The 72,089-nt window shown below is 31.8% G+C and overlaps 2 protein-coding genes across 3 annotated transcripts; one reads left to right on the plus strand and one right to left on the minus strand.

Moving 5' to 3' along the window:
- Positions 1-28,969: 28,969 nt before the first annotated feature.
- On the minus strand, positions 28,970-32,295 carry LOC114184064 (Sodium Bile acid symporter family). The gene is made up of 5 exons (XM_028071301.2): positions 31,780-32,295; positions 30,630-30,725; positions 30,226-30,532; positions 29,896-30,143; positions 28,970-29,516 (listed from the first exon to the last, which is right to left on the minus strand). The coding sequence occupies exons 1-5, from the start codon at positions 32,115-32,117 to the stop codon at positions 29,279-29,281; spliced, it is 1,227 nt and encodes a 408-aa protein (XP_027927102.1). The 5' UTR covers positions 32,118-32,295; the 3' UTR covers positions 28,970-29,278.
- Positions 32,296-56,549: 24,254 nt separating this feature from the next.
- Positions 56,550-63,509, plus strand: LOC114183805 (fimbrin-2-like). 2 transcript variants are annotated; one of them, XM_028070950.2, is made up of 14 exons: positions 56,550-56,934; positions 57,093-57,263; positions 57,876-58,117; positions 58,204-58,375; positions 58,936-58,974; positions 59,177-59,245; positions 59,324-59,440; positions 59,851-60,062; positions 60,741-60,896; positions 61,184-61,383; positions 61,552-61,709; positions 62,214-62,310; positions 62,859-62,950; positions 63,253-63,509. In XM_028070950.2, the coding sequence occupies exons 1-14, from the start codon at positions 56,848-56,850 to the stop codon at positions 63,436-63,438; spliced, it is 1,998 nt and encodes a 665-aa protein (XP_027926751.1). In that variant the 5' UTR covers positions 56,550-56,847; the 3' UTR covers positions 63,439-63,509. The 2 variants fall into 2 exon arrangements, with proteins under 2 accessions (XP_027926751.1, XP_085529110.1); XM_085672984.1 differs by having other exon boundaries at positions 56,551-56,934; positions 57,048-57,263.
- The last annotated feature ends 8,580 nt before the right edge of the window (positions 63,510-72,089 follow it).

Below are 72,089 nucleotides of genomic sequence, written 5' to 3' on the forward strand. Positions count from 1 at the left end.
TTTGGGTGTGCAAAATTGTAGAAGACAATTTCGAAGAATGCTAATATAAGGTGATTGTTATTATTATAATTTAGATCTTTTCATTTTTTACAAGTAACAATATTATTAAATTATGAAATTAGTGCTATCTGTTTTGAAGTAATATTTAGTAATGACTTTAGATGAAAAAAATATATAATGACTACTACACTTTTTCGTTTATGGCTTATAATAAACATTTGCTTTATTAAACTAATATTAATGAATACTACCATTAATTGACATTACTATGCAGCATAATAACGATACTATCATAATATTGACAATGAATAAGTGCCCCAAAATAGAGTTTTTTATTACAACTATAATAATACATTGATATTTATAATTCAATATATTGTGTCAATAAAGAAGACATCCATGAAATATAATAATACAACACACGGGCGAAAATTCAAATACTTAGAACTTAAGACACTTTTTGGTTTCGATGGGATGTTTTAGGATTTCTTGAAAGGACATCCATATTGATTGAGAGGACATGCATTTAAAACTAATACTACTGTTGAACATTTAAAGTTTATAATGAAGTATGGAATGTACTATTACGGAGAAGTTGTTGATGGGTTTCTCTCATAAGAAAAGTATTGAACCTAATATTTGATTGTGTTATTAACAATGTCATATATAATATAATAAATTGAAAATGTAGGGTAAGTGACAGATAAGACATGTTAAGGTGAAAAGACATCCATTTAATAACCATAATTATATCTTGCGTACTAATATTAGTTTACACAAGTTTTATTTTTGGCGGTAAAAATTGTTGGATTGTTCCATCCAGTAACATATACACAACAAATATGAGTAATGGTAATCTGGTGAAGAATTTTGTAAAGGAAATATCAAAATATGGTACAAGACCAGATTTGTGAGGCAACTAATGAATTAGAGCAGACAAATTTTATACTTAAGCAATGAAGAGTATTATTTGGCTGGTGGATGATTTTTTAATTTCATGTGCAAGTGTTTTCTAGGATGTTCATCTAAAAGATTTAATACCTATTGCAATACCTCTGCATAACGTTTACAGATTATTGCAAATGTTATATTGTTGTGTTAATGTTTTTTATGTATTGTTTTATCTCTTAGAATGGATAATGAAAATACCAAGTCCAGTACAAGTGCAAGACTAAAAAGGAAACAAATAATCCAACAAAAGAGGATGAATGCTACATGCATACAACATAAGCACCCTGAAAAGAAAAGAAGAAATTGTACACCATTAGCTGATGTAACAAGTTATTTTCTGAATGAAGAAAGGTCTCATAAGGAATTACCAATCAAAGGTCCATAGCCTACTTTCGTGAATGAGCAAAGAGATATTGTTGGAAGCAAAAGAAAGTAACAAAATCTTCTTCGGATGTTTGAAGGCACTATTAATATAGTCACAACAACCAATGATTCCAATATGCCAACTCAATCAGTGCAGTTGGAAGATAATGATGAACTAGAGTTAGACCGAGATAAGTCAGATTCATGTAATTCCCATGTACAAGGTAAAAATAAGTTATAATAAGGAAATGAATATTGATATACTTTGTCAAATACTATAATTATTTCAGTATGAGTACAATTGTATTAGATTAATACTTATTTTGCGGACAATCATGAAGAGTATGATATGAACTACGAATTCATCAATCACAAAGAAAGATAAGGCTTCTAAAAACAATTACTGTAATATATTTTTGCAATCATCTATGATAATATAAACTCAATAAGGTGCAATCCTCCACCGTTGGCACCCTAACTGGTGCAATCGCTATTCTAGGCTGCACTGCTACGGGTGGCTGCATCGCATCCACCATCCGATGAATAGCCTCCGCGATGTCATCAACACCATTCTCACTCCTTCTCCTCCTATTAGCAGTCATAACCTGAATACTCCACATGTCAGCTGTTAAAATCAATTCACTTGGTTAAACAAAGCCACTCATATCTTACCAACATGCAACTAAATCACACACACAATCAAACGGTAAGCTAACTCCCCAAAAGCCCCAAAATATTTTTAAAATATTTTAAAAACTTTTGCTCTGATACCAATTTCAACATCTCGGTAGGATATTACTTAACATAAATTCAAATATAATAAAATAAACAGGCAGGATAAAATTCCTCATTTATTAAATAGTCAATTTCCCAAAAACATGGGAAATTTAAAACTTTATACATTTATGGTCTATAAATTATAAAAAAAAACCATTTGTACAACTTTAATGTTATTATTCAAAACCGTAAAAACTGTAATCAAATTACATATAAAATAAACCAAAAACAGTTATAAAATCCCCCCTCGTGCACTGAGCCCCCTCGTGCACTAAGCCCACTCTCTGCCACTAAGCGCCTCCCGGTTCACCTGAAATATCATCTGCTCCCAGATAATAAATTACCTGATCATCGCCACACACAAACAGATAGGGTGAGTTATGCACATAAACATAAATAAATATGAAATTAAATTCCCATCCCAAACATAAGTATCCAATTGTTTATTTTCTAAAATACCCTCTTTCCCCCACTCATAACCAATATGAGTTCATGCATGTACTCTAAATCTGGGACTTCATGTGCTTCCATGACCCTCCTCGCTCGTGGTCCAACCTACAAGCCTATCCCGCTTGTAGTCTTGCTTCATGGACTCCCTAGCCCGTCATCTGAACTTCTCGCTCAGACCTGGACCGCATAACCGCCTTTCCTACTATGAACTCCCACGCTCATAGCATTCCCAAGTTGAGCATGAAATGAACTCCCTCGCTCATTCATCCCAACAAGAGTACCTCCGGTGAACTAACTATTCACGTTCCGCATGCGGTCCACCCATCACGAACTCCTCGTTCGCGACCCATTCCAAGCACATCCCAGAATCCTATGGACTTAGTCCATTAAGTCTAAACACCACAAACACATGCATATACCTTCCCATAATTAGGAAAAAAAGTAAACAATTCAGCTCATAAAGCATACACAAACATAACAATTCGCAGCAACTCGCTTAAGCCAGGGACTCTTGCCCAAGCTAATCCATCAGCCTCGTTTAGGCTAGTCCACCTCACCTGAGCGAGCATGAAATAGTGGCTGCATCACCTTGTCTCGCTTAGGCGAGCCCATCTCGCCTGAGCGAGACCCCATTCGCTCAACCACCCAAATCTTTCTCGCCTGAGCTACTACTCAAGCAACACACTAACATCTATCACGATTTCTCGCTTAGGCGAGACCTTAGTTCGCCCAAACCCTCAGCTCCTCGCCTGGATGAGGATTCGCGATCAATCACACACAGAACTCATCGCGACCTCGCTTAGGCGAGCCACTCTCGCCTGAGCGAGACTTCGGTTTGCTCAACCCCAAGCTTGGTCGCCTGAGCGAAATGCTTGAGCCTAAATCCTGAATGAATTCCTACAACTCTTGCCTAGGTGACAGGGAGTCGCTTGGGCGAAACTTGCAGAGTTTTGCCACTGCTCATGCACCAAAGACACCAAAACAATGCCAAATTTACAATGCAATCATTTTCATTAGATCTGTTTCATTAATCAAACTCTAAAAACATTGTAAACACGTTCGGAACCTCAAAATGCATGATTTGGCCATAAATCAAAATAGCATTACCAAAACCCTCATCCAATTATGATTTCACACCAAAAAGGCTTTGCACTCCACATTCCATTCACAAATGAGTATAAAACGTAGACACACATACAAAATTCGTACAAATAAACTCAACACCCCTAACCTGGAGTTCTTGACTAAAATTAAGAAGAAAAGGATGCTTCTCCTCAAGCCTTCTCCCAAAGGTTAATTTCTGTCTATCAAGGTTTGAACCCGTGACCTTCCACCCATAAGGCCAAAGCACCACCATTATGTCAATTCACATTTAGTTATAACTATTCTAATTCTATAATCTTATTATCACACAACATGATCATGCATAATATTAAAATTTAAATAATCAAACAACATATAAATGGCATACCTAGGACTTGAACCCAAGCCCTCTCACACAACCAAGTACTCTCAACCAATTGAGCTAGTACTTTTCCACATCACATCAATCAACATTTAATGCCATAAAGGCTCTTCCTACCCGCATTTATTCATTAATTACTTATTTAATTAATTAATTTTTGTGTGTCTTACATACAACATGATGTTTGCATTCACATCTCTTGGAGCAAAAATTGACAATAAATATAACAATGGACGTGAACTACCAAATTTAAGAGTTCATGGCCAATCATGTCATCGAATTGGTAGTCTTCTGCTGCCACTTGGAAAACAGCCAAAGTTTGCTCAGCTATACATATATGATACTGATAACGAGATATACAATAGAATTTAATCTTTGAGGTAAACTACTATTATGGTTCCAGATTATATTATATGATGAGGCTATTGTTTTAATTTGAAATTCAATGTCGATGTAGGAACCATAATGATATTGATGTTGAAATTGTTAGAACACTAACTGAGATGCTGGATAAGTACAATGTGCTTGTCAAATCTTTCAGAATGGCAAGGGATCGATATGCAGAACAACCATTTCATGATCTCAAATTAAGACTTATAGCAGATAGGCAAAAATATTGACGAATATACAACATGCCAATGGTTTTAGAAGTAGCTGCATTTATCGTAGGCGATGTTGATAGCGCTTCTCCTAGAGATATTATTATGGAAAGCGGAACAGGAAAGCTCCAAAGAATAAACGAATTACACACAGGTTATTTGGGTTATCAATATCCTCTATTGTTTCCATATGGTGAAGATGGTTATATGCATGATATTAGTCATCGCGATTCTTTGGCATCAAAACGTAATCGATTAACAATCAGAAAATGGTTTTGTTTTAGAATTCAAACTCGAGATTGTGAGGCAATGACTATTCTTAGATCTAGAAGATTGTTCAAACAATTTGTTATTGATGGATACACAATGATTGAGTCTGAGAGATTATCATTCATCAGAAACAATCAATCCAAGCTGAGGGTTGATAAGTATAATAACCATTGTCAACCAAGTAATGAAATCCAAACTGATGCCTCTGAAAAAGGAAAATGATTTGTGCTTCCATCAAGCTTTGTTGGTGGTAGAAGATTTATGGATCAATTATATTTTGACGGAATGGCAATATGTGGTCATGTAGGATTCTGAGATCTATTTGTAACTTTTACCTGCAAACCGAAATGGCCACAGATTTCTCGAATATTAAAGACTTCAAAGTTAAGTCCTTCAGACCGGCCATATATTATTGCAAGAGTATTTAGAATCAAATTTGATGAGTTGCTATCAGATCTAACAAAAAAGCATATATTGGGCAGAGTAATAGCATGTAAGTATTAATATTTTTATGACTGAATGTAAAAATTTCAATTATTCTTTTTTTCTAATAACGTAATTCTTAATTTATTTTTGACAAACATGTATGGTATTGAATTCCAGAAACGTGGTTTACCACATGCTCATTTGCTAATATTCTTGCATCCTTCTAGCAAATATCCAACAACATTGGATATAGATAAGGTCATTTCAGCTAATGTACCATGTGCCAAAAAGGAGCCACAATTGTATGCATGTGTCAAAGAACATACGATATACAGACCATGTGGATTAGCTAATATATCATCTCCATGCATGAAGAATGGCTCATGTTCCAGATTTTATCCAAAGAAATTCCAAAATACTACCGCAATTACAAAAGATGGTTTTCCTCATTATCGACGAAGAAGCAACAGAATCACTATTGTCAAGAATGACATAGAACTAGATAATCGTTTTGTTGTCCCTTTCAATCCTACAATATTGCTCAAATATCAAGCTCATGTGAATGTTGAATGGTGTAATCATTCCCATTCTATCAAGTACTTATTTAAGTACATCAATAAAAGATATGATAGAATTACAGTTGTTATAGTTTCCAATGGCAATGATGAGAATGTACCTTAACTTGCAATAGATGAAATCAAACAGCATATTGATTGTAGATATATTTCACCATGTGAAGCATGTTGGAGAATATTTTCATTTCATATTCATGGAAGAAATCCAGCTGTAGAACGACTATTTTTTCATTTGCCTAGTGAACAATCAGTGTACTTCAAGGATGATGATGATATTGATGAAAGGGCAACACCATTGGAAGACTTATCTGGGTTCCCCCAGCAACTGGTGAACTTTTCTACTTAAGGAGAATGTTAACAGTAATAAAAGGTCCATAATCATATGTAGATCTTCGAACTGTTGACAACATAACATACATTACATTTAGAAAAGCGTGTGAAGCTTGTGGATTTTTAGCAAAGGATACCGAATATGTCAATGCTAGTAAGGAAGCCAAAGATTGGGGATCGAGACACTTCTTAAGGAAATTATTTGTAGCTATCCTCATGTCAAATAGTGTTTTAAAACCTGAAGAGTTGTGGAGTAAAACATGGGAATGGCTATCTGATGGAATATTATACAACGAAAGGATTATTGCTACAAATTAAGGTATAATCAATTAAACCATATAAAATCTATGTTTCATGTTTCAAGTATATTAACTGAATTTTTCTGTTGTAGAACTCAATCTCAATATTGAAACTCTTCAAAATTTGACCTTGATAGAGATTGAGAAGCTCTTGTAGAATAACAGGAGAACATTAAAGGAATGGTCGTCTATGCCTTATCCCAATGATTTTGTGGTAAATTATTATGGAAATAGATTGGTATATGCAGAACTTAATTACAACAAGGATGATGAGCTACATATATTTGAATCTAACTTTAACCGTATGACAGGTTTGTGTTCTTTTATACATGCATTATTCATCATGACATTAAAATATAACTTAATAATTTATAATGAATTGCAGATGAGCAAATACATATTTTGAAAAGATTATAGATGATGTCCATCATGAACAAGGGGGGATGTTCTTTTTATATGGTTATGGAGGAACCGGAAAAAATTTTATGTGGATAACCTTATCTTCTGCTCTTCAATCTGAAGGAAAAATAGTCTTGACAGTTTCATCAAGTGGCATAGCTTCTTTATTATTGCATGGAGGTAGGAAAACTCATTCTAAATTCAAGATTTTAGTTCCTACACTAGAGCACTTTGTCTGCAACATTACAAAGGGTAGTGAACTATCAGACCTGATGAAATTGGCAAACCTAATAATTTGGGATGAAGCACCAATGGCACACAAGTATTGTTTTGAAGCATGTGATCGAACTTTAAAAGACATCATGAGAGAAAAGAACAAATCTAATTCAGTTTTTGATGGCAAAGTAGTAGTTTTTGAAGAAGATTTTAGACAAATACTTCATGTTACTCCACGGGGAAGCAGATCTGATATTGTTCATGCTATTATCAACTCATCTTATCTGTGGGATCATTGCCAGATTATGAATTTGACAAAGAACATGCGACTGTTACGAAATGGATTACAGTAGTCTACTATTGCTGAAATTGAAGAGTTTTCTTCCTGGATAATAAAAATTGGCGATGGTTCATTGAATGAACCAAACGATGGATTAATTGATATAGAAATCCCATCAAAATTACTAATATCAGAATATAATAATCCTATCCAAGCCATTGTCAATAGCACATATCCAAGATTAATGCAAAAATACAAAGATGAAGAATTCCTCATATCAAGAGCTATTCTAGCCAGTCGAATTGAAATAGTTGATAAAATCAATCAATCTGTTTTGGAATAAATTTCAGGTCAGGCATTATTCATAATTAACAATTTACTGAATAATCACTAAGATCTATGAACTTAATCTGATTCATGTATTTCAGATGAACATAAAGAATACCGAAGCTTTGATTGCATAGATACATCTGAGCCAACAAAAGTTGAAGCATACGATGGTATTACGAATTTCTAAATTCTTTAAGAACATCTGGATTACCAAACCATAGTATCAAACTAAAGGTTGGTGCTCCAATTATGCTTTCAAGAAATTTGGATCAATCTCAAGGTTTGTGTAATGGTAGCAGATTAATAGTGACTAAACATGCAAACCATGTAATTAGTGCAAAGATTATTACTGGAAAATCAAAAGGAACACAGATTTACATTCCATGTATGTCCATGTCACCATCCCAGTCCCCTTGGCCATTCAAGCTTATTAGAAGACAATTCCCCATCATGTTGTCTTATGCTATGACCATTAACAAATCTCAATGACAATCTTTAGATTATGTTGGGCTGTGTTTGTCAACACCAGTTTTTAGTCATGGTCAATTATATGTTGCAGCTTCTAGAGTTAAAAGCAAGTCAGGATTAAAGATTTTAATCCATGACAATGAAAATAAGCCTTTGACTACTACCACAAATGTTGTTTTCAAAGAAGTTTTTAACAATGTATAACTGCATTGTATGTTAACATACTTGTGTGCCTGTATTTTCTGAAAAATACCTGTCAGAGACTACTTATAAAAATATGAATGGTTCATTGTGGTGCATTCATATGTTGTCTTGGTGTCCTTTTTTGAGCTTGTGTTAGAATGCATTACAGGAAAAGATGGAGATCCAAGTAAATGGTTTCCTGGTGTCATCATATACGTTGTTTTATCATATTTTAATTTACCATTATATTGCTTTAAGAAATGCTTATTTGGCAAGATGCATTAAAATTCGAATCTACCATACACCAAAAACAGAACAACATTTAATAATATGCAGAGATTCAACAAACTGATGTTATTAGTTATTATTGACACCAACATAATTATTTGGTACACCTACCACAATAAGGTCAAAAAGGTCCTGATGTACGTTCGTATAATAGTTAGTTATCAAAATAATGACTTTTGAAACCTATATTTAGCTCAATTGATACTGAATATTTTTACTAAACACACCACCATAATTATGCAATGGACCTATCACAACTGTGACGTTATTAATTTTTTCAGGTCAACCAAAACTTTCAAACCTATAACTAGCCCAATTAATACTTAGTATTTACTAACGAAACCACCATCATTCTCTAGCGCACCTCCCACATATTTGGCATTATTACTGTTATAAGCTCTACAAATGGTGATCCATTTTCATATATTAAGAAGGTATTATAATTCTGACTATCCTAACCTATATTAACTACATCAAATAATGACCTTTCCAATTAGTTTTTCAATTGAGTTTTGTATAATAATTTTAACTAATATTATTATCTTGAAATTATTATGGTTTTTATAATAGTATAACATTATACTCAATCTTAAACGTACACATTCAATTATTAATTTTTATAACTAACATTATTAAATTAATTTAATTTTTTTTAGTAAATAATATTTGCGAACTGAAATACTTATATTTTATGTAACTTGGATAGATTCTTACGTAATCATAATTATATAAATTACCAATTTTATTTATCAATTGCTATTAAGAATGAGGTTATTAACTTTTGATTTTTGTTGCACTACGTTTCATATAATGCAAAATTTGGTAATATATCATTTTAACTTATTCAAAGTTATTGGATATTCAAATAATCTACCCATTCAGAATTTAAATTTGGTAATATATATTTTTTATTTATTAAATCTTTTGTTTACTCTAATAATCTAATTAAAAAAATTTAAAGTACTAAAATGAAATTATTTAACATACACCAATCAGAAATAGTACACATAATTACAAGACATACTCCATTTAATAGTAAATATTCAGGTCTTCATAAACATACATGCCAACATACCAAAACACATTAATGTTGACATACAAAATATTAGACAAACATACATGCCAACATACAAAAAAACATTAATGTTGACATACAAAATATTAGACAAGTGGAAATAAAGAAAACCAAATACAAAGATATTGTTCATAGGTCTCATACATTCGTTTTACACACCAAAATAACAACAAACACTTATACATGCTAAATCTTCAGAATTTGTATAACGTTGGTTTCGTCAGTCTACACCATAAATCGAATACGATCACCAACAACCAACCCATTCTCCTTACAGAATTTCTTCCAACCACATGTCAGATAACACTCAAATGAACTCCTACCTGTCCATCGAATCTTGTAGTTCTAGTATTGTGATTGGCCATTTGTTAGAACATAATTTTTTCTCCCCTTCACCAAGCCTTCTTTCACAAACTTCACATCCAGATACTACATTGAAAGAAAATGTGTTAACAACATAAATATAAACCAAAATTATAAACACATAACTATAACTATAAACCATACCAAAGAAGATGATTGAACATCATAAGGACTTAATATTTTCTCACAATCAACAGAACCAACTTCAACTTTGCTACGGCAAGCATTGCCAAAATCTCTCTTATAATCTATTTCAACTCCTTCTGCTGAGAAGATCATGTAAATAAAGATATTGTTTGCTACATAATTTAAATGTAGGAAACAAGGAGAAACGAACCCATAGTATGCAACATACTAACAAAAACAAAATAATACCATCCTTCCACCCTCATCTGTGTCCACGTATATTTCAAACTTGTTTTTTGTCAAAGGATCATACAACTTCACCAGATCGTTAAACGAAATTTTGTGCTCACAGAACATTTGGAAGTAATCGGGCAAGATTATCAACAACTATCACAACAATCAACATAAACCCTATATTAGTAAAAATAACTACAAATTAAAAAAATGGACTAAAGTTCCATACCGTGTTTGGAATGAACTGCACCCTAAATGCTTGGAAAAATCTGACTGAGGACAAAGGGTCACGTGCAAGACCATTGTTTCTTCTACCAGGATACACAACTTCATTCCAGTCCCGATCGAACACCCTTATGCGAAAGTATCGATCTCCACAATAAAGACTACATACGTAATATACATCGTTTAGCTCATAAAACCACATTACCTGCTCAACTGCACAGAACTGTCTCTGAGTACGAAGAGTTTCTTCAAACTCTATGTTGATCACGTTTCCTTTCGGATCACTGAAAAAGTTTGTCCCCATCAGTAGAGATTTCTCCCATTGTTCATAAAAACCTTCTTCAAACTCTAGACACTTTTGTCATACACAAAACCACAACGATCCATAAAAATAAGAACTGTACAAAATATAATGGACATGGTTGAAGCAAAGGATCACAGAAAAATTAAAACTTTCGTCGAAAAACTAATTGTATACATGAAACACACAAAACATGAACAAAATCAAACATGCAAACAAACCAACCTCTAAGGGTTCCATCACCATGACAGAGTTCTAGTAGAAATTGGTGAAGCTAAAAGCCTTGGAGGTAGACATTCGATCGTCGAACTGTAACTCGTGAGGAAGACTGCTTTATTTCTTCGTTTCTAAACAAAAAAACCTACAGTCATCAAACCTCCTTTTAAGCAAACTAAAGGAAACGTCTCTTGCAAATCCAAACGTCCTGACCTTTTAGAATAATATGTTCCAAAAATATCAGTATGTACACGTTGATAAGACAAACATTAATTCCTTTTGCTGCCATCTCTTCATGCAAGACCATTGTTTCTTCTACCAGGATACACAACTTCATTCCAGTCCCGATCGAACACCCTTATGCGAAAGTATCGATCTCCACAATAAAGACTACATATGTAATATACATCGTTTAGCTCATAAAACCACATTACCTGCTCAACTGCACAGAACTGTCTCTGAGTACGAAGAGTTTCTTCAAACTCTATGTTGATCACGTTTCCTTTCGGATCACTGAAAAAGTTTGTTCCCATCAGTAGAGATTTCTCCCATTGTTCATAAAAACCTTCTTCAAACTCTAGACACTCTTGTCATACACAAAACCACAACGATCCATAAAAATAAGAACTGTACAAAATATAATGGACATGGTTGAAGCAAAGGATCACAGAAAAATTAAAACTTTCGTCGAAAAACTAATTGTATACATGAAACACACAAAACATGAACAAAATCAAACATGCAAACAAACCAACCTCTAAGGGTTCCATCACCATGACAGAGTTCTAGTAGAAATTGGTGAAGCTAAAAGCCTTGGAGGTAGACATTCGATCGTCGAACTGTAACTCGTGAGGAAGACTGCTTTATTTCTTCTTTTCTAAACAAAAAAACCTACAGTCATCAAACCTCCTTTTAAGCAAACTAAAGGAAACGTCTCTTGCAAATCCAAACGTCCTAACCTTTTAGAATAATATGTTCCAAAAATATCAGTATGTACACGTTGATAAGACAAACAATAATTCCTTTTGCTGCCATCTCTTCATATTCCTATCAATATTTTATTTCGAATTTAATGATATTAATTTAAACCAAAAAATAACGTTTCTGACACAATTTAAATTATCTACTAATAGGTTCAATGAACAATAAAAATCTTAATGACATTATATATCAAATTTAGTACTAATGACATCAAATTTAAATTTAGCAGCAATTAATAAACTTATAAATCAATAACATTACAAATATAACCAAAATTAAAAAAATTAAATATAATACATCAAACTAATTTATTCTTCGTTATTATATCAAAATTATATTTACTTAATAAATGTAATAATTACATTTACTCAAATTAACAAATCAATCATTTAAAATCATTTAAATCAAAATAAATCATTTATATACAATAACATTAAATAATAATATATATTACAACAAATAAAAATACATATTAAATCCTACTTTATCACCGATTCATCATGAAATATACTAAAAAAACATAATATAAAACAATAATTAATTTAACCTAATTATATCAATAATATATCTCTTAAATCAATCTAATCGGAACATATAATTAAATTAATTATTGAACTCTTGAAAATATTTTTTTTCTAATAATTTATTTATACATAAAATATAAAAATCTTTTTTTCAAAATAACCAAATTTAAAAAAAAAAAAAAAAACACGATGCGTGCGTATGCACGTACGATTCTACTTCTAGTTGTGAATGAAAAACAGTATCTTTCATTCAAGCACTGCATCTTCTGGACTATTTATTTAATCTAATATTTAAAATCGCATACCGAATTAAAGTGTATTTTTTTCTTATATTACATAGGATTGCTGATTCGGAAATATAAATTTTGTTTATATTTTGAACTGTATATTTTTAAATATATTTTTTAGTTTATATTTTAAATTCCATATTTTAGAATATGAATTTTATATTTTAGATTATACATTTTGAGATGTATTTTTTATTTCATATTTCAAATTGCAGAATTTAGAGTCTATTTTTTATTTTGTATTATAAGATGTAAAATTTAAAATACAATTTTTTATTTTAGTTGTGTATTTTGGGATTATATATTTTATAACTCAAAATGAAAATAGGAAAAAATTACAATTTTTAAGAATATGAAGGTGTAGGAAAACATTATGGAGGTGCAAAAAGAAGCTGCCCATTGTAGGATATCTATAAGAATTTTGACCTCATAGTGGAAGAATCATGGACTTAGAAGAACATTGGAATCCTTTAAGAAAAGACTAATTCTTTCTCTACCTCCTTATTTTCATCTCCATATTTTTGTCCTTCATTCCCATAAATATAAAAATTCTTATTTTATCATTTCCAGATTGTCTCCAATAAATATAAAAAATTCTTATTTTATTTCTTTATTGTATAATTTAACTGTTTTTTGTAAAAATAATTTCTGAATCATTTTAATATTCTGAAATACAAATTTTATATTTTAAATTGCATATTCTAAAGTGATTTTAGGGTAAAGTTATTTGTTATTTTTATTTTATTATCTCTTTTGGTGCATTGTTCAATTTTACAAGGTATTATGTTGTCCATTTTTTTTAAGTTTCCATGCTCGTGTTTGGCTTGTTTCTATATCATTGCAAAAACAAAAAGTGTAACGAGAATTAAGATGTAACATTGACTTAACATTTTGTAAGCATCCCTATAAAGATTCAAGAGTTTGGAGGAGGTAATTTAGAAGGATAATTCATTTATTTGAAGGATTTAAATTTCTTTACACTAAAATGACTTTTTTTTTTAATAAAGTAATTAGAAAGAAATTCAAATTTAAGGAATTTGGAAGGTATTTTAAATGAACAAAACAGAAGAATTTAAAATACCCCCAAAACTACAAGAAATTTGAAATTTCACTCATTTTCCCTCCATTATCACTCCACTCATGAAGGTTGAGTCAAGAAGACCCAGACCATGAGTTGAGCCAAGTTGGCTCAGGATGAACGTCAAGCGAAGTTGGACCAGTATGATGGTCGAGCCAAGTCGGCTCAGGCCGAAGGTAGAGTCGAGTCGGCTCGGCCCAAAGGTCGAGCCAAAGGTTTAGAAGAGTCAGGACAAGTCGGTCTAGGCTAAAGGGTGAGCTGAGTCAGCCCAAGACAACGATCCAACAGAGTCGGCTTGAGACAAAGGTCGAACCGATTTTGGCCCATGCCGAAGGTTGAGACGATTTGGCCCGAATCAAAAGTCGAGTCAAGTCGTCCTAGGCCGAAGTCAAGTCAAGTCATCCTGGGCCAAAGCTGAGCAGAGTCATCCCTGGCTGAAATCGACTCGAGTTGGCCCGAGCCGATATCGAGCGAAGTTGGCCCAAGTCGAAGTTGAGCCTAGTCAATTGGGCCGAAGGTCGAGCTTAGTCGACCTAGGCTAATGGTCAAGCCAAGTCAGCGCGAGTCAAGAGTCGAGCCAAGTCAGTCCAGGCCAAAGTCGAGTCAGCCTGGTCGAAGTTGAGATGGGTCCAACTGGGCCGAATTCAAAATCAGTCCTCCAAGGTTGAAGTCGAGCTTAGTCGGCTCAAGTCAGGTTGAAACAAGTTAGTCTAGGCCAAAGGTTGAGTCGAGTTAACTCAGGCTGAAGATTGAGCCAAGTCGAACTGATGGACGAGCTAAGTCGGCTTGGGCCAAGCCAGCCCAAACTAAAAATTGAGCCAATTTGGCTCGGGTCAAAGGTTAAGTGGAGTTGGTTGGGGCCAAAAGTCAAGTCGAGTCGGTCTGGGTTGAAGGTCAGGGCTACTTGGCCTAGTTAACCTAGTTTGAATCTTCGTGAGTCGACCCAAACTAAAAGGCTTGACGAGTCGTCCTGAATCATAACTTGAGCTAACTCAAATAAAAATTAAATGATTTTATCCAAACAAGAAAATAAAATCTAAGATATTTTAATTACTTCATCCAAAGAAACTATTTAATAAATGAAGAGAATTTAATTGTAAGTAATTCAAATACTATATATTTCAATTTCTTGAAATTTTTGAAATCCTTTGTCCAAATACATTGATAAGAAGTAAAATACCGATACTTGGATGATTGACTTAAAAATAGCCTAACTTTGTTGACTTGTGGCTCATTTTAGTTTTAGAGTTTATACTTTCTTTTTAAAACTTAGAATTTTGTAAGAAAATATAGACTAAAATAAAATAAAAAGAATTCTAAATATAATCATATGATTTTGAAGTATAATGGTTGTTATTCTCTAATTTAATGCGTGGTTTTTAATTTAAGAAAAAATATATTCAAAATGAGTATTTTTCATTTAAAATATATTAAAAAAAGAGTAAATCCCAAATGGAATCATTAAAGAATAATTTTTCTAAATTAATTATGATTTTTTAGTTTATGAGTATATTATGTATTGATATAAGTTTTTATATTATGATATTTAAGAGTATTAAATGTTTTATTTTTTAATTTAGCGATCTTTTACATTAAAATTAGAAATTTATTTTAGAAAGACAATCTATGTGCATAACACACATACACAATTAAAACTTTCTTTAATTTCTTTTTAATTTTCTTCCTTATCTCTTTCAAAATCTGACCGTATCTCATATGAGGAATTACGGATCAATTCTAATCGATAAGATTTTTAAAGAGAGTAAACTTCCAACTTCTATTTGCTTTAAAGATTTCTTTATCCTCTTCTTTTTCTTATGCTTTTTCACCAATCAAGTGAGAAAAATGATCATCTCAACTTGGTTAGTATATATTGAAATTTGGTTATGTTTGGATATTTTACTTTAGGTCCTTAGATTTTGAGCAAGTTTGTACTTGAGTTGGAACTTTCTTGGAATAAGGAATTACATGTAAATGTTTGTGGAATAACTTATCACTAACAAAACAATATTCAAATTCTAAATGTTCAACATATTCTTCGGGGTAAATAATCAAACAAGAAACAAAATCCTCTACTAAAGTTGTGGAGTGGAAGTCAGAAGCATAGCTAGTCATTTCCCTATAAACTAGTAATAGTCAATGTCATTGACTAGAGTAAATTTTGCCCTTCGCCCCTTTTTGGGAGGCTCTTCAGGGACTTCAAAAGATCCCCCACTTTACATTTTGTGAAGACGGGGAGGAGAGGTATGCTTCAAAGATAGAGTCAGTATGACTCGAAGAATTATAGTCTCCAATCGCAATCACCTCTAGAGGGCCCTATGGTCATTGCTTATTTGGAGAATTGGAATGGGAAGGAAAAGACATGAGAAACGTACCTAAGGGCGAAAAAGAAAATGTAGGGGAAGAATGGACTTTGAAAATCCTGAGCAAGAATGCCAAGTATGTAAACAAAAGATTAAACCTTTTTTTGGGAAGGGGAAGATATGCTTATGAGTAAACAAAGCTAATTATTTTGAACTTTTCATCTCCCCTTAAGTGTTCTGTCTTCTCAACATTTGAAACTCTCCAATACGAGGTGGCCACGTGTCACAAAGGGAATGTGAAAAGGTGTTTAGACATAACCCTAAAGAGTCAAGATGACCTAAGAAAAACTTTCATTAATGAAGAAAGAGGTTAAGATGATGAAAAGGCACAAGTGATATGTCTAAACTAAACAAAATTATTGGCCAATCATGTGTCAATCACTAGGCTGACCAGGAGCCTGGAAAGATTAACAATCGAATACAACTCGACTAAGCACTACAAACGACTTATAATCTTGTTCACTTAATAACTTGGTTCAATTACAAAATTATTAACTTTTGAGCTTAAAGGGCTTATGTACCTATCTAACTTATTATTGTCAATAATTGTTTAATTCATTAATGTCGAAAGGCCTAATACGCAAGGATATAAAAATAATATTCATATTATATTTTAATGATTTTTTCATATATATCTCATGAAATATTTGATATTGGTTGTGATATTAACATAACTTAATTATATTAACAGAGTTTAGTTATCATATTTGTTATTATATCAAGAGGCCTCTAAAGCCTATAAATACATAACATCATAAGGATACAATCATCCTACAACCTTCTTTATTCACAATGCTCAAATATATTTTCTTGCTAACTTGAGCGTCGGAGTATTTGCAAGTGGACTTCCCCCCTCTATGGCGATTTGGAGCTTGGTCACCCATCAAATCCACCTCGGAGACTACTCGACCAAATTCGATAAGAACAAATTATATTAAATAATTTATGATTAAATAATCCTAAATTTAAAGTTAACTTATGATTAATCCATAAGTGAAAAAATACTTCTGCATTCCATTCGTTACCAGAAATTTAAGACAACAATGAGCTCTACCTTTGCTTCATCCACGCAATGCTTGATCACAAAGTCCATAGTTTTTTTATTTATTCAACAAAAAAGAACATAAGTTAAGGAATTCTTTTGTTTAGTTTCCTTTGTAGTTTGTTTCTATAGCATATCGCTAAACAAAATTGTAACAAGAGTTACGATGTAGCATTCACTTAACATTATAAGAATTCTTATATAGATTCAAGAGTTGGACCTTGTGACGACCAATTTTTTTTTCTTTCTTTATTACTATTATTTTCTATATTATACTTATAAAAAAATTTAACACATAATTTTACAATAACATTTAACATACTTAAAATACTCATATATACAAATATTTATATATTTTATAGTACTATATGCATCTTACATTTGGTACATATTATATTTTCTACACTAGAAGAGAAAAAAATATTATTTATTTACATTTCCGCCCTCGTATATTAACCTTTAAACATGTGGAGGAAAAATGTTATGGATAGGATTCACTTGGATTATTGGGGGTAAATCAAAAGTGACTCCAATATGTCCTTCCAAAATAACCGGTGCAATTGGAGCATTTAGGAATGTAATGGTAGAATTTCCAGTTCCTTGAAACGTTACTGAATTCTTTAAACATTAGTTTGCCATGCGTTTCCTGGAAATACTGCTACTATATCGGCAAGGAATAGGTCGAGCATGTTAGGGGCAACCATCTACGATGAGATTATAATATTTGTTTTATACACAACCATAAAATAGGAAAGTGAGACAAATATCACATGAAAATATAACATGTCTTAAAAAAATAAAATGAGGTGAAAACTCATTTAATCTAGTAAACTTGGATCTTTATTTTATTTTATAAAGATTTTCATTAATTTTGTAGTAACTAGTCAGGATAAATGAGTCTCATCATGGCTAACGAAGTAACTTAAGAACATCTCATTTTGAGTACTAACTACTCATTTAAATCCCCAAGGTTAAACCTTCAACTACAAAAATCAAATCTTTATTTATAATAAGTTTTGTTTTGATGTTAAATTGTGTAATTATAAAAATAAATAAATAGAATTTGTGCATAAAAAATAAATAAAGAGGACGAATACATGACTGAAGATAAATATAAATAAATAAATAAATTGGAGTAAATATAAATTGAATAAATAGGACCAGTGTACAACTAGAGATGAATATAAATAAATAAATAAGAATGAGAACTAAATATAAATTAGAATGAGGTTAGGGACACCTCACTCAAAGTAAATATAAAAAGTAAAAATATTTATGAAGATACAATGATAAATATTTTCTCCCCTTACCTTATTTATTGTGGAAGATATACCAAGGTTGTATTGAGACTTTGATGATATATATTTTTTTCTTCGTTGCACTCACACCACCTATTTCTTATACTGGATGCACTTGATGAATGAATTCACAACACTAAAACTCTCTGTTTTTTTTCCTTTGTCACGTTCTATCACTTTTCGCATTTTGATTTCATTCATCTCTCACCCCTATTTATAAGAATTAAAGTAATCATTACATTTAGTTTAAATTTAACTATATTTCGTTAACATTATTCCTTTAGTTTTGTTTTTAACATTTTATTCCATTTTTTTCTTTTACATTAATGATCATTATAGTAGATAAGGATTGCACTTACCATGTGCAACCTTATCACTCCCTTTTTCTTTTATCAATTATATAAAATAATAATTTGTTAGTTTTGATGCACCAATATTTCACACCCAAGACTGGATGTATACTTCAAAAATAGTTTTAAATTAAATCCTTAATCAATTGACAAGATGAGTATAAGAATGCATATTGTTTAACCTTTATACTTAGCAAAATGTAGAAGATAAAGGAAAGAAAGCACAAGAGACATCAAGTTTTATACTGGTTCGATTCAATTGAATCTACATACAGTCTCTAGCACGCTAGAAATTTCACTATAACATCAAGAGTTAGGACAATACAAGATCCACCTATGTATTTCCTGCACCCTAGATACATACTCTTGAAAAACCCTTCAAGAAATGCAACCAGTAACGCTACATGCAGTTACCAACACCTATCACAGTCACAGTGATATAACAACAAAGTTTCAATAACAAGAAACCAAAAATTAGATAACCAAGAATCAGTGTTTCAATGGAAGACTAATGATAGAAAGAATACACCTGATTCTATGTAAATCTTGATATCACAATCACGTAATCTTCTTAAATTCTTGATGAACAACTTGAGAAAAATGAAGAACCAATGTAGATCTCCTCCAAGAAATCTCTAGCAATCTTTTTATTCTCTTTGGTGTCTTAAAAGCGTCACTCAAAACCAGTACACTAATTTATTTTTAAAGCAGAGTTATCTTCTAGTTTATCTAGTTGATTAGGTTATCTAGCTAATCGACTAGATTATGAAAAAACTCAAGTTCATGTTCCAAAATTAATCTAGTTGACTAGATTAGTATTCTAATCGGCTAGCGCGACAATAAAACAACACATTCAACCATCACACACATCAAACATGGCCTAATAGATTAAATTAACATTCTAATCAATTAAGGGTGAAGGACTTAACACATTTAGCTTGGCCCACATTAAGTTCATTCACACATTTACGTTATGTTTAAGTTTCACCTATTCTAGGCAATCATTTCCTTATGGACATCATCAAAAACAACATAAATTCTCTTTGAAAAATAGGAACAATCTCCCCCTTTTTTCTTGATGGCCAAACCTACATACAACAATAAAACATTTCTCCCCCTTTGGACATGATAAAAAAAGGGATAAAAAAGAAAAAAATGTAGAAAATAGCTAATCAGAATGCAGTATATAGCCAAATATGGTGTAGTATTTAACCAATCAATCCAACCAAACATTACAAAAACATTCAAAAATCTTTGCTCTCCCTAACTTGAAACCCCCTATATGATGAAGAGGCCATTGAAAGAATAGAATGTCATAACTATGGTATGCATGTCATCATATAATATGATATTAGAGTAAAATGCAACAAATGCGGATAGGAGAGAATGGATTATCAAAGTACAAGCAACATTGTTCAATCAAGTACCAAGAAAAGAACATCATGGACTTAATGGGCAAACCAAATACAATAATTTGTATCATATTAGCTCAAAGTACAATCAATCACAAAAGAACAATCTTGATCCTAGAAGTTAGATGCATGGTTACTCCCCCTAGGAACAAACATTAAACACTTATAGTCACTTTCTCATCATAGATTTTCAAATATTGTGATGTAAAGAATGTTGGTGAGAGATGGTTTATCAAAGCATCATGTAACCAATTTAGCAGAAGATTAGTTGATTCGGAACTTGGCATAAATTATTATCACAGAACAAAAATATAAGAAATACAATGCAGAGAAAACAAGATTTTAATTTATTATATAATTTCATATTTTATGCAGAAAAATATGAAAAACGTACATTTTACTTTAAGCAAGTTATGTTTAGTATGTCAAAGTCATGGTTCTTCCTTTTTAGTGAACTAGCATGCAATAAATCCAAAATATGGGTTATCCAAATCAAGATGAATGATACTAAGTAAGTTGTGTTCACTATATCTCTTTAGTAGATTTTTATCAAAGGAACACCACCTTAGCAGCACACACACACTTCTTCCCCTTTTTAGTCATTAGAAAAATGAGGGAATAAAAGAAGCAATGTTCAATACCAATTTCACAAATGTGGATCAGACAAAGAAGTACCAAGCAACATATACAACAGACAAGAAGAGCATAAGACAAATATGCAGCAACCAACACATACAATAAATAAGCAAAAGATATGACCTATATCAGCTATCAAATTAGATTAGGCATTGTACAAATTAAAACCAAATGAGGCCAGAATGAAAGCAAAGAAGAAAGACAGCAAGATTACAACCCCATTAATCAGACATTTCAGCTTGTGGAGATCCTTCCTCATCATTAGCAGTGGCAGCGAAAAATTTCTCTTCTTCTACCTCAGAAGCATATGAAGGTCACGGGAAGGATGAACAACAACACAATTCAAATGGCACAATAAAAAGTGAAATAGGTAACTTTCTGGAACTTGTCAAGATTAGGGTTTTAAAGAGATTGGGAATTTGAAAACAATTAGGGATTAACCCAATCAATTTACCAAAAAGCCTTGATAAAAAAAACATTGATTTTCATATAACATTTTGTATTAGGAAATATTAATCAATTAGGTTAGTAATCTAGTTCATTAGTGTCAAACTTTCACAAAGAGAAGCACAGAGAAATACAATGATAGTTGATTAGGGATTCAACTATTTTATGCAGAATGGAAAAATCTGATGCAGCAATGACAAAATCTGATGCAGTAATGACAAAATCTGATGCAATACTTAGGTGCTAGTTGATTAGTAAGTCGACTACTTAATGTGGAATGGCAAAATCTGATGCAGTGGTGACAAAATCTGATGCAATATTTAGATGCTAGTTGATTAGGAATTCGATTAATTTATATAGAATGGGAAAATCTTATGCAAATTTTTATGCTATAAATGTGAAATCAAGTATGCCTAATTCATTAAAATGTTTAAGAATAGAAAAATAGATGAAACAACACAATTTGTATTTGTGGAAACACTTTTGGTAGAAAAGACTAATTTTTATGTCCTAAGAAACATCATCAATTAGTGTCAAAAGTTGTTTTACAAACATCATTATTGAAGCAGGGAATGATTCAAACTATCTTTACTTATATAGCCTAAAAGGAATATCATAGTGATTATTAGGCTTTTCATAAACCCTGCAAGAACAAGTAAAATACATCTAGGTACCCACTTTATAGTTAGGTCCTTTCATGTTAGCAACATAGACTGTGTTTTTAGGCAACCAAAATTATTTTCCACTTGGAACACCAACATTTTTTAAATAACAACAATTTGATGTATGACCATTCTTTAAACAATAGAAGCAAGATAAAATGTTGTATTGAATGCCATTTTAGGATGAAAGAAAATATTTTTGAAATATTTTTGTTTCTTTGAAAAGGAATACCAATATTCATCCATTACACACTTTTGAGAATTAAGAAGAATATCCAAGTTGGATTTTTCCATTGTACAATTTGCAAGAGTTTCCTTAAGAAATTCAACTTTACTTTAAAGTTCTTGCAATCTTTGCAATCAAAATTTTCCACTTGCAAGGTTGAATTACAATTGCAATAGGAGGTCTTGTATAAGTACTAGAGTTGTCAAAATGGATTGGAACCCGCGGGCCAACCTAACCCACCACGGGTTCAGGTCGAGTTGTGTTGAAAATCTTTTACAAATTTCAATACGAGTTAATTTTTGACCCAACCCTAGAATCCGGGTCATCCGGGTTGAACCCGTGGTGAGCGGGGTTGGCTCACCAACCTGCAGATATATGGACACACAAGTATTATTTATTATGTTGGACTTTGTATTTGGGCCGAATTAGGTTGTTTTTTTAAGCTAACATATTAGTATTTTGTATTTTTGTGATTTTGGTTTATATTTGGAGTTTAACATCATTTTGGATTGTACTGAAGTTTATTTAGATTTTAATAAGAATTATAATTTAGCTTTGTTTAGACTGAAGACAAAAAAATGTATTTTTTTTAATTAAGTGAGCCAAAGAGCCAACCTTTTAATCCACCAATCTGTGGAGGTCGAGACTGGGTTCAAATTTTTTTGAATCGGTAATAAGTGAACCGGGTTGGGTTGGCTTACTCAGTGGCCAACTCGTAATGGGTCAAGTCGAGTTTGTTTGGGCCAAGTTACCCATTTTGACAGTTATAGTAAGTACCATCCGACTTGACTAATCATTTCAAGAACTCAAGGTCAACCAGAGACGTCGAACAAAAAGACCGACGATCATAGTAAGAAAGCGAGGATCAAGGTTCGATACTCAATCCTACAAACTTCATAATAGAAGAGTCATCAACTTATAAAAACATTGCAACCTTTAAAGAAGTAAAAAAACCTACTAAAATGTGTACATGGATGATTGACTTAAAATAGCCTAACTTCATTGATATGAGCTTTTATTTTTAGAGTTACACTTTTTCTTTTGAAACTTTGTAATTTTGTAAGTAAATATTGACTAAAATAAAACAAAAAATATTCTAAAATTAATCAAATGATTTTGAAGTTTAATGGTTGTTATTCTCTACTTTGGTTCTCCGTTAATGGTTTACAATTTAAGAAAAAAATGTATATTACAAATGGAATCATTAAAGGATAATTTTTCTAGATTAAATTATCACTTTTTATTTTATGAGTATATTATGTATTTATCAAAGTTTTACATTACGGTATTTAAGAGTATTAAATGTTTTATTTTCCAATTTAGGGACCTTTTATATTAAAATTAGAAATTTATTTTAGAATGATAACCTTTCTACATAACACACATACACTCTTAAAATTTTAATCGATTTATTTTTAATTTTTTTCTTTAATTCTCATCTCTTTCAAAATTTGATGTCACCTCATCGTAACTGAGGAATTATGGATCAATTCTAATCAATAAGATTTTTAAATAGAGTGAGCTTTCGTTTGTCCTAAAGATTTCTTTATTCTCTTCTCTTTATGATTTTGTCACCAATCAATTAAAAAATATATTTTTTTTTAAATTTGGTTATGTATGGATATTTTACTCTATGTTTTATGATTTTGAGCAAGTTTGTGCTTGAGTTTGAACTTTCTTGGAATAAGGAATTGCAGGTAAGGGAAGTAATTTTTGTTTTTCTATATAACTTTAGAATAGATTATTTGGATGTGAAGGTGATGTGGACACAATAATTTTATTCAAGATAGAGTGTCATTTGAATACAAATATTTTAGTTTGAGATGAAATTGCTTTATTGATATGAATTAATTCAAGATGAGAAATTTGTTGTATGTTGAGTTGTGGAAAGTTGTTATTTAAAAAAAAAAATCATGTTAAGCATAATAAATGAAGAAAAATCTCAATTGGAACCAATTGGGCATCTATCATATTGTGTTAGTTTTCTTAATTATGTAGAATCGTTGGTCGAGCACAAAATTCTCGTTGGTGAAATTCAATTAGTTGAAAACCTGGGAGCTTAGGTCACTAGGTAAGCCACATTCGTTAGGTGAGGTATTTAGGTAAAAACTCCTAGTGGTCACTTGGTGAGCCAATTTTCATCGGGTGAAATTAAATTAATGGAAAACTCGAGACTTTTGGTCAGTTGGTGAGTAAATTCTCATTGGGCAACTAAGATGCACTAGGTGTGGTAACTCTTATAAAATGATTAAGCAAATAACATTACTAATAATAAAAATATGAAATAATATAATAATTATGAGAGCAATATAAAATACCAAAACATATGTATGAATAAAAGAATATTAATCACACCCAACCATTCTTATAACAATAATAGATAAAAATTACATAAGAAAAGAAGTAGAAATATCAGGCACGCATAGTGTTATCCTTAGAGAGAAAATGCCCACAATGCACAGGGCAAACACAATATTATGTGCTCCTCTCCCAAGATATAACAATCCATCAGATCGATCGAGTGTAGCGAAAGATATATGAACCTTATGAACACCACTGCTTTAAGAGATAATATAGAGACAAAAAGAACAACACTTTTGAGAGAACTCTAGTGTTTGTTATGTGTCTTTCCCCATCCACCTATGTGGTATTTATAAGTAGAAAAAGGAGACACATGAGTAAATTGTAATAAGTCTGATTAAGTTAAATATTAATTCGTAATAAAAAATATAGTCATTAACCATAAATAGCATATATCATAAAATTAAAAATCCATCAAAATATTATAAATCGTAGGAAATATTTTAATTACATATTTTTTAAATTATATTAAAATATTTCTAACATTAATGCCTTAGATTGGACAAACAATGCTTAATTTGTTGAGTGAGTCATGTGTTGGCCAATCGAGAGAGTTTTTTATTTTTATTATTTTATAAACTAAAGAAAACATGTCCACTACTGCAAAATGATAAAACTATTTTATTATTCATCATATTATTATATTTGATCAATATATTATATTTGAATATTATTTTAGTGTGTAGAAAAGTAATTGTAATTTATTAACAATTAAATTGTGGTTTTTGTTTAAATGAGTTATATAACATGACATTGCTTAATGAGATTGACGAAATTTGTATGTATTTGGGGTCATACATATGGGATTATGTGTGAACCATTGTTTGAGCTATGTATCAAGTATTGACACTATGTTGTAACAAAGACTCCTTTGTTTCACTAATGATCTGAGTCACATAGACTAAGATATCAAATGGTGAGAAATTGAGGGGAAAGTTCTTACACACCATGATAATGAAAATCCAACCAAAATTTACATGTCAAAATGATAATGAAAAAACACATAGAATTCAAAGATATACAAATAAGTAATAAATAAGCATCAACCCATCGTCACACTGAATTATAGATGACTTACCTACAATTTCCCATGACTTAGACATCTGAAGTAGTTGCTCATCTGTTTTGGAATTCTCCATGCTCAAAACACCAATAACACTTCCATCTTGCCATAATCTACGTATCAATATCATTTTTTTCATAACAAAGTAACATCAAAATCAGAAATCAGAACTTAAAGTTGTGCAAATTATAGAGAACAACATTCTTTGCAAAACATCTTTTTACATAAATTACTTAGAAATTCCCGTGATATTCCTTTCAACTAAGTAATCACCCAAAGCCTTCGTACATCTTAAGTTAGAAGTACTGAATAAACATGCATTTCATAAAGACAAAAATGTAAGAAAAAACTAATTTATTATTGAATCGTTTTAATCATTTGGTCTGATTCAACAACTTTTAAGAAATTTGATCATAAATTAAAATAATCCAAACATGCAATCAAAGAAAATCAAATAACCATTTGACCTACCAAAACAACTTTATTTACATCACATGAAAAATTACTTTTAGGTATCAGTAAAAAGAGGGAAGGAGTAACAAATAAGTGTACTTTAAATCTTATTAATCACACCATAATAAACATATTAGTGGTCTAATAAAAAAGGTAAAATCTAAATATAAAAGACACTCATGCATGCATCACATTTATGGGAAGATGACACAATATCCTCAAACTTTTTGCCTATGTAGATGTGAATTCCAACAAAGTGACACTTTGAGTGTCCATGCTTACCAGTTTTGGAAGTTGAAACCTCCAGAACCTATTCATCCAACACATGTCCATGCTCATAGATTTTGGAATTTAGAAAAGCAGCCAATAACATGTATGAAAAGATTAGAATAAATACTTACTTTGATCATGAGACTTCCCGTAGATATGATTCAAAGCTTCGACAAAATGAGTAGTTTTATGGGAGGAAGACTAGTCATGATAGCTTGTCGAGGTTTTCATGCCACAAGCCTTTTTTTTAATACTTTATTATTGTGAAATGGTTAGAGATGTTTTTCAGGAGGTAAGTCCATAAACCACTTAAGATTTAACACACAACAAAATATTCAATAATAGAATAAAATAAAAAATACTTATCGGGTTGTGATAATAATAAAATTACATGAAAGCTTTAATCTTTTTTTTTTCAAAAGGGAGTAAAACCATGGCCTAAGGAACTTGAAAAATATAAAAGAACAAAAAATTATCAGCAAAATGAACACCTTAATAATAAAAAAAATAACCAAAGTTATGAAATTATACATATTAACCATTTAAAGATTTGTCTGTTAAATAAAAACACCTAAGTAGAAGAACAATATGAGATGTAAAATGGGGAGAAAAAGTTTTTTTAAAAACATCTTTCAAAGAAACAAACAGAAGTAAACTTAGAAATCTTACTCGATTAAAGTAGAAGAAATAAGTAACTCAGAACAACAACAAATTTATTCTACCTACGATTTTGAATAGCCAAAAGAATGAAGATTACTTCTTCTAAAGTGTGGAGAAATAAAACCCTTTGGGATATTTTGCAAAAAAGAAAAAAATTCTTTTCCGTAAAGGAGAGACATTTGAAAGCAAAGTCCAATTATGGCTATAAACATGAGAAGAAAAAACCTAAAACCCAAATAACAACTAAATATTTAATAAAGAAAACAAAGGACAAAAATAGTAAAATATGAACACAAAAAAGGAAGATGGAAGAATTTCAAAAAAGAAATAATTTTACGGAAAAACCCTTACCTTTAAAAGAAACTGGTGTCAATATTCCAATTGGATTATTTGGATAAATTCAAGGATAATTGTTAATATATATATATATATATATATATATATATATATATATATATATATATATATATATATATATATATATATATATATATATATATATATTAAGATTCATAATGGGATGGGATAAAAACTGGTTTTATAGAAATCGAGAAGAATTTTAGAAAAATATACTTGTCATTATTAATTGTCACTAACCAGTGGTATAAACTTTATCGAATTATCTTAAATTGCGGACAAATGATTGAATTTTAGTAATATTTTTATCTTAAAATTTAAGATTTTAGGTTTGGAATGTACTATAAACAAATCATGTAGAATTAGTTGTGAATGTTAAAAAATATATATTTTCTTGTGAGCATAATGACCTTGACAAATTAAATTCATTACGAATTTTAGAAAATTATATTTTTCTCGTGGGAATAATTAACTTGATAACTTTGTAACAATGATTTTTCGGAATTATTACAGGGGAACAATTGAACTTGGTCGGTATTTTTCTCTAAAATTTAATACGTTAATTAGAAATTGGAAGTTCCCATTAACAACTTTTGTAGCTTAAATGGTGTATTTTCTTTTTCTATTTATTTGTGGTGCTCACTAAATAGTATTATGAGAAATATTTGACATATGTGTGGTTTGGATTTTTTGATATTTTAATATGAAAGTTTATTAAACTTTTATTGTTATTATACTGTATTAGAATTCTTTGTGCGTCTAGTGTTTGACCTAATAGCAGTTTTTTTTTTTTTATAATAAAAATATTAAAGACTACAACGGTACAACAATACTAATGTGTCAGAAAAATAAAAGGAATATAAGGGTAAATTGTAGGTGCACTTTTCTATGACATAAAGATGCCGTGATATAACCATCTACTTCTAGAACTTTCAAGTAATGGGATGTCCCACCATCTTTGTTCTTTGTCAACATTATTGTATGTATAATATCTTAGGTATTTTCAGTTTCTTGTAATCTAACTGACGTCCCAATATTTAATGTCCATAAAAAAAAAAAATACACAGGAAATCATTTTAGAAAGCTATGTAAAACTGATCATCTTTAATGTTGTTTCTCTAAATATATGTTTATATACATAGCCGGCCCCCCCAACCCCACACAAATATATGTATATATATAAAAATAAAAATGTGTGGTATGATTATCCTCTCCCTTTATTCAATTCCTGAACGAAGAACAGAACCCTGGATTAAAGATCTTAGGTTCATACTATGGAAGAAAAAGACAAAGGAAAAGAAAACTTATAATTGAAAAATGATGTATGAGATTGTTTGAGAGTATGTACAGAAGTTGTACTGATTTGCAGCTAGGTGACAATGTGTAGTATCTATGCAAAATCTATTGTGTAGTGTTACTGATGAAACTTCTTTCTTGTTGATTCGGGTGACTAACCTATACTCTCGAACTTTTCCTATAGATCTTCCCTTCCTAGCCATCTCTAATAGATACCCGCAGGAGCAGATTTATCAAATTTCCAGCCTCCAACTGATGCTTAAAAATAAGTAAGCCTCAATGACAGGCATGAGAAACAAAAAATTATGTTTTAAGAGCAGAATTGGTTCTTTGTGGAGGAAGCGGTAACAGGTTTCTAATTACAAAGCCACTTCCCCAAAAAGAGGCAAGACATAGACCCATTATAGCCATGGCAATGACAGAACATGCAGGAGGAACTGCCTGACTACTATCCAAAAATTGGGTGGCTAGAAGGCCTGCAAGAGTGGAACTCTGCATTCCAGTGCACAGTGAAATGGTCCTGCTCACCTCTTCTTCTTGCCTGTGACAGTATTAATTGTATTAGTCGAGTTGAATATGGCAGAGAGTAAAATATTCTTGTTCTTGACAACTTAATCATATAACCGAGCAGATTATGTTTTCTGAAGGAATTTAACTTTCAAGCACTTCATTAAAACATATACAAGTTTGTTTCGATACAATATTAACTTTTGAGAGCTTCTTTATTAGAAAAAAATCTGTATTTCTAGCTAGTATCCAAGCAAGTCATAAATGTCAGTTTCACAATACTAATTTTAATGTTTCGCCAATTTCAATTTCAATTTTCATCACAACATCTATTGGTCAAATAGAAGGTTGGGTTAGCCAGGTCCTACAAAATTAACAAGTCACAGAAGAGGGCGCCAGATGGACACACATACCTCAAGGGTGGAATCTTGGAGAACCAATACCCTAAAGTGAAGGCAACAACATGGAATGTTAATACTGGAAAAACCAATCGGAGACCTTCGCCTGACAAAATTTGACTCCTGTTTAAAGCGAGAGGGCTGCCAATGCACAGCGAAGTACAAATCATAGCAACAAAGGGCATCACAGGTTGAAGAACAGATACAACTGGCTTTGCATATGTATTGAGGAGAAGACCAAGGGTCACCGGAACAAGAACAACCTTTCAAATATTTACAATTAAATCAGACATTAAACCAAATTCAAGTATAATATCACAGAAGCACTCACTAGTCTCTACACACCTGCAGAATTGACTTTGACATGGCAACTGCATCAACTGGCACCACTGAACCAATAAGAAGACCAGTTAACAGTGGTGTAACAAAAACTGATGCAATTGTGGTATAGCTTGTGAGAAGAATGCCCAGGGCTACATCCCCTTTGCTTAAAAAGTTTGCATAGCTGGATAGCTGAGCCCCAGAAACGCAGGCTGTGAGGACAAAACCTGCATAAAACATCCTAGACAAACCAAAAGCCTTCGCAATGAAGACCCCAAGAACAGGCTTAAGCATATATTGTGCAATTAATCCGACGGTAAGTGGCAAAGGCCTGCAGCAAAATGAAGATAATGAACATTGGAAAAAGCTCATGATTTCACGTGTTGCAAAATTAAGCAGCAAACAAAGAGTAATAACGAAATTCTTACCTCTTAACTGCAAGAGCAAAATCATCTACGGATAGTCTTATTCCAATAGACAACATAATCCCACCAAGAGCAGGTGCATATAACTCTTTAGATACCCTGCTCAAGTTAAAGCCATTCTCTCAGTTCCTCAATTTTTATACTATTCCACCATATACATGCTCTCACTGAATATCAAAATTACAAAGTCTAACTGGAAAGAAAGAAAAAAAGAATAACTATAACTTAAAAATAAAATAACTTTGACTTACTAACACATTCATAGAGAAAGGCCAGAGTACCATTACAAAGGTCCCCACTGCCAATACTATCCTACAAGCAATTAATCAAACACATCATAGCTGTTTCTCATTTTACCAGACATTAATCCTTAATAATTTCAATCCAATTGGATTCCAGTAATCAAAATGTAGGGGCACAAAATTTCCCATGTACACAATAAATAAACTCGTTTTTTTTGTGTTTTCAGTGTTGATCTCTGTTAAATATTTGTAATTTCATCTCGAAAACCTAAGCGTAATTAAAAACGAATTAAAAGTCAGCATGGAATATCAAGGCAAAACTATAATGAATAACAACAATCTATAGAATAGTATTTAAGTTTTGTCCATAAGCTATCAGATCAAGAAGGACAAAGTCTAACTTCAGAACGAAAAAGAAATCTTCGAAGCACACAAAAACCCATAACAACAAACAGAAGGTTAGTGATAGCAAGTCGTTCATTAAAAAAATACTTCATTAAATAACAAAACCACTATCAATTTTCTTTTTCATAAATAATCTCTTACGTAGACACTGAATTACAAAACAAAAACAGCTCAAGAAAAGAAGAAACATGCAGCCTTAAACAAGAGCAACCATGGATGGATATTCGTATTAGATTACAATTGAAAATAAAAAAAAAAAATTCATGAGATAGATTTAGTTCATAGATGACCAAAATCTAAAATATAAAACTGCTTAAGAAAGTATCCTTAAACTGAGGATATAGTCTACAAGTATGAGAAAAATAAAATAGTATAAACTTTTTCAGTTAAAAATAACCCACCATAAATTAAAAAAAAAATGAGAAAGCAAATTAGGTTATTTCCATTTTAATTTTTCTATAAGTGTTAGAGAGCATAAATTTGTTTATAAAAGAAGAGAAGCTCACCAAGTGAAAGTGGAAGGTTGAGCGAGAGCGGCAACGGCAGTGGCAGCAACAACAACGGGAAGCAATGCGGACAGAAGCTGAGACAAGTCTCTTTCTCTCACTTCCCCAACGGCGTTTCCATCGTCAGCGCCGAGAGAGAGCAACGAGAACTTCCCCGGTTGTCTTCGCAGGAAGCGGAACTCGACTCTGCCGCGGAACTGCGAGGTGGAGCACGCGAAGCTCGCCGCAGCGCCACCTCTCTGAACGGTCCGCGGCAAAAGGGAGGCGACGGAGCGCGAGGGAGGGTGGAAGGGCGAGAGGCGGAGGTTTGTGGAACAGGCGATGGGAATTGTGGCCATTGGTGGCCGGCGCCGGCGGAGATGGTGCGGCAGCGAGGGTAGAAAGAGCGGAGGGAGAAGATGAGGTTATGCGAAGAGTTTGGGAGATATGCTATGATTGCGAAGTTACGTGAAAGTGAAAGTGAAACAAAGAAAATTGTGTGATTGTGCAGAACGAGATGATACTTGGCTGAGTTTGTTTGATTGGGTTTGGGGGTTATATAGGTACTGTTTAAAGGGCACATTGATCAATAATATTTAGAAACATTAATAAAAATAATTTCCATTTTGTTAGTTTTCACGCATAGAATTAGGACACCGACCTGGCATTACTATATTGTGCTTAAAACAGTTTAATAACTCCGTAAACAGACACAAATAATATTGAAAAAAAAAAAAGAAAAAGCGTTGGTTTGAAATTGTGATGTATTATTAATTATTAATTTTGTTATCCAATCTCTGGACCAGTTTAAATTGCTGTCTAATTAAATAGAAGACTCGGTCTCAGTCCAAACCGATATATCATGAGAACCATGGGTTTTATTAATAAACAAACTTGTTTGATTTTATTAACCATAGCCACAAAAAAAAGTATACGTTGGAAAATTTTATTTATCAAATAGGCTTTTATAAAATTGTTTTCAATTTTTATTATTTTATATGCTATGCACTTTTTACTTTTAGAGTATTACATGTATCAAAGAGGGTTTTTGTCCTCTTCAAATGAATAACTCGACAAATTTATGTTAGTTTAACTAAACTCTGTCAACTATCTACCGAACCAATGAACTATATTTACATATTTCAAAAAAGTAAAATAAATAAATAAATAATAATTTTAAATAAAACTAAAAAAAAAATTTAAGTCATATTAATAAAATTAATTTATAGTATATATATTAATAAAATAACAGTTTTGTTATTTTTCTAAAATATAATTACTGTTTTATAAATGAGTTGGTTTCGTATAATTCTAATTAGGCTGTAAGTCAAATGGATCAAATAGAAAAGAAAAATTATCATTTGACGTTTACATTTTTCATTTACTTTCATCTTATAATATGTTTTTAATGATAAAATTGTATATTTAACTACAAACAATAAATGTAAACAAAATTTTAAAATAAAATAATATGATCATTATTTTTAAATGGTATTAGAAAAATATGATTGTGTCAAACTATCATCTCTGAAGTGAACCACGTGGAAACACATAACAAACAAAAGTTATGAACAATTTAATAATATTTAAGGGAATAGATTTTTCTATCTTATTTTTGTAGTGGATTCAAACACAATTATAATCTTAAAAGGTTAAATTGGAGTTACCTTTTTTATGTTCCATTATATTTTTAGGATTTTGATTTGACATTTGTTCAATTTATTTTTCATGAACCAAATCAACTTGATATAGATTCTTGGTCAATTGAACTAACAAATAATTATTTTTCATTTTAAAGTAGAGTGTATTGATTTAAGATTCCACAATTAAGATAAAATTGATATGTAAACCACTTATATTGTACATCAACTTCACAAATATGTTCAATAAGGAATTCAAGCATTTCTTTCAAATAATTATATTTTGTGTGTTTTCATCTAAAGAAATAGTGTATGAAGATTAAATGTAGCGAAGAAGATGAAGATGGATTGAAGTGGTCAAATTGGAAATGTAAAGTGCAAGAATATAAATTGCATGAAACAAAATTACCAAGGATAAAATAGAAACTCATGAAGAAAATTTACGAAAATGGTGACCCAAATTGCAACAATCATCACTAAATTTGTCATTTTTCTTGTTCACACCATTCTAAGAGTGCTTAAATTGTAATAATTTTTCACACATTTTTTTGTACATTAACAACAATCTATTCATATTTTTCCCCCTTTTCTCTAACAGTTAAGCTGAAATAAAATAAAAGAAAAATATATAATTTGTAAGAATTGTTTAAAACCACCCACTCTACATTAGGTATATCCACCGAGCCCATGCTTTGCAATGGTTATCATATGCCTTAACTCCCTTTCTATCTCTCATAGTCAATCTTTTGATTTTGTCTAACAAACATTTTTTTCTCAATGCACTTCTTGAATTCTCGATCATTCTTCAATTTTCACTCATTGACTTTACCTCGACTTCATTTTCATTTTGGTTCTCTTCTTTTGATTCCATGTGTAATCATCTCCTTGTTACTTTTGTCCTCGATATCTTCTTGAATTTATCTTTTCGATACTCTCAACACCCCTACAACACAAGTGAATCCTCTCGTTAACTTATTTTCTCTTATTTTTTAAGCTCAATAAAAGTATTATTAGATAAAAAGGAATAATAGATAAATAAAATTCCTTCTTCTTCTCCTAGTATTAGAAAGGTAAAAGATGTAATATATATGAAGTAAAAATCTAGTGTGTAAAATATTATGTAAAAATTGTAATGTATATAAATATGCACAAATACATCTTCAAGGTTGTATTTTTGTTTTATCAAATTTCAAGTATAATATAATTATCACTTACATAGTAATTAAAAGTCATACTATATTATGTTTGGGAAGAGAGGACGTCACATTTAGATGGTTTCAAAGCAATATTTCATGCGATACTTGTGAAATGCATTCATCATAAGAATTTTTTTTTTTTAAATACTAACTTATATAATTCCATATGACAAACAATAGGAGGAACCATAAATTGATTGAAGTAGTGCAAGTTATCAAAGACATCATCACTGATGAAGGATTATCTTGTTTCCTTTTAGAGTTATGAATATGGTGAAGTTGTTTAAGAAAGCTTTTTGAAAATTCCCATTGGACATTAAGATAGCATGCTATCTAGATGTGAAGGTTCATTTCTCAAGCTCATGAAAGGAAGAAGAGAGTTAGATTCAATCTTAAACACACACGGCAATAACAACACTTAAAGAGTAAAATGAAAGAAGAAACAATAAAAATGGAAAGCATAGAAGATGAAGAATGGAAGAAGCACGCCACTCATAGGGGGGGATCTAAGCCAACCAAACCCTAGATATGAGTGATGGTGCCGCCACTTGCAAGCAAGATAAGGCAAAGGTGAGTTCACTTCTAGGAAGGAGAGCTCACGAAAATTGGTGGTTGAATGCACAAAGTTTATAACAAAATCATCAACCCTTTTACAAGACAAAGAGCAACCTTTAAATAGGAGTTCATAGGGGTCCTTTTGCAAATACAAAAACATGAAAAAGGATTAACTAGCAAACCCTAAACCTAACGTGAGAGTGAGTCTTGGCCAAGTGAAGGGAGATGATTGGTGGAGGCATTCCCATGAGGATTCTAGGCCAAAAGAGGAAAGAGACCAAGTGACCTTCTAAGGCATAAACCACAAAGGCAAAAGGAGACAAGGTACATGTCTACTTTTGTTTTTGCTTTATGCTTTTTGCTTTCCTCACTCTTCCACTTCATCCAAGTGCTCCAATCACCAAGTGCAACCTTAGCCATGCTCTACTTTCTCTTAATTACCTACAAAACAAGACAAACAAGGATTAACATGTTGGTTTAAGTTAATCTAATCTTGGTCAAAGGTCAACTTTGGATCAAAGTCAACAAGTCAACCAAAATAAGTCAACTAGAAACCAACTTAGGAAATTCAAACTAAAGTAATGCAAAACAAAGATAAAGGTGATGGAATAAAAGACTCCCCTCTAGACATGCTTCTAGTGATCCTTCTTGAGGGAGCTTCTAAGGAGGTGGTCACGCCTTCATCAATCACTACTCTATTGTGGAATTAAAGACCTAAAGGAACCACTAAGTCACAAGGTTTAGCTGAATGTAGGAGAAGCAAACCTCCACAACTTTTCAGAGGTTATAACTTAGAAAATAATTGTGGATTAAGGAAATGAAAAAAATATTTTGAGTTATGAATTATGTTGACAACCAAGAGATCAATTATGATGTGTTTTTGTTGATTGGAGAGGTTGAATATTTGTGGGATAGTAAAATGAGATTACTTGAAGGAGGAAGAATAATCATTACCTGGAAAGTGTTTAAAACATAATTTTTTAGAAATATATTCTACAAATTATGTGAAGAGACCAAAAGAAATAGAGTTTGTGCAATTGAAACAAGAAAGTGTGACGGTAGGAGAATATGCTTCTAGGTTTGGAGAGTTAGGAAGATACTCTACCTTCTTTTATCATCCAGAAGAGAGAATGAAATGTATAAATTTTGAGAATGGATTTAGGCATGAATTGAGAAAAGTAGTAGGAATAGTAGAAAATTATGATTTTCATATGGTTATTCACAAGTGTAGATTTTTAGAAGATTTTAAAAATAATCAAAACAAAAAAAAACCAAGATATTTTGGACCCTAGACAAATAAAGAGACATAATGAGGAAAAATAATACAATCGCCCCCAATGGAGATCTCAACCGAGCCAATTTTCTTTAGAAAATTCTAATGGACTTGTGAATAATCATATAAGATGCTTTAATGGGACAATATTCTTATTCTAAAGATTATCATCTTATAGGACCTATCTATTTCAAGTATGGAAAACCTGGTCATGTAGTATTTGAATGTGGACAACAGACCACACTTCAATCTTGTAGCACCTAAGACAAGACCTACCATAACAGGAAGAGTATACATCATGACTGCAACTGAAGTTGCTTAAAATGATGATCTAATTCAAGTTATGTGTCTTATTAAAGATGCAACTTTAAATGTATTGTATGACTTAGGCACTACTCATTCATTCATTTCTAATGATTTTGTTCAACCATAACTTGCCAATCTCCTTTATAAACACTAGTTTGTTTGCTTTGACTCTCACAATTAAGTCTGTAATTACCAATAAAGTTTGTTTAGATTGTACATTTTTTGAAAATAGAAAATTCCTTGTAAATTTAGTATGTCTACTTTTGTCTCAATTAGATGTGGTCTTAGGCATGGGTTGGTTATCTTCCAATCAAGTCTTTCTGAATTATGAAAAAAGAAAACCAATAATATTTCCAATTTTGAAGATCTTTTGAATTCATATACCAACTCAGTAAGTGAGCCTTTAAAGATAAAATTCAAGTGTATTTACTATTATCTTATATGGAAATAAAAGAGGAAATTGATTTGAAAAACATAGCTATTGTGCAACATTTTCCTATTGTCTTTTCTAATTATATTTTTTGTTTGCCATCAGATATATTTGATGCTTGGAATTGGACTAGTTTCTATAGCCATACATGATGTCACCCTCTGAACTAACAGAATTGAAGAAACAATTGGGAGAGTTACTTGAAAAATAATTCACTTGTTATGTCACCTTGAGGAGCTTCAACTTTGTTAGTTAAGAAGAAAGATGAAAGTTTTACGTTATGTGAGAATTACCCTCAATTAAATAAATTTACCATAAAGAATAAATACCCTCTTCCTTAAATAGATGACTTGATGGACCAATTTAGAGGAGTCTTTGTTTTCAAAAATATATTTGAGATCAGAATATCATCATATTAGAGTAAAAGCAGAAGACTTATAGAAAAATGCATTTATAACTAGGTATGATCATTGAGTATCAAGTGATGCCTTTTGATGTGATTAATTCTCTTGCAATATTCATGGATTATATGAATAATATTTTTTGTTCATTTTTAGATCATTTTGTAGTTGCTTTTGTGGATGACCTTCTTATTTATTCTAAGATTATTAAAGAGGAAGAGGAGCACCGTAGAACTATCTTGCAAATTTTGAAAGATAAACAATGTATGTGAAATTGTCTAAGCGTAAATTATGGTTAGAGGAAGTGAAATTCTTACGACATGTGATTTCCAAAGAAGGAGTATCAGTGGATCCAACTATAGATGACAAATAAACTCATCCTCGTGGGGATTGTCCAAACCTATCCCTGTTTTGACAGAAAATCTCTACATTAACTAGGTATGGGTATGGGCATGAGTAATACCAATTTTTTTCAATTGGGAATGAGGATGAGTTTGTACATATCGATCTAATCCTCGTACCCGCCATCATTTTCGTCCTCATTTAATTACTAAAGTACACATAGTTCATTAGTTAATATAATATATATATATATATATATATATATATATATATATATATATGTATATATATATATATATATATATATATATATATATATATATATATACACACACATATATATGTATACATATATATATATATATCCCCATTTTGATAAGGAATCTCTGCATTAACTAGGTATGGGTATGGGTACTAGTAATGTAACGTCCTAGCCGGAAATTACTTATTTCATACAAAAGAAATTAAGATAATATGTTTATAACCGCATTCATTTATAAATTCTTTTCCCTAAAACGCGGGAACATTTAAAATCCAAAATCAACGTGCCAATAATAAATGAAAACCACGACGTTCAATTAATACAAACATAATCTTTTCTCAAAACCATTACAAGAAAATAGTTCATGAATAAAAACTAGTAAATCTCCCATTGCTTATCCCCACTCCGACTCTATGTGTCCACATGCTCACCTGCATCACCATCTGCTCCCATGTAACAAGTTACATGATCATCGCCACACACAAACAGATAGGGTGAACTCAAATAAAAAGAACAGATACAATATAACATAAAATAAGCATCATAAAATATAACTCAATATTAGCATTCCCCATTCCTCAGTTTCTCGACTTTCAATCCTTACGATAGGCACCTCTTGATTCTACACCCTTCGATGAGTACACTAATCGATCTTTACTACACGAGTTTCTACTCGCCCCTCTGACTACAGGCCACCACCTAATAGTCCACACATAGGACTAAATTGCCACGACCTCCCACCGTGGCACCAAGTGGAGTTCTCCAAAACAAACTGAAGTTCGCAGTTGTTCCCAGACTACCAAACTCAATCAGATGCACTGAAGAGGGCAATCATCCGAAACCTCGTCGTACGAGCCACAATCTCGCACACTCCACTGGACTTCCTAACCACCAGGCTACAACCTAGAGTGGCCACGTGTTACCCCAATACAAGTTACACTCGTAATTGGGCCCCCAACCAAAGCATCGCATCATGAACTTCACCTAAAACTGTGTTGAAATTCTCCTCGCGCACCAACTCTGCACCAAAACCGCCTGGCGCACCTCTCGCGTCGCCATGCGAAACTTGGTTTCAGACCGCATGGCGGGCATCTCACACCGTTAGGCGCCAAGCGCCTTCCAATACCCTTGTCACACCCCTATCGTCTGGCGGGACCAACCCTGCCGGCAGGCGTCACACGCATACAACGACCACTGCCTCTGTTTTAGGTCTCTATCGCCTAGAGGCTCGCCCCGAGCCGCCAGGCGCCATACCAGTATTGCAATGCTACTGGTTTTTGGCATTTTCCTCGGGTCTTAAGTGATCCCAAACAAACAATGCATCATTTATATAACAATCATGCTATTCCAGACATGTTACTATGACTAAAACTCAATATATAGATATAATTCATGCCCAAATCAAGTATTATCATGTCTAGCATGTTCTCCTTTATTTACCAATTAAAACATGCCACAAAATTGTCCATTTTGTACATACACTTTAGAACAACACAACAGTGAAGCATACAATCGAAGCCAACTCAGGAACATCAATTCCATCCATCCAGGCATATTCATATAACTGAAGTTCACTTTCACACACGATTCACTTAGCATATTTTCTCAATTAAAATCATATCATTCCTCAAATAGTTGGAAAATGCCACACAACAAGTATGATATACATCAGTTCAATTTCTACTCAAGTATTATTCCCTGTTAGGTACTAAAACCATCTAACTCAATGCAGCCAACCCTTTTATGTTCATTACCAAGTTAAACATCATCTCATTCATATAAATACGTATCTACTTTTCTATACCCTCTACATACTAAGTCAGATTTTCCCATAAAATCATGCGATAAAACCCCCAACCACAAGATTCCAGAACAAGCATCATATTTGCCCCTGTTCTGAGGTGTCACTTGGCAGCTGATCCTGTGCCGCCAGGCGGTGCATCTAAACTTGGGTTTTGCCCAGATTTTTCCACACTTGCATGCACCCTAAAAGCAAACCAATCCACCCTTCCAGCATAGTTTCTGACGTGATTTTAATGTTCAACATCACCTTAGTTCATGCTAGTTTATCTTAATATCATTTTCATGAAAACAGTACATCAATCCAAAACAGAAACACATTTCAGCATTACCAATTTTCACATAAACCCTAAATCCCCATAATGATCACGATTCATTCAATTATAGTCAATTTATATAATTTCCGACTTGTAGCCACTGATAAATAATTAGAATTTGATATAAAGATTCCAACCGAGCACAATCAACACCACATAACGCAAGAAACACAGCAACTGGGCAAGCCAGCTTGTGTCGCCTTGTGGGCAACACGTAACCGCCAGGCGGTTCATGGAGGAAACCCATAATTGGGTTCTGGAGCATGCGTCGCCTGGCGAGTCATTCAACGACGCCAAGCGGTTTCTGGAAATTTCCAGAAACACGACAAAAATTAAGACGAATTGGCATATCATGCATTTCCTATCCTCAAGCACATTACAAAAACATGCAATTACAATTTGATTCCAAGCCTTGCCTCCACCCAAGCACACTCACTCACTCTCTAGGGTTTTGGTGTCCATTCACATTCTTGCCAAAAATTGATTTTAGCAAAAGGAAGTTATTTTGCTTAAGCCAAGGTTCAAACCCACACCCTCACAAATTCAAAGTCAAAGTCAAAGTCAAAGCACAATCAACCAACCAATTTATATTTTGTGATATTTTCTATAAATCTAGAAATCTACCTCTATTAACACGCCCAATTTATATTCTAAAAATAATACTAAAGTTAAATAACATACAATGGCATACATAGGACTTGAGCTCAAATTCTCTTAACACACTCAAGTACTCTCAACCATTTAAGCTAATACTTTTCCATGTCATGACAGTTAGCATTTAATGCCATAAAGGCTTCCACAACCAGTATTTATTAAATAATTATTTATTTAATTATTTAAATTCTTCGGGTCTTACAAGTAATACCAATTTTTTTCAATTGGGGATGAGGATGAGTTTGTACATATCGATCTAATTCTCATACTCGCCATCATCTTCATCCTCGTTTAATTACTAAAGTACTCATAGTTTATTAGTTAATCTAATATATATACATATATATATATATATATATATATATATATATATAATTCTTAGTCTTTATTTTTAAAACTTTCTTTTTCTTTTAGCTACACTTTTTTTTTCTAATTGTTTGGCTTACCATGAAATCAATTCATATCTTCAAAACACTTTCTCTCTTATGAGACCCTTTGTGCACTTATGTTCAAATGTGTATGTAATATTTTTAATCACTCAAATTTGAATATTTCTATTTTTTTATTTTTTATTATTTTTTTTTCACATGAGAATATTTAACTCTTAATTTAAGATTTCAATAGCTTAAATTCTTCATTTACTAGGTAATATAAAAAAATTATATTCTTTATTCTCTTACACTTCATTTTTGTTTCATTTGAAGAATTTTGTTTTTTATTTTAAGACAATTTTCATTATCTCTCAACAATTTGACTATAATATGAAATTTTTTCTAAAAAATGTAAGGTATTTTTCATCTTATGATACCTTTAATTATACATTTGTTTTTCTTTAATATAATTTCATTCAATGGTATATTAAATTGTTTCTAGGACACACATTTGATTAGTTTTACTTCTTTTATAATATTTTTATTTGTTGTTTATTTTTATCATGTAGAATACTGCTTTGATATTTTTTATCTAATTTTTTTTTTCTAACTCAATGTGATTTTACCACTACAATTCTATAAAAAACAATTCATGTACTATAATATAATAATTTAATGTCATTGTCATGAATCTTGTTTATCACCATCCGACATATATAGAAGTTCAAAAGATGATATGCTAAATTTCAATTATTATTAGTTTAATCTTCGTTATTTGTGTGATTTCATTCAAGTGGTGTATTATAATTTTTATTCGTGTATAAAAAAAGAGATTTCATTATAATTTAGAGAATGAAAGTAAAGAGACCTTTAACATATTTTTAAATTTGAATATATGTTTTCTTTTTGTAATTTTTTAAACATATTTTCAAATTTTATCAACTTTATTTCATTAATGTTTGCAAATTTAACAAATGTTTTAGTTCTCATGAAAATTTATTTGGCATTCTAATTTGAAATGTATACAATATAATTATAATTTCTTCATAATTTTAATATAGTAGACACTTTTTGCATGAATTCCCTATTTAGACCCACTCCACCAACCTTAGTTTTAGAGAAGTTCACCTTAATATTTTGATAGCTTCATAATTTTAATATAGTAGACACTTCTTTGGATAGCTTTTATTACCTTCATATTTTGAACATTAGCATCACAGACAAAGAGGGTTTCATTCGTGAATTGTAGTAACCTCACTTCTATTTTTTGTTTTTTACCCACCTTTACACCACCTATAGGTTTTTCTTAACCACTTGCTTGACCAATCCTGCTAGACTCTCTACTACTATGAGGAATAAGAATGGAGCCAAAGGGTCCCCTTATCTCAAACCCCTTGTCGGGGCAAACTCCCCAGTTGGAGAGCCATTGACCAAAACTGACACTAAAGATGATTCCATGCATTGTTTTATCCATCCAACCCATCTAACACTAAACCCCAATCTTTCCATCATATAATATAGAAAATCCCAACTTACTAAGTCATAGGCTTTTTCAAAATCCACCTTAACAATTACCATCTTCTTGTTTCTAGTTCTACATTCCTCCACTATCTCATTCTCTACTAAGATACTATCCAAAAGGCCCCTACCTTGAAGGAATGCTGACTGAGAAAAGTCCATGATCTTAGGTAGCATACAATTCATCCTATTTGCAAGGATCTTAGATATGATCTTATAGATACAGCCTACAAGAGATATTGGTCTATAATCGTCCAAGCCTAGTGAGTTTTGTTTTTTTGGTACAAGTGCTATGAATGAGTCATTACACCCTTTTGGCATTTTTCCCGAGCTATAGAACCATTGAATAGCTTGACATACTTCATTATTTATGGTATCCCAATTATTTTTAATGAAGTAAAAACTGAATCCATTTGGTTTCGAACTCTTAGTTCCCCCACATTACTTATTACATCCTCAATTTCCTTCTCTTCTATTTCCAGTAACAAAACCCTATTGTCAAAATTTTTTATTTTTGTGAACTCAACTTCTTGAAGGTTAAGGCTACTCTTCTTAAGCGTCGTAAATCTTTTCTCAAAGATATGCCTTACCTCTTCTTTCACTTTACTCAGGTCCTCACACCACTACCTATCCACTTCCACCCCTTTTAGCTCATTCTTAATCCTTTTCCATCTTATTCTAGAGTGGAAATACTCTCCTTCATATCTTATTCTAAAGTTTTTGTCCTCTTGTTTTATCAATTTAATCCTTACCTTTTAGTTCAATATGGAACACTCCTTCATACTAAGTTCTATTTATTCACTCATTAGCTCCATTCGCCATAACATATTTTTTTAATCTAGATTACTATCTTCATCTGATTTATCCAACTCTCTTATCTCCTTAATGATGTTCTTTTTTTTAGTTCTTATTATTCCAAACACCTCCTTATTCCAAGATCTTAATTCATGTTTAAACTTTTTTAGTTTCTCTTTCAGAACTAACATCAGATTCCCTCTTCCAATATACAAGTTCCATGAACCTTTGATTGCCTCTTTAAAACTAGGGTTAGAGTTCCAAATATTTAGTGTTTTGAATTAATGCATGTAATTTGCAAGTTATATGGATACAGTTATCAAGATTGAGGAGAATTATTTGAATTTGTGGTCACATAAGTCATATGTGAATTGTTGTTTTATTTGTGTATTAAGTATTGTCACCTATATTCTAACATAGATCTCCTAGTTTCACTAATGGTCTAAGTCACATAGACTACAATATCAGATGGTGAAAGTTAAGGGAGAATTTCCTACATAATGCAACATTAGTAGATGCACAATATGAGTTGTAATGAATTTATTTCATGGTTTATGGGTTCACTTCTAAATCCACATCCTGGATTGGATTAGATGTTAGTCTATGTTAGACTTACTTAATACATGTCATATTCTGCTTCTTGAATATCCTTGATGAATATATCCATGTGTGGATGTAATTAGTTGTTGAATTTTGAATGAAAGTAAATTATTATGACTTGTTAATTAAAATATACCTTTTATATATTTTTTTCTTAAGATAATTTTTTTTTTCAATAGTTTATCCTTGAATGTGTTGTTGTAATGTGACTTGTGATGACTTACTATGTACACAAATATATATATATATATATATATATATATATATATATATATATATATATATATAAAAGTGCATATGAAAAAAGAATTTTGGAAAAGGATGGAGATTTTTTATTTTACTTATCTCTTGTAAATTTTTATTTTTATTCGTAATTGAGCAAGTTTATATTTGCATTTTATATTAATATTAGCCTAGTCCTTTAATAGATATTATAATATAGTTGATAGTTAAGTTTGTATGATGTATCATTACTAATTGTAGTAAAATCTCACTTCCAATCAAAATTTTTCATCTAATAAACTTCAATTCAAGATCTTAAGGAGATCAAGATCGACTTGGCTAAAGGAATTGAATCCAATGTCACCCAAACAACTTCTACTATTTATCTGTTGTGCAGATTTTTCAAATTAAATAGGTATAATACCAATTTCAATTTTAATTTCTTTAAATTTTTGTTGTTTATTTTAATATTTCTAACTTTGAATTGCTGTTAATTCGGCAAGCATTATCTAAACTATTTTTCTTTCATCTATATAAAGCATCGTCCAAACTGTAAAATTAAAAGCAGCACATTTTAAAGTTAAACATACCAAAGATAATTAGTTTTCTTTATATATAAAATCAAAATTCAACTTTAAAAGTTTTAAAGAGGTGAAAAATATATTTGAATTTAATTTTATTCAAATGGGGAATCTTGAATGGACCACTCCATTTTAATAACTACAATATAACCACAGAAAAAAAAAATTCATTTATAAGTGCTTAAATTTCAAGTCTTTTATTCCTAGCAATTGCCCCCACAAAATTCTAATTTTGGCCCATCATCTTTCGAATAAAAAATCGAACTCTTATCATAGCAACATAACACTTTACGCCTTATGACTGAGAGAAACAGTAACAAAAAAGCTTTCACTTTTGCAGGTTATTTTTCTTTCTGAAATATTATTAATTTTACTAATATCTAATTATATGGATAAGTTATTTTTTTAATCTATTTTTAATTTTACTAATAGTCAAATATTATTTATGAGAAACGAAGTAGTTTCCAAAATCAAGAAACAATGATGAAGTTTGCACTGTCCACGTGTGGGAAGGCTCCATTCTGATACGTAGGGTAATGTATCAGATTACTCTTACGCCAATGTGGACCACGATGATAATAATTCATAATGCTGTTATTAAATATTATTTAAATTAATATTAATCGTATATTTACGTTACAACTGTTTAATTTCTTATTTTAGATTAGTTGTACAATGTTATCTTTTCGGTCCATGTTTTTATTTTTATACATATCTTTGATTATGTTTTTATGAGTCTAGATAAAAAAACTAAAAAATATAATGTTTTTGTACATGTTAAAATTCCACTGGAAGGAAAAGAAGATTGTTGTATATACATTTAGGTTCCAATATATTATCTATATGAAAAAATTCATAGATCATTTTCAGATTCTTGGAAATGAAAAAAAAAATGACGTCGAAATAATAAAACAAGCATGCCCAGAACAAAATTAGCTACAAAAATAAAACATATTAGGCTCAAATTCACTATTTTTTTTTTCTTGATAATGTGCAACTTTAGTTGCCATAAAATTGTAACTGTAAATTCAGATTTTTAATTTTTTTTTTCAAATTTAGCAAATTTACATCATCGTTAATAATATGTTATTAATTGATTTTTTTAATATTACATTTCTGTAAATGATAATAAACTGAATTATCCGTTAAATATTACCAATAGGTCTAACAATTCATCTTAACACATTATTATAGTATTGTGTTAACAATTCAGTGATTTTTTAATGTTCACAATTGAATAAATTGCCAATGAATTAAAAATGATTAAATTTTAAAGTCAAATGTGTAATAAATAAAATTATACGGAGATATCACTTAGAACATTTTATATAACATTTTTTTTTCATTTATCTTATTTTTAATATTTATTAGATGTTAATTAAGTTTTAAGTCTGACTATATTCAATTAAGTATCTTTTAATTTTTTTATTAATTACTCATAATTTTTATATTTTTCAATTGAATATTTGTTAATTAATTTCTTTTAACTAATTAATCTTATTTATTTATTTTCACGGATTAAAATTTATGAAGTTTTATTATTAATATAGAATAGTATTATATCATTAATATGAAATAATTACAAGGAATTTTTATTGATTTTAGTAAAAATATGTTAGATAACAAAGTCGGCATATTTTTAATGACTTTTACATCATCACCTAGACTAAAATATTCATAGTTAATATAAATGAAGACGAGAATATTTTGTTATCCAACACATTTTTAATAAAATAATGGGTTAAATATATTTTTTACCCTTCAACTTGTAGTAAAAATTGAAATTAATCTATTTTAAAAATCTGGTACTAATTTAGTCTCTCATATTTATACATGTATGAATTTAGTCCTTTAAACTATTTTTTTAGTCTATTTGACGTTTCAAACACGTTTCTAAACTAACATTGAAGCGAACATGTGTCAAACGGTATAAACAAATTAAAATATTATAATGAAATATGTTTGAAACATCAAATAAAATTAATAAAATTTGATTAAAAGGGTTAAATTCACACAATTACATAGTTGAGAGACTAAATTGATGTTAGGTTTTCAAAAGAAACTAATTCTAATTTTCACTCAAAATTGAAAGACCGAAAACATATTTAACCTTAAACCAAATAAAAGTTACTTATTGTTTTACATTAATTTCGGTATCATTCTAATTATATTCACTATAATTTTACATTTACACAGAGACAAGTAATTAATTTGGTAAGAAAAATTAATAAAAAAATCAAATGTCAAAATCTGAATTAAAAAAAAAAGTATAATTTGGGTATTCGATACATAAAAAAAAGTAATAAAAATACCTAATTTTATTATGTACCAGAACTTAATTGAGCTTGTAAGAAATAGTAGAGATACACTAACACTTGAAAGACTAAGATAAATAATTTGTAACTATACAAATCAACAGATAAATTATGTAAAATTACAAACATAAATGAGTAATTAAATCTATGAAAAGATTTTTGTGACTTTTAAAAGAAAGAGGGAATGAGTGTTGACTACTACACATTTTTCTTGGTTATATATAGTGTGTGATTGCTAAATCTCAATTATAAAAAGTTGAGTAGCCCACGTGAACAAGCCCTTTCAAACTAGTGCTTCACAACTGTGCATGTGTGGTTAATGAGTTATTTTCAGTAAAGAAACAATAATTATGGACAATGTTCACAAATATGCAACCCTAATAATTGGGAGTCACAAAATTAAAACTATGTTATAATTTCACCTTTTTTTTATAATTGTTTGTTATTGTTAATACTTTTTTCACTTAGAAAAAAAAGTATGGATCAATAATGTTATATATATATATATATATATATATATATATATTATTTTATTATAATCATAATAAATAAATAAATAAATAAAATATCACTTTTATCTCATTTTCTAACGTATTAATTAAATTATCGTGATTGTTATTTTTTTTTTCACTGATTCTTTCTGTTAAAGTAATCTAATTTTTATTCAAATATCGCATTTCTATTTCTTTTTCTGGTCCCTTTCACTCCTTTTTTATTTCTTTTCTCTCTATTAAATGGATACATGGTGTATGTTTGAGTGAGTTTTATAGAATTAATTTCAAAATTATCAGGTTTTATAAAATCAATTATGGTTGGATAGTTGGGGAAAATAACATAAATAAGTAATATTCAGTTACAGCAATAGAAAAGTTATGAAAGAGCAAAAAGAATAATTTGTGAGGTTCTCTTGAATTTCGTTTCTGCTTATTTAAAAAAAAAAGGTCGAAAGGGAGAAATAAAGAGAATGGTATTCACTTATATTCAGAAAGAAAAAAATCCTTTTTCTAAAAATTCTTTTTTTGTTATAATTTTGATATATATGTATATAACTCACACGCCTTAATTTTATGTAAATTATTATTTTTAGTTTTCATCTTAATTTAATATAAAAAGGGAAATATATTTTTCATTCCTTGTATCAAATAATAAAAAATTGTATTGAGAAAGAAATATAAAAGAATGTAAAAGAACTGAAAACTTAACTAGAAATTTCAATTCTCTTCTTAGAAGCATGATGTTAATTTATTGATCTGTTTGAATTTGGAAGATATAAATTGTGAAAGAATGTGATTTGTTGTATCTATCAAGTCTCTTCTTTAGAGGTAGCATGTCTATTGTTCAGTCCTTATTGGCAAATAAAAAAAGGTTATCATAATTAAATATAATAGTAAACTCTAAAAGTCATTAACCTCTCCAAAATAATTTGAAAGTCTTCTTTGCTATTTATAGAAATCAACAATTTAATTTTATAATACTTTTGAAAGCAACCAATGTGTCCATGTAATTAATTATGCATAATTTTAATTTATGCTTTTGTCACATTCTAGATATTATTATTATTGTTATTATTATTATTTTATTTTCATCAAGTGTGGTTATTGCAATTATGGATCTATGTAGCTTGTAGTTGGCACTTTCTCTTTCCAAGTTTTATGGAATTCATTGTTTTCATGTGGTACAATCACATGTTGAGCTTAAAGTAAGTTGCAAAATGTTCCACCTGCAAACTCTTTTTATTAATTGGATTCTTTTTATTTTTAATTAAATAAACTAGAGCCGAATCCCAAGCATAATTGAATTAATAAATAGGACAAACGGTTAAATGATATTTTTACATAAAAAACATTAATTTGTTTTTTTTATTTCAGTTTTTTATTTTATCTAACTTATCCTACTTTAACTTTCTCTATTATTTTTCTGTCAAACAAAAATGACTGCGGTTACCATAAATGGTCCTAGAAAACAAACTTTATCGTCTAAAACTATAAAATTAAAAATCACTATATTACATAAGTTAACAATTCCTTGCCGTTAGATTTTTACGTTGTTGAATATAAACAAGAAAATGACTTGGCCAATAATGTAAAATTAATGCGAAAATTGTCAGATGCACCATATGAAGAAAAACAAACTCTTAACAACCTTAATATTAAAAATAAAAATAAAAAATCCAAATGACGTAGTCCAATAAAAGCTTTCATTAATGATAATTAATTAGCATAACACAATTTTTTTTGAGTCTCTAAGTATTAATATATAACTTTATTTTTATAAGTAATGTAAATAACAACACCGAAAATTTTAATGAGTTTTCCAGCTAAACAAAAGAAATAACCAAATACATGAAAATTTGGTATAAACTTCTTCTTCAAGTAACTACTGAAATTATTTATACTTGATACATGTTCTATTTTTCTCTCTCTTAGAGAACTTTTTTACTTTTCTCTCCATAGGAGTGAGTACATGTTTTGCCTGCAAAAGAATGCACTTTTGTAAAATGTAGGAAGGACCTTTAGCTCATAAAATATGTGATACACTTTTTTTTTCTTTACTAAAGTAAGTATGGATCTAATAAATTGGTAATCAATTTGATAAACTTCCTCTTCGCCAATTAATCGAGGTTATAATTGACCAAACTTACTTTCTATTTGAAGATACTTAGTTTTTCGATAGGTAAGATCTTTGTCACTACATGTAAGTCATTTTCATTTATATGAATTTTCTCTAAAGATAATTGTTTTATCTCCAAAAAGCATCATGTATTTTTTTACCTTGAATGAAAGGTTAAGTTATTGTTGAGACAAATTGCATCTTGATTATCACAATATAAAACATATTTTTTTTTAATAGTCCTAACTGTTGTAGAAATTTAAATCCACAAGAGTATAATGCCTTAATTTTGATGTTGTAATCTATTCAACCTTCTCTAAACGATTTTATTTTCTTCATTGGGTTGTGTTAGATGCAAATATAGTATATGGCCTAACAAACGAAAGAATATATTGTCATGGTTTTGTCTAACTGATCAATGCAAACTCACAAATTTGTCTAGCCAAATAGGCGCAAGCACATAACTTCATCTAGCCAAACAAACACAAGTGCATAGCTTTGTCAACTTATCATACACAGACTTATAACTTTGCCTAACCAAACAAACGCAAGCGCATTGTAAGGCGGAAGAGAAAAATCAGAGAAAAGAAAGGACCAATAGGAAGAAAGAGATTATTATTTTGTATTTGCATGAAGGGCATGCATACGTTTATAAACAAAAGGGAATCAAAGAGAAAAACTAACGAAAAACAGAAAATCATTTATAAAACTGATACATCAGAAGAGATGGAATATAGGTCATGTAACATCCCCCTCAAACTTAAGGTTGAATGTTTAACAACCATAAGTTTTGATTGGAAACTCTTGAAGACTATAGATGAAAGGGGTTTTGTTAGGACATCTGTAAACCACACATGGCCACAACCATGTCAACCGTGTTGTACATCTTCTAGAGAGTACCTCAAGATGTTTTGTTGCCACACCTATCAGCCACAACTGATAGAACACATGCGGGAAACCATGCTACGGATCACACACCGTAATGCTAGGTGGAGTTCCCAATACGAATTACATTCGTAATGTCCCAAGACTACCAAACTCGTCAGTTAATTACTGAGGAGAGCAATCTAACTGGACCCATTCGTACACGCCGCTACGTGCACACTCACACCGGCAACACTCACCAACCTGAGCCACAACTCAAGAGTTCCTCGTGTTCATTCGCCATCCCGAGCCAAAACTCAAGAGATGTTATTCTGAGCCACAACTCAAGGAATACCACGTGCTTAACCCTTATCTTGAGCCACAACTCAAGGGATACGTTCCGAGCCACAACTCAAGGGATACGTTTCGAGCCACAACTCAAGGAGCACCAGCAAGCTGACCTTTAAGATATCATAGAAGCCTTGTAGACCACGCAAATCAAACGAGCAAAATACAATTTTGCTGCAGCAATATCGCCTGACACTACTCATGAGGCGTCAGACACTTTCTACTTTCAAACCGCTTGGAGGTTGTGATGAGTGCGAACCTTTGCCTTCATAAGTGTTTAAATTTTGGGGATTTAATATACTTTTTGCGCTTAAGAGATGATTTTAGTTGCATAATATATTATTGAATATTTTTAAATTTAATAATGCAACTGGAATTTAATTGAGATCCTTAAGAGTGTAAATTGGGAATATTTCAAGTTATAAAATAAATCCAAAAATCAGAATTTTGAAGAGAAATAATTTAGGAGCTAAATGCACCCACAAATTTCATTTTTACACCCCCTTTTGCAATTAGGTCATCTAATTCTGAAAAGTAATTTTTCTGGAGCTAAATACACCTCCAATTTTTATTTTCCACACCCTTCCTGAAATTGGATCCTCTAACTCTGTTCTACACCCCTTCTTTTTACTAATTTGCATCCTTAATATCACTTAAACTTCATTCAACCATATTACGCCACGTGGCAATCCTTCACTCACTAAAATAACTAATTAAAGCTTGTCACGTCCTAAATCCTCCACTCACTAAAATAACCACTTAAAACTTGTCACGTCATCAATCCTCCACTCACTAAAATACTCAATCATAGAATGACACCTTATCACCGTCTCTCCTCCACATAATCAGAAACCCTATCCTTAATTTTTTTCCCTCTCTCTCACCATCACCATGTCGCAGCCACCACCCTCCACGGCCGCCACCGCATCGTCCGACCACCACTATAACTCGCACTTGCTCTGTCGCGCCATCATCACCATTACATCATTCGACCCAAAATAGTCTGCGCCTGCCCTCATCTGCAACAGTCTGAGCACCACATGTAGCCATGCTCAACGCCAAAACAGTCATGCTCGTCGTCGTCCACCGCTGCACTCGTCTGTTACTGTCACGCATCATCTTCTCCAAATTGTCATGCTTTTGAAGCCTCCATTGTCGCACCGTTCGAGCTTGCCGAAACAGTCCAACATCTTTGGCAGCACTTGCACCAACGTTGTCGCACCCCCCTCCCGTGTGAGCTGCCCTACACGATGACGGAATTGTAGCTCTGTCTTCACGTGTCGAACCACCACTACTTCATCATGCTCAACACCTTCACGGTAACGCCACTGTCACCTGCAGCCGCGAGCCATTCGCGTGCGACCACCACTACATCTCTGGAACGCGAACCTATCCCCATTTTTCTACTACAACCACGGACCCAGCCCCTCCAGCATTTCTGCCGCCATCGCGTCAACCCCCGAAACCTTCGCGTAACCACTCACGACAGTAAAACCCTAATGGAGAGAGAGACTACCTTGACACGTGGCAGCCTCTCAATGGACTGTCAAAGAGTCAAGATTGGCCAACCAGTCTACTCTGGGCAAGGATTGGTCAACATTGGTCAATTTGACTATTTTACACTATATTTGGCAGGTGGTTCCTCTGCAGGAACCCTAAATGGCCTAAAAAAGGAAAGAGTCGTCTGGTGGCAGTTCATCGTCGACTAGACAATTTCTGGAAATTTCTAGAACCACAAGCTTTAAACGGAATAAAATAATTCATGCATAATCATACCATATTTAGCATGCCAATCAGACTTAAAATAAAATTAACGTGTAAAGCTACTATATTTAGCATGCCAATCAGACTTAAAGCAAAAAGAAAGTTTAATTTAGAGTTACCAAGGTTCGAACCTATAACCATGCCAATGCCAATTCAATGCACAATCATTCAACAAATTCATGTTTCGTGATATATCTTAATCATTTAAGAATATAATATCACTCCCCACAACCAAAATATTATATAAAACAATTACATAATTAAAATAATTATAATTTATTAAATAGCACAAAAATGGCATACATAAGACTTGAACCCAAGTCCTATCACAGAATCAAGTACTCTTAACAACTTAAGCTAGTACTTTTTCATGTCATACTTGTCAGAATTAAATGCCACAAAGGCTCTCACTGCCCGCATTAATTAATTAATTAATTAAATTTAGCGGATCTTACAGAACCAACAATGGTGCGATTGTGGGTAGCATCTTGAACTGTAGTAGACCTATCAAGAGTGAGGCGTCATGAAGAGACCATAGGTGTAGATTAAAGGTTGGAGCCAAGCATTTTTGCCTTACGAAGGGGTCCAAAATATATTTTATTTGAGTCAAATGAAGATGGCCTTCAACAATCCATGAGACTTGAAGACCAAGAAAATAGTGTAGTCTTCCCAAGTCTTTTAAAGTAAAGTGTTATCATAAAGAGGAGATAATTGTTGAAATCGCTTGTGAAGAATAACCCATGATGATAATGTCATCAATGTAAATGAGTATAAAAATAATGTGAGAGGAAGAAAATAAAGTGAATAACAAAGGGTCACTTTTGGTTTGAAGGAACCTAAGAGAGAAAAGAGTGTTACTTAACTTTTGAAATCAGGCACGGGGAGCTTGCTTCAAGCCATAAATAGAAAGACGACAAACAAGAGAATCATCACCTTGAATGAACCCTGGAGGTTGTTGCATATAAACTTGTTCTGAGAGATCACCATATAGAAAGGCATTATTTATGTTTATTTAGTGAATGGGCCAACGAAATGAAAGAGCCACAGTAAGGACAACGGTGGCTAGCTTCACAATTGGGTTGAATGTTTCATGATAGTCAAGGCCTTCTGTTTGATGAAATCCTTTTGCGACGAGGTGGGCTTTGCAGCTTTGAAAAGAACCATCAATGCTAAGTTTAGTTTTAAAACCCTATTTATAACCTATTGTTGCACTAGGCGGAAGGGAAATGAGAGTCCATGTATTGTTAGCAAGGAGAGCCTCATACTCTTTTTGCATGGCATGTAACCATTCAGGGTTTGCAAGAGCATCTTTTATAGAGGTTGGTTTAGATAAAATGGATGAAGTAGTAGTGTACACCTTGGTTTGAAAATACTAGCTTTTGATCGTGTAGTCATATGATGAATATTGGGTGGAAAGGGTGAAAGAGAGTTATCTAAAGGAGGGTGTGGGACAGACAACGAGGATGATGAAGGTAAAGATAAATGAGGAGTATTTGATAAAGGGGAAGGTGGGGAAGAAATTTGGAAAGGAGATCTTATAAAGGTTGTGTGTCAGTGAAATTAGATGATGAAGAATCTTTCACTAGTATGATTAAAGGAGGTTATGGAAGAGAAGAAGATATAGGTGATGTTGTAGAAGAATCAAATAGGTTAGATGATAAACCATAAGGAAAAAGATTCTCATTAAAGATAACATGACATGAAATATAAGTGCGACCAGATGGAGAAAAATAGATGTAACCTCGATGTTGGGAGTTGTATCCAAGGAATAAGCATAAAGATGATCGAAAAGCAAGCTTATTTTTATTATAAGGGCAGAGTAATGGATAATAAGCACAACAAAAAATGCGCAACATGTGATAGGATGGTGTAACTTTAAACAAAACTTCACATGGTGATTGGTGTCAAGAACAAGAGTGGGTAAGATGTTGATAATGGTTACGACTGTTATGAATGCTTCACCCCAAAATTATATAGGTAGTGAAGTAGAAGCAATCATGAACAAACTTGTATCAACAACATGACGATGCTTTCGTTCAATGCTACCATTTTGCTCATGAGTATGGGGGCATGTTAACTTGTGATGAATACCATTTTAAGTAAGATAGGAATGTAAAGCCAAAATTTCTTTTGCATTATCAGTTTGGATGTTTTGAAGTTTAAAACCAGTTTGCTTTTCAACATAAAGATGGAAGTATTTAAACACAACATATATTTGAAAGTATGTTGTAAGTAAATAAAACCACGTATACTTGGAGAAACAATCAAGAAAGGCAACATAATAATATGCACCAGATGTTTATGGAACGAGTGTTGGATATGAATACTTTGAAATAATACTAATTATTTTTTAAACTCTTCAACTAGACAGTATGTTAAATATACGCATTAGTTTCTAAAATTATAGAATTTTTGAATGTCATTTACATTGTAATAAGCATTAAAACTTTAAAATTAGACTATATTATATATTTATTTATAGGTGAAATAATAATAAATATTTTTTCTCTCTTTTTACTTAAGTCTGGTTTCTCTATGAATTTTGTTATGTTGTCCTCTACTAAACATTTAAAACATATTATTTGGATAATTTAAAGATAATTTTAATATATTTTAAAATTTTAAAATTAATGATCATTAGTATATTTTGAAGATATAACAGAAGACCAATATAAAAAAATATGCAGAGAATCAAAATCCTTTTTCTTTGAATCACCCCCAACTATATATACTTAAACCTAAACATTGTAATTTCTTTTTCGCTTCAACTATTATACCTCTTAAAACAATCAATCTAATATTTAGTGTAAAACTTAAGATACAGTCCAAATATTCTACTACCATTATCAATGTATGTAGTATCCACTGTCACTATAATTATAGTCATTAATGAAAATTTATTATCTAAAAATGTTTGTTATATTAAATAAAATTAGTGATAAATGATTGCCTTTTAATACTAAAAATCGTTAAAACAAATTCGGTTGAAATGCTTGTCCCGTTAAGGTAAAAAGTTAAAAAAAAAAGAAAGAAAAAACTTCCATAATATATTATTACATCTAAAACTCTAACTCTTTAAAACTTGGACAAAAAGCTGACATCCGAACTTAATTACATTGAATACAACTTTGCTTCAACTGTTATTTCAATTATCAATAATAAAATTTAGAACTAAAGATTTTTTTATATCAAATTTCAGATTTTGAGTTTTTTTTTCTTTTTGATTTTGTTGTCCAATTTTAGTTCTTATTAATTATGAACAATGAAAACAATCCAGAGATTAAAATAAACATAAAATTTGAAATTTGACGTAAGTTTAAAACGTATTTAAACTAGAGTTTAAAACAAACCGTTGGCATAATGAAGTAAGTCCACTTGGCTTTGAAAAACCCTTGTTAAAGATTATAATATATTAACCCACATAAAGATATACCTTGGAAGGAAAACTTTATCGGTCAGAACCCAAGTTAATTACATGTCTAGTATAATAACTCTATCGTACTAAATCTTTGAATACTATAAAGGATTCTGATAAAAGTTTTTGAAAAAAATTTCTTTTAACGGCAACATAAGGGTCCCAATCAAAAGTTTTTAAGGAACTAGGGACTTAGATAATGTGACATTCATTTTTCTGTCTAATAATTTGAATTCTCTTTCTTTTTCTCTCTCTCCCACCATAGCAACTTTGAACTGTGACAGCTCTTCTCTGTCCCAAAGTGTTGGCCTTCTTCCAACTCCTCCTTCTGTGACACTCTCCAACCCTTTTCTACTTTTTATAAACTCAAGAGAGAGAGTGTGTTTGTGAGAAAGCAACTTGTTAGAGAAAACCAGAAACACAAGCTTTGTGTTTGTTTTTTTTTCTCTCTCTATTCATTCTGCATTTGGTGCAAGAAACAGACTTCAATCGTAATTTATAGCTACAGATATGTCAGGTCACTGGGGTATTCTTGTTTCAGATCCATGGCTTCAGAACCAGTTCACCCAGGTGGAGCTTCGCAGCTTGAAATCCCAAGTAAGTTCATCAGGGTTCGTTTGGTTTGCAAGGAGGTTAATCGTGTTTCTTAAGAAACCTTTTTGAGTATTTCATGTTGTTTTCCTTGAAAAACTGGAATTTGATGTTGTTAGTGCAATTGGGGTGGTGGGTTGTGTTTTTTTTAATGGTTGGTGCAGTTCGTGAGCATGAGGAGGGAGAGTGGAAGGCTTACGGTTGGGGACTTGGCTTCCAAGATGTCAAGGTTGAAGCTTGTGGGAGAGAATCTCAGTGAAGAAGAGAGAGCTTCTTATATACAGGATTTGTATCAGAACACAAATGAAGAGGTTGATTTTGAATTGTTTCTCAAGGTGAGCTTTATCATCTCATCCTTTCAAGCATCAGCTTTTTAAGGATACTGGATCCTTGTACTTTTTCACACATCACCCATTTTCCTTCCTAGTAGTGATTTATTTTCCTGATCTATTCTGATCTTCACATCTACTCAATTTCAATATGAGAAATGAAATTAGTGTTATCTGGTATTTTTCTTTGCTCTAGAACTATAAAAGGTGACATGATAACAGCTGAAGTGGTTGACTGAATGAGGCTTTTCTTTGTATTTAATTCAAGAGGAAACATAGACAAGAAAGAGAGAAAAAGTAATATTTTCCATTTTCCATGTTGTTTGAACCTTTGATCCAAAAGATCTATATAAAGCTTTTGGTACAGAAAGAAAAAGAGATGTACTTAGAAATCAAAATTTAATCAGCATTTCCCAGAAACTTGGAGAATTTAATCAGAATTGTTTTGATGTATAACTGTATTTTGGGAGAATTTCAGTTGCTTTAGTAAGTAAACATCATACGGGGGGATTAAACTTGGAACTGGTTCACCTTTTAAAAAGTGAAACAGTTTCCGTAGTTGTGTCCAAATCAAAGTTAATTTGAGTGATTTTAATAATGGTGCTATAATGATGACAGGTTTACTTAAAACTGCAAACTTTTGCAAGTTCTAGGACGGGGAGTAATGCAAAAAACTCATCAGCGTTCCTCAAGGCTGCAACAACCACATTGCTTCACACAATAAGTGAATCTGAGAAGGCATCATATGTTGCACATATAAATAACTATCTTGCGGGAGATGAATTCCTCAAGAAATGCCTTCCTATTGATTCTTCAACCAATGACCTGTTTGAAATAGCAAAAGATGGTGTTCTTCTTTGGTACTATGCATTTATTGTTTATCTTCTTTCGTTGCTCTATATAACCCAGTTTTTTCATCCTTTAATAAGAATTACATCTGTTGCAGTAAGCTGATTAATGTGGCTGTTCCACGGACCATTGATGAAAGGGCAATCAATACAAAAAGATTACTTAATCCATGGGAAAGAAATGAAAACCACACGCTTTGCCTGAACTCTGCTAAAGCAATTGGATGTACAGTAGTCAACATTGGAACTCAAGACTTCATTGAAGGAAGGGTATGTTTGAGTGCTTTCTAATTTTTGCTCATGAAAGGGGTTTTTCTTTGGCATGTACTATATTTTCAAAACAATGCTATGCGGACTTTGCATTAAAGCCTTTTTATTTCTCAGCAACTGGAGAATCACTGTGATAATGAATCTCAGAATTAATTATTATATTAGACTTAGGATGTGGATCTTGCAAGGTAATGTTACTAGGTTTCTTCATATTTAAGATATTGTATTTCACTGTGATACTCTAAGAAACAGTAGATCCATGTTATGCCTTTCTATTCCTTGCTCAGGTTCATATAAAACACTTGTTCAAATCATGAGCACTGAAGTGGATTGTACTTTTTTTATTAGAGTTAGATGTTTTTCAATGATTTCTCTTAACATTGTTATAGGACTTGTTAGCCCATTTTATCAGAGTATCTTTCTTTTAATTCATTTTTCTCATTTAAGCCTGTATTGATCGTGTAGAAATTACTCCTCCACCATTCTGCTATTGAGATTGTATTTTATTTTCTTTTTTCAATTTGTGGGTTGGTATCTTATTTGTTTTGTTTTAATTTCAGCGTCATCTGGTGCTTGGATTAATTTCACAGATTATTAAGGTAAATGGTAATTAATGTGAAGTTCAGAATTGTTTTGTTTAGATTGCTAAAATTATTACCTTATATGAATAGATCTTCATTTTTTTTTATCTAATTATGCATTCTTGTTTTGGTATCAATGAAATTGGTAGATACTGCATGCTGCATATTAAATTTTTCAAGGAAAAACTTTTGACATTCCTAATGGTGGTTGCTAAATTAGATACAACTATTGGCGGATCTGAACCTAAAGAAAACACCTCAGCTTGTGGAGTTGGTCAGTGATAGTGAGGTAAATACTTGATTTCATCATCTTTTCATACTTTTCATCATTGTTGTATTTGTTACCTTCAAATTTCTGAAATAATAGGGTATGGAAGAGTTGATGAGTCTGGCACCAGAAAAGATTTTGTTAAGGTGGATGAATTTCCATTTGAAGAAATCAAGTTACAAGAAGATAGTCATGAACTTCTCCTCTGATGTTAGGGTAATTGAGTACTTTTGAAACATAAATGTTGCTATGCTATGTTGTATATGATGTTAATATGTGTTTTGTTCATATGAGCAGCCTCTGGAATAATAATTTGTTGATTAGATTTACTTTATGAAGTTGGAACTTCTATTAGTGTTAGTATTAATGAGCTGCAGTTGATTGAAATCTTTTTCATCTGATGAAAAATAGGAGATAAGTAGCTTAAATCTTAAGGATCAATAAAGTGAATTATGTCATGAGGAATTTTGAGTAAAACACATTTCTTGCAAGATTCTTTGTACACTTTTTCTACTTTTCATGCAGGAAATCATTGGTCAGTATGAACTATAAATTATAACAAAACTTTTTTGAGCAAAGTTCATGAAGATAGACTTTTTTTAACATGTATGGTTCTGACACTACAGGATGCAGAAGCTTATGCTCACCTTCTAAATGTTCTTGCACCTGAATACACTAATCCATCCACATTGGCTGTCAAAAATCCTTACGAACGAGCAAAATTAGTTCTTGAACATGCTGATAAGATGGGTTGTAAGCGATACATAACAGCAAGAGATATAGTGGAAGGTTCCCCAAATCTTAACCTTGCTTTTGTTGCACATATTTTTCAACACAGGTGATAATGATCTTTCTATTGAGCACATATTGTTTGTTCAAATTATTTCATTTTTGAGTTGTTGGTAATAGATAAGACATGAAATGGAGTTTTATTTTAGGATTTGGTAAAGGATTGTTTTATTGAAGTGATTTATTAATATAACTGCGGTACCTTTTTATTCTTATTCTTGACTTTGTGGTGAGACCCTAACTTGTAGCCTTCAGAAACAGCTATCAGCCTTGAGTAAAATTAACAACCTATTTTATTCTGTGACGGAGTATGTTCCCGATGAATCCTTCTTTGTTGAACTCACTTTCACCATATTTCTGGGGGCCACACACTTCTATTTTCTTCTGTTTCATTTTATCTGATGTTCTTCCTGCAAGAAATTTCCGTATTGGTTATTCTCCAGTGTATGATGATTTGTGCCTGAATAAACAACGGTCATTTTAATTATGTGTCACCCATTAGCTACATTTTGAAATTTACTTATTCGAGTTATTTGAATAGGTGTAAATAGATGTACAATTTTGAACACCTAAATCTTCATTTGGCTGTTTAGTTTTCTTTTATTGGCTTTGAATATGATTTCATTAACCTATGTATGATTCTATTACATCTCCAATAAAAAGTAAGCAAATTTACATTTTGGGGTTTGAGAAATATATGCAAGCAAACTCAATTTCACTCTTACAGGAATGGACTATCAACTCAGACAAAACAGAGTTCTCTCCTTGAAAACTTGTTAGATGACACCCAAGACTCTAGAGAAGAGAGAGCATTTCGCCTCTGGATCAATAGCCTTGGAAATTCAACATACATCAACAATGTCTTTGAGGATGTTAGAAACGGGTGGAATATCTTATTTTCACTATATCTCTTATAAATGGTGTGGAATATGAACCGGTCTTGTTAATCTTGTTCGTGGAATCGAAAACTGTTATATTGGTTCAATAATTTTTCACTTTTCAAATTTCTCACCATAAGAATGTTATAATCATTCAAATAATGGCAATGCATGTTTAAATAATTCTGACATTTAGGAATTGTGTGACAAGATTCTTTGTTTGATTTGACAGTAGTTTACATTGTTTTCATATGAGATTTACATCTTCTGAATGTGTTGTACTTGTTTACAGGTGGGTACTCCTGGAGACTCTTGACAAAGTGTCACCAGGGATAGTGAATTGGAAGATTGCTAATAAGCCACCTATTAAGTTGCCATTCAAAAAAGTAGAGAACTGCAATCAAGTTGTGAAAATAGGGAAACAACTTAAATTTTCCCTGGTAAATATTGCTGGGAATGACATTGTGCAGGGCTATAAAAAATTAATACTAGGTATGTTGGCCTGAAAACTATGTTCTCTTGCTGGGTTTGAGTCAATTGATGAACTGAAAATGTGTCAACCATCAATTCATTGTTTCTGTATCCCTTCTATAAAACTTTTCATCTGATGTTAGAGGATGCTAACACTATTTAACCAAACATGGTTGATTTTGTCTTCAGCATATTTGTGGCAGTTGATGCGATACAACATCCTTCAACTCCTAAAAAACTTGAGATTTCACTCTCATGGGAAGGAAATAACTGATGTTGATATTCTGAGATGGGCAAACAGCAGAGTCAGCAGTTCAGGAAGTCAAAGCCGAATGAATAGTTTCAAGGTACTTTTGGATTTATATATATATATGTATCTGTGTGTATGTATGTCGTTCTACTGCAAACGACTGACTCTATCGTGTTCACCGGTTTATTTTGTTTGTAATATTTGATAGTTTTGTTGGCTTTCCTCTAGTGCTTGCTGAATAAAGAGATACTGTAGTTTTGCATGACAACATTTCATTTTGTACCCTTCTGATATACATGTACATTATACTCCTGCTCAAGAAAGATCCCAATTTCACTATATTTTACTAGGATATATCAGTAATCAAAAGCTAGATTGGCTATGTAATTATGTTTGCTTCTAAGGGTGATTTTTGTTATATGGAACATGGAAAAGTATAGTAATTTTCCTGAACTAATTTATCTCTTTTCTTGATACATATTTAGGTGTATTTGGTTAGTGTTGCATGGTGCTTTTTGGATAAATAATTTGTATAATATATTCAGAGAATAGACTTTTACCGAATTAGGTTCGTTAATTGTTATAATTAATCAAATTGCAGGACAAGAGTGTAACAGATGGAATTTTTTTCCTTGAGCTTCTTAGTTCTGTGCAACCTAGAGCTGTAAATTGGGGTCTTGTAACAAAAGGAATAACTGGTATGTTTTCTTTTTACTCTTTAATAATGTTTGGCTTGCATGCATGTTTTCTAAATAACCTTCTGTGATGAAGCACATGTGATGTGTACTACAATAATTGTGTTCCATCTAGAATTTTGGATTCGTTATGGTCATTAATGCCTTTGCTTGAAAACTGTAACATCACTCATTTCATTGGATTTTTCTATTCTAATAACATCATTAAGGCCGCATAGTTTTTCATTTTTCATGTAAACCTGTCTGTCCTACTTTGGTTGTAGAGTGTAAGAAAATCATGTATTGGGCCATTTATAATCATTAACATCTGACAAATGGCATATTCAATAATCCATTTTTATTGCGAATGTGTTGATTATGACTTTATATATTTTATATGCATTAATTCCAAACTATCATGATATTCTCTCAAGCTGAAGTTATCTCATTCCTGCTACAAAAAGTGAACTACAAAAGTTATGTTCTTCACTTGCATAATGGTGTTGCATGAAATGGACATAAATTTGGTACCAGGAGAAGATTTGCGTTAATCTGGTTTATAAATGGTGCAGATCAGGAGAAAATGATGAATGCCACCTACATTATCAGTATTGCAAGAAAGCTTGGATGTTCAATATTCTTGCTTCCTGAAGACATCACTGAGGTAAGCATTTAGCAAATATTCATGTTGAGGTTTTTGTCATTGAGTTCAAAACATTTAACAAGCATTCATATTGAGGTTTTTGTCACTGACTGCAAAACATTTAGCAAACATTCACTTTCTACTAAATTGCCTGAAACATCAGTTTTAGTGCATGTTTGGAAAAATACTTGTTTAAGGCAAACAATGCTCAAAAGTTGTAAATTGCAAGATTTTGACACAACCATGGATATTATGGATGTGTCTAATGTGGCTGCAATTGTGTTGGTGTTTTTTTGTACCAACTCTTGAATGGTATTTTGCAGGTGAATCAAAAGATGATCCTTACTCTAACAGCTAGCATAATGTATTGGTTCTTGAAACACCCTCTTGAAGAAAGAACAGTAGGGGGTTCAGACAGTGAGAGTGGGAGCCAATTGGAGACTACATCAAATTCAACACTGGATGATTCTGCTTCTGACTCTTCAGCAGAAGAGAATGGAAGCATGTAAATATGACTTGTGAAAGTTTTTGTTTTCATCAATATATAAATAATTAATGATTTCAATACCAAATTTCATCAGCCTTTTTTCATAAGGTTAAGAAAAAAGACTTTAAGCAAAATAATCAACATTCGCCGTCTGTGGGAATCGAACCCACGACCACATGTTAAAAGCCATGCACTCTACCGGCTGAGCTAAGATGGCTATACAATATTAAATTTATTTTATACTAGAAGTAAAATATACAGTAATTTCATTGATATCACGATCCCGACCGGCAAGTGAATAAAACAAAAATGAGTATTTTAAATTTATGCAAAGAATAAGTTTTAAGAATTCATCGAATTCATGACATAATTTGAGTAATTGGAAAAAGTTTTATGAAAAAAAAAATAGTAATTAAATATGATAATTTGAAGGACAAAACAATTCTCAAGGTATTAGGAAAAAATTTAAACAGTTAATAGCTTTTTATATATGAGAACCCTAATGATGGTCCTTAAAATTTTGAATCCGTTCTCGAGTTAAATGGATTTATCTGCGGGTTGTGAGAGCGCTAATGAACTCTTTTTACAATCTAATGCTAATAAATAAAATGCGTAAGCTAAACAAAAATAGTACTCTTAAAAAATAGTATGAAATTTAGGTACTTTTTGTCGTTAAATAGTTGTTTAGTGATGATATCATACTTTTATTAAGCATAAAATTATAGATTACGTAAAAGTGATATAAAAAATATTTTTATGTGATTTAAATGCAAACTACTTTACCATTTAAATTTTTTTTTTATTTCGAAAATCATGGTTAGATTTTAAAAAAAGGTGAAATTTTACACTTTTTAAAATGATATTTTTAGTTTTTGATTTTATTGTTTGACCAACATCCTAAACCTTTAATATATGTAGGACATATGTGTGCTTGCTTAAAATAAATCCATTTTGATGAGTTTTGTAGCGAATTACGAGCTTTATGGGTGGTCTTACGAATATACTTATTCTAAGAAGGATGCATAGTAAAACATTATATTGGTTAGTCAAAAACTTTACGCTATATTTTATTTTCTTTTAGAATTTTCCATAAAGAAAAAAAAAAGTAATAACTACAAAGGACACTTTTTTTTTCTTAAATTTCGTCCAATTTTCACAATATTATTTCTCACATTCTCCTAGATGCTTTTTAACTTTTTATATTATCATATGTTTGCATTAGGTATTACCATATTTTTAAATCAAAACTTTTACCTGGTGTTCTTTGAAAAAGAGAGTTAGTTTTATAAAATGGGTTTGTACGGAGTTATAGAACTACTTTGGAGATTTTTGTAAGTAGGTCCACTATATGTTATTAAACTCTTTCGGTGTGATAATTGTACAACTCAAAACAATTTTCCTTTTAATAATTATTTAATTAAATTTATGACCTTGACTCTAATACAAATGATAGAATTGAAATGATAGAATTGAAAGTGTTGGAAAGAAAACAAAATTAACAGATAAACAAGCGGAAGCAAAATTCAGATCAAATCTTTCCTAAATAAATAATATGTAAAATATTTCGATCCCAAGTCTAATGATAGAATCATTGTCAATTACCATATATCTGAGGTATTATCCGCTTTGGAACGTAGATTCGTCACAGTTTTGTCCTTAAAAGGTGCCTCGATAGATGGAATGAGAAAAGGATATTTAAATTACATTAGACCTTCGCTTCTAAACAATATGAGACTATTGGGTTTGTGGTAAGAACATAAGTCTCCCAATCGAGGTCTAAGGGGAATGAGCATATCAACCCTAATGGTACTTGAATAAAAATCAAAAGGAACCTCAATATAAGATGAGAAATAAAACATTTTCTTCAAGGTAGCTTCTCTATACAAATTTGCACAGGATACACTAGTTGTTTTTACCTTCTTCCTCACTCTCTCTTTGAAGGCTTCTTTTCTTTTCTCACTATCTTCCACTTTATTTTTCCTCTTAACCAATATGATGCAAGGGTTGTATATTTTAAATTGCTTAATGGGCTGGGAGTCTATAAAGAAAAATACACATTTTATTTTCCTTAATCAAATCAGTATGACCAATAAATTGGTGACCCACCTAACAAATCTCCCCCTTACCAATTAATTGGGACTATAATAAACCAAATGGCCTTCTCCTTGCAAATAACAAATTTTTTTTGTAGGTAGAATCTTTGTCATCATATCTAACCCATTCTCATTAGTATGGATTTTCTCCAATTATAATTGCTTCATCTCTAATGCATCTCATATCCAATGATATTGGACTTTAATATGCTTTGACCTTGAATGAAAGGATGAGTTTTTGCTGAGATGGATTGCACTTTGACTATCACAATAAAAAACATATTTTTCTTTTGATAATCCCAACTCTTGTAGGAATTTCTACATCCACAAGAACTCTTTAGAAACTTCTATAAAAACAATATATTTTTCCTTCATAGAAGAAAGAACAACACATTTTTGTAACCTAGATTGCCATGATATTGCTTCCCCTGTAAAAGTCATCATAGAACCAGAAGTAGACTTCCTATAATCCATATCTCATGCCATGTCTGCATTTGTGTAACCATTCAACACATGTTTGCCACTTCCAAAGCATAAAAAAACTCCAGAAGTACTTTTGAGATACCTAAGTATCCACTTCACAACTTGCCAATGCTTTTTTCCAAGATTAGCAAGGAAATGACCCATAACACCAACAACATGAGCAATGTCTGGCCTTGTACACACCATGACATAAATCAAACTACCAACTGCAGATGAATATGGAATCTTCTACATTTCTTCTTTTTCATTCTCACTTGTAGGACACTGCTTTGAGCTCAACTTGAAATGACCTATAAATGGAGTGTTAACAGATTTTCTATATCACTGCCTTGGAGCTTGTTTGAGCCCATACAATCTCTTTCTCAATTTGAAAAACATATTTTCTTTACCTTTGACTACAAAACCTTCAAGTTGTTCCATATAGATTTCTTCTTCTAAATCACCATGAAGGAAGGTTATTTTCACATCAAGTTAGTCGGTCAACTTCTAAATTTAAAGTTGTTGCCAAGCCAAGTACAACTCTGATTGAAGACATTTTAACCATGGGTGAAAATATTTTTTCAAAATCAATTCCCTTCTTTTGACCAAAGTATTTCCCAACCACCTTGCCTTATACCTTTGCTGTGAGTTATTCTCTTCTGATTTCAATTGGAAGACCCATTTATTTTTCAATGCTCTCTTGCCTTGAGGCAAATTCACTAACTCAAAGGTATAGTTCTTGTAAGATGTGGAAAAGTACTAGCCCAAATGGTTGAAAGGACTTGGGTTTGAGTTCTATGTACGCCAATTGGTGTTATTTTAATTGTTTATTATTTTAGTAAATGATTGATCATGGTGAGTGATAATATGGTCCTAAACTTATAGAAATTATCACGAAACATGAATTGGTTGAATGGTTGTGCATTGACTTGATATTTGTCTTGTTGTGTGTTCGAACCTTAGTAGACATGGATTAAGCTTCCTTTTTGCTAAAATTCTTTTTAGCATGAATGTGAAGGAGCTGAAACCCTAGTCGTCTTCAGGAGCAGATGGAAATGCTAGAAAATAGAGAGTAATTAGAAGAGTGAAACACTGCTGAATTTTGTATGCATTGTGAGAAGAGTATTCCAAGTATCCATTTGTGCGAGAGAGTGAGAGAGAGAGAGAGAGAGAGAGAGAAATAGCTGAATTTGTATGATATGATGTTGCTCCTTGGTCTATTCTTATTTTAATTCGAGTTTCTGAAAATTTTCTAAAAACCTCTTAGTGGGCCTTCAAAACCTCCAAGTCGCTCATCCCTTTTTTTGTGCAAATTATGGGTTCCAGAGAGGAATCCCCTGGTAGCATGAACTGGTTGTCAAGCGATGCATGTGTTTCAACCCAATTTTTGAGTATTTTGTAGGAACCGCCAGGTGGCATGAGCAACAATGACTCGATTTGTAGTGTTTACATGTTTTGGGTTGTTTCTGATTGGTGGGAAAGTTGTTTCAAATTGTGGGTTGATTGAGGGAAGGTATTAATTGTGAAACTATGATAAGGTACGAGGAATTTTGATGAATATGGTTATGGTTGGATATTAGGGTTTGTGAATTGGGGGTTTTATGTGATTAGGTTAATTGGTGTACAAATTCTAGGAAGAGCTGTTATGTTCGCATTTAAATTGATAATTAGAGCCTTGGGATAAATGGTTACACGATTGAATTGTGGAATTATGCGGAAGGAGATGCTCTGGAATTTTTCAAGGTGTTCTTGTAGGTATAGCAGAATCTGAGTTTCCCAAAAACTGATGTGCTGCCTAGCGAGACGTAATCTACCACCAAGCGACAATGCATATCATAAGGACAAGTTTTTGGTTTTGGACGTGACGGGTTTGGGTCTGATTCTATGGTAAATTATGGATATATAGTGAGGAAAATTAGGGAAAAGACAGTCCAAGAATACATTGTATGTGGGAGAAAAAGCAAGATTTAAGAATGGATTGGGGTTGAAGAATTGGGTGTAATGGGTATCATAGCTGGGGTTGTGGTGTGAGTTACAAAAATTTTGTAGTGATTGGTCTAAGATGAGGCATTATGTTCTCAGTTTAATGATAAGTAATATGAGCTTAAATTGCGAATAAATAAGTATGTGGCATGTTAATGGATATTGCAAGGTGATAGAACAAAATTGGTGAAGGATGATGTGATGTTTAGGACCATAACAGGAAATAAGTACAATTAGGGGACCATGATATGCGTTGTATGTAGTGGTTGTATCTAATTAAATTTAGGCAGTTAAATGGTCTAAGTAAGTGGAATTGGAGATGTAACTCTGTATAATTCTGGGTGAGATGAACTTCAACCTTTAGGAAGAGGTTTGGGTGTCACTATGACTGAGTAGCCTATAGAGGTATTGAGAGGGAGTAGAGTTTCGCTACAATGGGAAAATAACCAGTAAGCACGTTGTATTGGTGTAGCGCCTGACGATGAAGTTTGAACAGTCAAGCGAGAGCTACAAAAATATAAGGGTCCTAGAACACGTGGCGCCTGGCAGTCAAGTGTGTTTCACCAGGCAATACTAGCAGTGGTAGTGTTGTTTGAGGCGCTTGTCGCCTGGCGGGTTGTGACTTCCACTAGACAGTCTAGAACCGAAGTTCGTCTGGTGGCTTTGGAGCAACGCCAAGCGATAATGTAGAGGCAAGATGTTGTTTGCTTTGGTTGTACATTGTCTACAAGACTTTGGGTGATACCTTAAAGATTAACTTGCTGGAGTGTTCCTTGAGTTGTGTCTTGAAACAATATCCCTTGAGTTGTGGCTCGGAATAGTGGGTAAACACGTGACATTCCTTGAGTTGTGGCTTAGAATGACATCTCTTGAGTTGTGGCTCGGGATGGCGGATGAACACGAGAAATCCTTGAGTTGTGGCTCGGATTGGCGAGTGTTGCCGGTGTGAGTGTTCGAGTTGTGGCTCGTATAGATGGGTCCAAAAAGATTGTCCTCCTCGATATTTAGCCGACGAGTTTGGTAGTCTTGAGACATTACAAACTATGTTTCGTATTGGAAACTCCACTTAGTGTTTCAGAGTGTGGTCCATAGCAAGTGCCCCGCACGTGTTCTACAAGTTGTGGCTTGTAGGTGTGGCAGCAAGATCATCTTGAGGTATTTATCTAAAGACATAGAACATGGATAACATAGTGGTGGCCATGTGGTGTGAAATCAAAGTTCCTTTGATGTGTGTGTGCTTATATATCTGAATTCTATATATGATTCTTATATTGTTAGCTCACCCTATATGCTTGTGTTTGGCAATGATCGTGTAATGTGTTATACGGGAGAAGATGATGTTGCAGGTAGTTTTGGTGAGGTATAGAGCCGGAGCGGGCTAGTGAGGGAAAAGCTTTTATAGAATTTTTATTATTTATGGATTTTGGGCATTTTGTAAATGTTTATTTTTACTTGACTTAGAACTTGTGGTTGATATTTATGTATTGTCGATTTTGAATTAATGGAGATTTTAATAGAGATTTTCATTTTCCCTTGTTTTTGGGAAATGGCAAAATAAAATAATGTGTAATTATTATCTATTTTAATTTTATTTATTTAAAATTAGTAATATCAACCGAGATGTTACAATTCTCTTGTAAGGATTTCATTTTTTGCATGGCTTTGTACCACTTGTCTTCCTCTTGATGTGACATAGCTTCTTCATAACTTTCGGGCTCTCCCCCATCCGTCAACAACACAAACTCATGAAGATAATATTTTTTGTGAAGGACGTCTCTCTAGTCGATCTTCTTAGGAGAGGCTCCATGCGTGGTTTGGGAGGAGGAGTTTGTTCAGTTGGCTCAATAACTTGAGTCTTAAGCACATCAACCACATTCTCCAAGTTTGTATTCACATCTCCCCCATGATCAACAACCTTGGCAGAAGGTTCTGGCTCAACATCAATGAACTCGTGAGTAACTTGTTTTGGCTTCTCTTTCTTATTAATATCTTCAATGGTTTGGTCCTCAAGAAAAATAGTATCTTGACTTCTAACAATCTTCTTATCAACCGGATCCCAAAATCTGTAACAAAAATCATCACGACCATAACTAAACAAGATGCATTGTTTAAACTTTCCATCAAGCTTTGATCTTTTATCTCTGTGGATGTGAACAAATGCTTTGCAGCCAAACACTCTCAAATGATTATAAGAAACATATTTCCCTTTCCACACCCTCCAAGGAATATCACTATCAAGAAGAATAGAAGGAGAAAGGTTAATCAAATCCACTACAGTTGTCAATGCCTCACCATAGAAAACTTTACGCAATTTTGCATGAGAAAGCATGCATATGATTTTATCATTAATTGTGTGGTTCATTCACTCTGCAACTCCATTTTGCTAAGGTGTCTTTGGAAATGTCTTCCCATGTTTGATGTCATGCTCTTTGCAATAATGCTCAAAAGGACCGTTGTACTCACCACCATTATCTACTCTAACACATTTCAATAGTTTGTCGTTTCTCTTTTAACATTTGCTTATAAATGCTTGAACATATCAAATATATGGTCTTTGGATTTCACAACAAAGGCCCAAACCTTTCTAGAATGGTCATTAATAAAAGTGAAAAATAAGAGCAACCACTTATTGATTTATCCTTCATAGTGCAAACATCAATGTGAATTAATTATAGGACATGTGGTCTTCTATGTAGAGAATAAGTGTGAAAAAACCTCTATGTTGCTTACCAAAAAGATAGTCAATACAAGTTTAAAGAGATGTACCTTTAACAAAAAGCAACCCCTGTCTTGAAAGTGTAGCAAGACCTTTCTCACTCAAATGACCTAGCGGTTTATGTCATAGTTTTATGGAAGAATCTTCAACTGCATTCACTTGAGGTATAGAGAAATTTGTTGATGTCCAATACAAAGTATTTCATTTCTTTCATTTTGCTATCAACATGTCCCCTTTAGTGCACTTCCATTTTCCATCACCAAAGAAATTATAATAACCATCTTCATCAAGTACCTGGGCAGAGATCAAGCTAAGGCAAATATCTAGGATATTTATAACGTTCTTTAAAAGCAACTTGCAACCAGTATTAGTCTCCAACAAAATATATCCATTGCCAACAATCTTGCTTACCCATTGGTTTCCCATCTTCACATGCCCAAAATCTCCAACAGTATATGATGTGAAGTATCACAATGTCGTGTAACATGAAACGAGGCATCAAAGTCAATAATCCATTCCTACTTCTAATTGGTGAGATTAATAGAGTCATCTTCATAAACAATGACAATTTTCTCATCAGACACAATTGCAGTGGTGATTTTATCTTTATCTTCTCTTCTATTGTAATTATTTCCTCTATCCTTTGATCTCTCTCGCTTGAGGAATTTGCACTCTCTAATCATATGTCATAGTTTATTACAATGGAAACATATGATGTTTGTCTTTCGCCTTGCCTTCCCTCATCAGACACAATGTAAGCGTGTTTAATATGCTAAGGAATTTGATTATTGAATTTTAGTTTTCTACTGGTGTTGCATTGGTTTACATTTTTCCATCTATGTATTTACTTAATTTTTTCATCATAGGTATTTTTTGTCTGTGTGCGATGTATTTTTATCATGGGTTTGGTATGATCTCCCCATGTTTTCCTATTCTTTTTCTTCTTCTTATTTTTAATAAAATCTTGAAGTTATGGCAGTGATATCCTTAGATGCACATTTTATATATGACTTGATATGATTGTTGTTAGGCGACAACTACCATTATTCTAGAAAAAGCTACTAAACATAGAAGACTAAAATAAAAAACAAGTATTTTTATTCATTTCCCTAATTCACTATAGAAAATGATATAAATAAGAGTAAGATTGTAGTACATTTTCACCTAAGACTATTCATAATAATTTAAAATATCAAAAATAAACTATCATAACTAGAAATGTGTTATGAAAAAAAATAGTGTATTATGAAAGTAATATTTCAATATCAAGTAGGACAAAAGAGTTTTTTTTTCAAGAATGTAAATAAATAAATAACAAATGAAAGTATAATAATTAGTTTGCATTTAGCTTTCTTTTTTCTTCAAAAAAAAAAATAAAGCATATGAGAGAGTGGGAGATGAACACAAACCGTAAGCAAC

The sequence above is a fragment of the Vigna unguiculata genome, chromosome 5 (genome assembly GCF_037176805.1).
Source record: "Vigna unguiculata cultivar grain cowpea cultivar isolate G323 ecotype 2 chromosome 5, ASM3717680v1, whole genome shotgun sequence".
Taxonomy (NCBI): Eukaryota; Viridiplantae; Streptophyta; class Magnoliopsida; order Fabales; family Fabaceae; genus Vigna; species Vigna unguiculata.

What these genes read in the sequence shown, in the direction of transcription:
- LOC114183805 (XM_028070950.2), top strand. Translation starts at nt 56,848, where the DNA reads ATGTCAGGTCACTGGGGTATTCTTGTTTCAGATCCATGGCTTCAGAAC. An exon ending in AAAGATGGTGTTCTTCTTTG is followed by an intron (nt 58,118 to 58,203) that starts GTACTATGCATT and finishes CATCTGTTGCAG; the next exon opens with TAAGCTGATTAATGTGGCTG. An exon ending in GCCGAATGAATAGTTTCAAG is followed by an intron (nt 61,710 to 62,213) that starts GTACTTTTGGAT and finishes ATCAAATTGCAG; the next exon opens with GACAAGAGTGTAACAGATGG.
- LOC114184064 (XM_028071301.2), bottom strand. Translation starts at nt 32,117, where the DNA reads ATGGCCACAATTCCCATCGCCTGTTCCACAAACCTCCGCCTCTCGCCC. An exon ending in CAACCTTCCACTTTCACTTG is followed by an intron (nt 30,726 to 31,779) that starts GTGAGCTTCTCT and finishes TAACTTGAGCAG; the next exon opens with GGTATCTAAAGAGTTATATG. An exon ending in TGTCAAAGTCAATTCTGCAG is followed by an intron (nt 30,144 to 30,225) that starts GTGTGTAGAGAC and finishes AATATTTGAAAG; the next exon opens with GTTGTTCTTGTTCCGGTGAC.